The sequence below is a fragment of the Euprymna scolopes genome, chromosome 20 (assembly GCF_053919585.1).
Source record: "Euprymna scolopes isolate OS-2025 chromosome 20, ASM5391958v1, whole genome shotgun sequence".
NCBI classification, from domain to species: Eukaryota; Metazoa; Mollusca; class Cephalopoda; order Sepiida; family Sepiolidae; genus Euprymna; species Euprymna scolopes.
In genome coordinates this window covers 35,641,463-35,713,551 of record NC_136501.1, presented here as the reverse complement: position 1 = coordinate 35,713,551, position 72,089 = coordinate 35,641,463, and the positions used below count along the sequence as shown (strand labels likewise).

The 72,089-nt window shown below is 33.3% G+C and overlaps 1 pseudogene; it reads right to left on the bottom strand.

Moving 5' to 3' along the window:
* Nucleotides 1–46,754: 46,754 nt before the first annotated feature.
* Nucleotides 46,755–46,868, bottom strand: LOC145241798 (U2 spliceosomal RNA; annotated as a pseudogene).
* Nucleotides 46,869–72,089: the final 25,221 nt, after the last annotated feature.

The following is a 72,089-nucleotide window of genomic DNA, read 5'->3' as shown; positions in this document are numbered from 1 at the left end:
ACAATTATTCCATACATATGTTGTGTAATACCCGTCTTAGGGTAGGTAAAATATTCTTTTGCTCAAGATGGCAAATGATGCATAAATATAAAAACTTCCTCTATTCTAAGAATAACATGTATAATTTTTTCTCATTGTCTTATACGGTCCCGAGCAAGCCGGGTGGCCTTGCTAGTCTATTGTATAAAAATGTGTTATTATAAACTTCGTTTTCCTCAAATTGTTATTTACAAAACTCTGCAACCTGGAGACACTTTTATTCTGTTAATGTTGCGTTCATTCCATATTTCCACATTTACTATGGTTGCACGTCTGTAGATTTCATTTATTTTCTTCATTCAATTAAACTATAATATTTTCATCATAATTTAGATTAAATGTGTGAGGATTCCAGTCGGCCTCCAAAATGGCTTCTATCAAGGTTAGGGAACACGCCATGAAGTGAAATACTTCTCAAATTATTATTATCTTATCACGGGTTCTTCATTTGGAGAGTTGGATGCCACATTTAGATACAAATATCTTGTGCCTAACTTGATCTTCAAGTGAAGGCAAGCATATGCGGACATAACTGGGCTGAACGATAAAATGGGATGCAGGCTGATAACTTCAGAACAACAAAAAAAAACTATTAAACAGCATCCATTTTGTTTGTAATAAAACATGGACCAAGGTCGAGATTAATGTCTTAATTAAAGCCACAACGACCTGTTTTAATGCAGACTACGGGGGATGGTATAAATTTTAATAGCGTATAAACGAACACAATTTAAAGTTTTAATTTATTTTCATTTAATCCGTTTGATCTGCAAATAAGATACCGCGGCTAAAAATTGTATTACTTTAATATGTCAAAAGTAATTTTATAACAATGTGTAGAAAAACGACCGTTAAGCAACGAATGCCAAATATTATGCCACCCAACGCCTTTTAACATCATTCTTATGAAACACACTTATTTAATCTTTCGTCATATTTTTCATTAAGGATCTATTTACAGGCAAATATCACAAATAATCATGCCCCCTTACATTTTTTCCGTCCGAATGGATCCGGCTTCATTGCAAATTGTATATTTATCATATTGAACCTATGCATTCATCACCTGAAAGTTTTATCTCTTTGTTGCAGATATTGACGGTGTGAGAATCTAAGTAAAAAAAAAAACGCTGTCACGGAACTGCATCAAAAGCAAAGATGCGTGATTGAATCACTTGAAAAAGTGCATTGTGAATGGTGGCCAATATGTAGAAAAATAAATTCTGGATCACAAATGGTCGCTCGTGTTAATAGTATTATTACCTTCTTCGTAACTCTTCAAACTTTTTAGTTACAAAATACGTAGATTTACTTTTCGAAGGAACATCGTATGACAAAACCCTCGGCGCCCACGCACAACCATCGTTAATTTCTGGCAACAATGCATTGAGAGTGGTTATGACCATGTACATAAATAAATTCCGAAGCAAAAATCAGCTGTTCGTTTTAATGATACCATTCCCGTCTTCGTAGCTCTAAAATTTTTAATATAAAATATGAAAATGTTTTTAACAATACTCGTATAAAAAATACATAACTGCCGTAGAAAACGTCAATTTATTTTTTACGGAAAATTTAATCGTTACAAGAATAAATGCGATATTTATTAATGTGTAGTATTAAGAGTAAATATTTATGATTGCTTGGTCAGAATTATTATTTTATTTGCTTTTCGCGCTAAAGTTGCAATAGGTTATTACCTTGCACTTCATGTGGGGAAGATAAATAATACTTTGTCACTTGTAAGGGGATACTTTTAAAGCATCAGTTCGTCGTATTGCATGTAAGCATTCTTTCTGCACTCTTGATTGAATCATTCGACTCTCAGATAATGACTAACGAATTTATGGACGTTGTTTCGTACTGTAAGTAATTTCGAATTCTCATGTCTTTCACACGTTTTATTTTTACTCGCTAACTTCAGATATTTTCGGTATTGCATATAACATTGTAATTCTTGTTTTATACACCCTTTATATATATATATATATATATATATATATATATATATATATATATATATTTCAGGTTAATATTTTTCAGTGGTAAAGAAACCAATGAAAATATTTTTTTCATTACGGACTAAGCTTTTGTTTACGCAATATCGCCTGGAGCGGCCTTTAGTTACTTGTAACTGGTTTACTGAAACATGCTCACGAATATGTAGCAACATATCAATGCTTATGTAAAAGTAACAAAAGCTATATATATATATATATATATCCTTACTGATGTCATTTTATAGTAAAACATATGTACCAGTTGCAATGGCACTAACAGCAGATACGTTAAAAAATGTCTGTGAAATATTCAGTTTTTATTTGGTTGTAATACTTAGTAATGATGGATAAATTATCTGAAAATACTCAATTCCGATTATTTGCCTATATCAAAATTAAACCAATTAGACATACTTTTGGTGGGAGCTAGCCACATATCTGTATTGATTATATACACGAGAACACAAACGCTGTCGTTAGCTAAAGTCAGTGAAAAACTCAACTTGCTACACGAACGGTTGTCAGTTTCAACAGTAGCACACCCTTTTCCGGCGAACAAAATCTGGTTGTAACCAAATAAAAAAACAACATAACCACAGTTTACTTAATACAGCGACAGCTTTTTATAATTATACACACCCATTCACAACTTCTAGTTGCAAAGAGGAGGAAAGAACAATATTGTGAGCGCCTACTGATCCCTCCAAAGACAATCTCCATCAGGAAACTGGACAATCTGTGGTCAAGACTATTTTTAAGGTGAGCCATAATAATTAAAATAAAAAAAACCGTTTACGAAAGAACCACAAACAGACGCCAAATATACACAAAAAAGTTTCTAATGCAAAAAATAGAAGAATGAATCAACAAACAGCGATCCAAGTATTCTCTGGGTGCATTCATTGACGACTATAAAGATAAGGAAGGCTCTATAAACCAATTAAAATAGAATCGACCTACTACTATTAAGAGAGGCTTATAATGACTGCTCGAAGATCAAAGCTTGAAGAACAATGTATGCAAGAAGATAGGTGGCCTCATCAAGGTCAACAAGTGCAGGTTCTGCCACACAAAAGCAAAGATGTGGGCGACCTGACATCCAACAGTAAGGTATGGCTGGAGGGCGACTCTTATACAATGCAGCGCAACGGAATGTATTAAAATTTCCACTGGGCGATCTATAAAAGTTGAATATCAAATGCAACAGCAATGCCTGGAAACATATACCAGAAATATTAGTTAGAAAAAAGCCAGACACTATCCACTTTAACTATGCAATTGCTCCAACTACATACCCAAAACACGGAGTTTTTAAGCCTGACATATAGGACAATAAAGAGAAAGAAGCAACCTTAGTAGAAGTTAATGCCATCAATAATTCTGGGTAAACAAAGGTTAGAAGGAAAAGATAACGAGATATCTAGATATTATATACATCATGAAAATAGACTGGACTCTCAGGTAGATCTAAATCAATCCAGTAATTATAGAAGCAATCGGACTTCTAAAAAAATGTTTCAAAAACCATATGAAAAATATACCCCGTAAACCAAGTGCAAGAGAGATTAAAACAATTGCACTTAAATGGACGGTTACTCTCTGAACAAAAAAAAAACGTTTGAATGTATGAGATATCAAATGAATGTCTAGCAGTCGTAAGGATGACCCCTGGATAGAACTAAATGAGAATAAAACAAGAAGAAGAAGAAGAAGAAGAAGAAGAAGAAGAGGAACAACAACAACAAAACTGTTTTAAACTTTACTAAACTATATTGTTTCTTAACTATTTACGTTTAATCGTTTTATAAGACCTAGAAAATGTTTATATTTTATGTATACATAAACCTTGTTATCACCCTTATCCGCTGTCGCATGTTCATGCATTACATGTCGTTTACAATCGGTTCTTGTCTATTCTCCCATAACTCTTACTGAAAACAGATGTTTTTGTTAACGATTGGTACGTTTATCTTATTGTTTTTTCTGACACAGGCAAAGTTACCACCTGTACAGGAAATGCGATATTCACAACAGGAGGTAGCTTTAAATGGTAAATAGATTATAAATAATAATAATAATAATAATAATAATAATAATAATAATAATAATAATAATAATAATTTATTAATACTTCACATCCGAATGTAATCTATGTTTATAATTTTTTATTAGAAAACAGAGTCTTGCTTTTTGTGACAACGTGATGCACACGTTTCAATATTGGAATTATAAGGCTGAAACCATTTTAGTTTACAATGAGTAGAATTGGTTGGCTGATCATAAAGAATATATTTTCTTAATTATAAGATATCTAATATAGAGGCTAGAAGCGCTCGAAGCGTTACATAACGAGTTACACGATCGATGGAAAAACATGTTTATCACTCATAAGAGTAAGGTATTACCCCAGGCGGAATTCGTGAATCCAAATGATTTCTGATGAATATTTCAATCACTTTGGCAATAAATAAAAAAGAACACAAATGCACAGGGCGCTACGCGTCGAAAACACTGGTTCCCAGCTTTTTTACATGGCGGCACATTAATGATTGTTTTAAAGTTTCGCAGAACATCTATCACAAAAGTAAATATTTTCTACTCAGAAAGCAGTTAAAATTGAATAGTAGAATCACGATTTAAAAATTGAGTGTCTTTATTATAGAAAAATTAAATTAAAAGGCTTCTAGCTATTATCTCTTTATGACGCATCGGTAATCATTTCACGGCATATTAATGTGCCGAAGCACAATTGTTGGGAAGCAATGATCTAAATGTTTGGGTTTTTTTTTCTCTCGTACGAAAGAGACCTGTATTTTTGCGGTTTTCTGTGATTTTCTTTTTAAATAAACTTTATTCTTGATCAACATTGACGCCTTGGCCTTCGGGACAAGATCACAATGTAGCATATGTTCTTCAGATGCTCCACTTCAATTTCTTGCTCTCTGTCAGTGGAGGAGAAATCCTTCACGACTGAGACAATTTTTATTTTAGTACCTTTTCTCCACGTTAAAAAACGACCCTGGTGTCTAACTCTGTCCCGTGGGGAGGCATAGTAAATAGGAACAGTAACGGTAATTCAGGTATAATTTTACAACCAAAATCCGGCATAGTTTATCCCGCGAAAAAATATCAAAATCTAGTTTTCATTTTGGCTAATACGTTTTAGCGGCATTTTAAGACAAGATGCAAGAAAAACTTTTTTAAAATTTATTTTTGTTCTTTTTCTCCACGTTAAAAAAACGACCCTGGTGTCTAACTTTGTCCCGTGGGGAGGCATTGTAAATAGGAACATTGACGCCAGAGTGATTGGAACCTCACAGAAAGAAATGTAGTTTGTACACACAACGGCAAATAAATTTATGAGTAAATATAACCGTTAATAAGATGAGAATAATCTTTTGTTGAAAAATGAAGAATATTTTGAGATGATTAAAATAGTTTATGGAATAAACTATGTGTAATCCTTCTGAGGTCGGTTAAAGAAAAGTATTTGTTGGCATGCAATTTGGAAACGACTAAGCTATAGTCTAAAGAGACGTACTCCAATGGTACTGTATTCCATGACAGGAAATCCCATGCAGAGAAACAATGTTTACAAATCCAAGCAATCAAAAATATACTCCTTTAGCATTTATTAGCCACTTATGTAGAATATAAACCATCTTATCGCTGGCATATTATGAGTATGTTACGTAAATCATCGGAAGATGCCGAACAGCATAGCCAATGGAATTATTGTAGCCGACGATGTCTGTTGTTTATATATTTTTACAGTAGCTTTCGTTTATTAAACCGATAGGTTTAAATAATCTTATTATAAAATTTCCTAATGTCTGTCTGCTTGTGTGTGTGTGTGTGTGTGTGCGCGTGCGTGTGACGCGGTTTATCTCAACCTACCGGCAACCCATCCAGACAAGTAAGGTACCGAAATGAAGCTTATGACACAGCGGATATTTTAGTGATATTTATAATCATGTTTGGTGTATGCAAATGCAAAAAAAAAAGATAAATAAATAATGCAAACAAATAACGATTTAATAAACAACGTTTTATTTACTTGATATTTTTCCGGTATTCACTGGAAATTATTATCTCCCTCAGTGAGTTCGATTTATCGTGTGTGTGTGTGCGTGCGTGTGTGTGTGTGTGACGCGGTTTATCTCAGCCTACTGGCAACCCACCCAAACAAGTAAGGTACCGAAATGAAGCTTGTGACGCAGTGGATGTTTTAGTGATTGTTTTGGTATATGGAAATAAAAAAAAAGTGCAAAATTAACGATTTACTAAACAACGTTTTATCTACTGGATATTTTTCCGGTACAAGGACCCAAGTTTGCCCAGCTGGGCAAACTTGGGTTCTTGTAGGAAAAAAAGTTGTAAAGAATAGGTTTTTGATCATGATTTTAAGCACGGTCTGTAAACTGCACATGTATTTTATTCATTGAAGCTACCATACGATGACTGATTTAAATTATACGTTTTTTTTTAAAATTCATTTATAACTGTTTACTAGCGTTTTTGGTAAAAAAAATTATTATTTTGAAACATAAAGAAAAAAATGCACGAAATTTTCGTTAGACACTTAATTCTAGATACTATCGACAATTATGCGGTCTGTATTCTGTATGAATACCGTAAATTTTCCTGTGAAATTAGAGCTTTTGGAAATTATCTTAAAAGTGAACAAAAAGGAAAAAATGCAAGAAAGAAAAAAACAAATAAGTGAAAAAAGGAGCTAAAAAGCAACAAAGTAAATAAAGACCATGTTAAACAAAAAAGTAAATAGAACAAAATTAGATCGGTGGGAAGATTAAATGAATAAAAGTGTGATAAATAATGATTTGTATATTAATAATTTGGTATGATCACGTGATGCGTTATTGTGTACCTGTGTGGCCCATTCTACATCGCAGCTAACGCATTCATTTATGATTTCTTTTATGTATTCATTTAGTATTAAACATATATTTATCCAAAGCAACATAATATTAGTAAAATAAAATTAATTTTAAAGCTATTATTACATATATATAATGTGTGTTTGCGTGTGTGTATTTAAAAAAAAATTTCTTCCCTTAAAGATTGTAATGCTAGTTATAGGGCAGCCAAACCAGCTGCCAACATTGCCCTGCTTTTTATGGAAAACAACCGATGGCTATTTTTAGTATCATCGCAGTTCCCTTAAGTGGAATTGTCTGCATCTCTTTTGCACTTGGTTCACCAGGGATATTAGTTAGGTAGGACTTCAGGTTCTTCTTCATAAGCCCTTTGGCACCTATAATAACTGGTATGATTGGTATTTCCTTACGATTCCAGTTTCTTTTAATATCATACATGAGACCTTGGCATTTGGTTATTTCCACTCTTTCAGCTGTGTTCAGACCACCATCATTAAGGACATTCACTTCAACCAAAGTTTCCACTCGTGTGTGTACCTTACTGATCAGAAAATCATAAGTTCTGTCTGCTATACAGGTATTAATAAGTGTTACGCTCTTATTATTTAATTTCCTTCATGATCGAGAATTCGGCTGGATTTTCACCCACTGGCCTTATATATATATATATATATATATATATATATATATATAAAGCTGAACGTTTGTGTGTGTGTGCGTGCGTGTGTGTGTATGGCCACGAATAGGCTCCTATATGGTTGACTATTTAAAAAAAAATGATTACATATAAGCTTTTTTTGTCAGTGTACTAGAAGAAATTCAGTTGATTACAACCCGTTCTTCGTGTTGTTTACATTACAATAGTACAACCCTGAATCCGACGGCGCAATACTACAATGTTCAATACTGCAAAATTGAAACGAAGCTGTTCTGCTTGAAAAAGGCACCATTTTCTTCTTATTCATATTTATATAGATTCTTTGCTGTAAAAAACTAAAGTAATTACGTGTTTACTTTTTTAATATCCCATTTTGCTGTTTCGGATTATTTTACTAAAGTAAGTAAAGCTTCATGATTTTTCAAAACGGTTTTTGTTTTATTGGTTTTCGATATTTCGTCGATATTATTTAGTAAGAGGGTTTAGCAGAAAAGCCAACAAAAGACTATTCGAAAAAATAAATATACAAGAAATAAATGTTACCATAGTCAATAAAAGTTCAGTTCATGTATTTTGTTTGTTTTAAAATAGTTTTTAATGCTCTTTACTTGAAATAATTTCAGCGAACCGAAATTAAAACGAAATTTGAGGCGATACCTACTTAAATGAATTTGTATATAAACTACACATGCCATAATCAAATATTCCTCAAGCACAAAATAACGGAAAACATTAAAATATGTTTATAAATATTCCTTACGCTGACGGAACTCTCTTAAATTATTAACACAGAATGCTCAGCTACCCCTCCTTCAAATTGAAAAGGGGACTCTCCATTTCAAAGTTGTTACCATTTGGATTTGTTTTTAACCGGTCCGTGAATTAAAAAGAATTACAAACTACTTAAAAATACAAATCAATGAACTTTTCTACCATAAAAGTAACTTTTATGGACTATGGTAACATTTATTATTTGTGTGTATATATATATATATATATATATATATATATATATATATATATATATATATATATAAATATATATATATATATATATATATATATATATATATATATTTAACATTTTCTCTTTGTAAGGAAAATCATTTTGTTGGTCACTCTTGGCTACAAATGGAAACAAAGTTGATATAAAAATATATATTTCCGCGAAAATTATCTTTACTTTCATCATATTTTGCTTAGGGTAAAGTTTTAGAGTATCAAAACCTATCTCTTTACAACGCCCTCCTTTTCATAACCTATCATACTTTCATCAATCACAGTCCATTTTCTGTAGGCTGTTTTTGAATCCAGTCAACGACGGTTACTTCTGCTAGTATATATATATATATATATATATATATATATATATATATATATATATATATATATATATAACTACTTAATTTACTCACATAAAATTAATATACGAAAGTATAGATTTATGCGTAAACTTTAAGTATTTACTTCAAAAGTGCTCAATACGTAGGTAGAGCTAGTTAGTAATTTATAAAATGTATATGACTATGACAATTAAGCTACACTGGATATTCAGCGTTTCATCCGCTGTAGGACACTTCAGGCTTATGCGCATAAGCCTGAAGAGTCCTAGAGTGGATGAAACGCGGAATATTCAGTGTAGCTTAGTCGTCATATACATTTTATAAATTACTCTTATATATATATATATATATATATATATATATATATATATATATATATAATGTGTGTGTACGTATGTGTGTTTGTAATTATATGTATATATGTGCATGTGTGTTATATATATATATATATATATATATATATATATATATATATATACGGTTAAAAACAACATGATAGCCTCCAAATCCAATGTAAACAAGTTCTTGTTGAGCCATCCCCATAAATATTCACCATTAACGGTTACTACACGACCACCTTACATTCATTAATCCTTATTCTCGAGTAGCTTTCCTGCCTTGATAAGAGGTGACTAACAAGTAAAAAAAATATGCCCAATGACATCATCATAATCATCATCGTCATCAATAATTCACTAGGAGTCACGCAGGTCATCATCAATAATTTTGGTGTTCCCTGGATACTAAGTGACAACAGTTTTCCTAGATTATATTCAGTGTAGCTTAGTCGTCATATACATTTTATAAATTACTCTTATATATATATATATATATATATATATATATATATATATATATATATAATGTGTGTGTACGTATGTGTGTTTGTAATTATATGTATATATGTGCATGTGTGTTATATATATATATATATATATATATATATATACGGTTAAAAACAACATGATAGCCTCCAAATCCAATGTAAACAAGTTCTTGTTGAGCCATCCCCATAAATATTCACCATTAACGGTTACTACACGACCACCTTACATTCATTAATCCTTATTCTCGAGTAGCTTTCCTGCCTTGATAAGAGGTGACTAACAAGTAAAAAAAATATGCCCAATGACATCATCATAATCATCATCGTCATCAATAATTCACTAGGAGTCACGCAGGTCATCATCAATAATTTTGGTGTTCCCTGGATACTAAGTGACAACAGTTTTCCTAGATTTCCAGTACTCTTAACCTCTTCCGATAAACATGATAACGAACATTAGTCTATTCTTGGATGTGGGTGGAATTAAGTGGGCTTAGTGTTCTCTCTCCACTGTCTTTGACTCTTGCCGACTATTTTGTGTAGTAAGATTACCGGCTAATGCCATCATTTATTATTATTATTATTATTATTATTATTATTATTGTTATTGTTGTTGTCGTTGTCGTTGTTGTTGTTGTTGTTGTTGTTGTTTAAAAAAAAAAAAGAGCAAAACTAAAATAAAGAGAAACAATACACCCGGGCAACACCAGGTAAGATACAGCTTGGCAAAAACGAAAGAGGTAGAAAATGTAAAAAGATTTCGAAATATATAAAGACTGTTTCTAAATAAATACATATGTGGTGGGTGGAGGAGCATAAGTTCAAAAAAAAAAAAAATGTAGATACACTTCAAACATGGGAGGGGGCGCTTTAAATTTATAACTTTTTTTAAAAAGCTTCACTTTTTAAAAAAAATAAGATTTGGACTGAAAAACTCTTGTCTTTAAATGTTAATTAATTTTATTGGCTGATATCTTTGAGGATTAACACAAAAATACTCAATACGTAATCTCGTTTATATTTTTTTCTCTCTTTTAGTATTTTTCAGCGGATTATAATCGATTGGACCTAACATATTATCGAATAATAAAAAGCAAACATTTCAATATTTTCAATAAATATTCCTTTCTATTCAAAAATAAATACAATATATTTAAAACGAACGTTTAAAACAAAACGGTGTAAAAGGTATCGATTATTTGGACAGATTGATAAAATGTTATTTTTATCCATCAGTTTTTCCAATCAATAAGATAATTGAAACTGATATCCGTAAACGCAACACCCACACTAATTAATTCACATATATGCGCATACATAAAAACAACACACTCAAAGGCGAGAATACACAATTAATTCACGCGCGTAATCACAATAAGAACGCACGTACACAGAAACAATGTTTTTTTTTTTAACGCTGCTCTGTAAAAGCGTTTACTGGTCCAAGGGGGATAACTCAAATGTAACTCGCGGAATTTATTCGGGCAATAAATTCATTGATTTTTTTTCAAACTTTGCGATATTTGCCTTATGTGAGTTGCTTGGTATATTACAGTTTTTTTTGTATATAGATTTTTTCGGTGGTTTTACATTAGGGAATGATTTTAATTATGTCGAAGGTTGTATTCGATTTTTGTATCGATAAAAAAAACTTAAGAATTTAAACAGTTCAAACAGTTTGTAATATGGAGATTTCAGTAACAGTAACGGTAATTCAGGTATAATTTTGCAACCAAAATCCGGCATAGTTTATCCCGTGAAAAAATATCAAAATCGAGTTTTCATTTTGGCTAATACGTTTTAGCGGCATTTTAAGACAAGATGCAGGAAAAACTTTTAAAAACTAAAGGAACATTTTAGAGAGGGGATCACTTTGATCTATAAACTTGACGTAAAATGAGCACCCACTTCCTGGACACATAGCGATCACTGAGAAATGTTATCGTCAGCATTTTTTAAAAAGTTTAGTAACGAGGGAGGCGGGGATAAGATGCTGGGTGGGATTATAAGTTTCATACATTTTAAAACCATGGGGAAAAACTTCAAACATTGAGGTGGTAGGCTAAAAATGTATAATTCCACAATTTCCACGTTTTTTCAAATAAGATTTGCACTGAAAAAGTCTGACTGTTAAATATTAAAAATTTAATATTTCTTGATATTTTAAGGTTGTTAACACAAAAAAAGCCAGACTTATACCATGTACCCCAAACCCGCTAATATTTTGTTCTTTTTCGTATTCTTTCACAGGATTGTTATCGATTGGACTTACGATATTATGAAATAATTTTTAAAAAAGCTAAAATTTCAATGTTTCAATATTCGTAAGAGGTGCTCAGTTTCTAATATAATGTCCTAGTAGATCGACCCCCCATATTAGAATATCAAAACTGAATACGCGCGTATAAACAAATATGGCGATCAGTGAAACCAATACTGAATACAATAGAAAATAAAGTTTTATATCATTGCATGAGGGGTGTGCGCGTTCTCGTTGAGTAGTTCCAATATGGAGGATCTATTTACTAGCAACTTGCATTAGAAACTAAGCAATTCTTACAGATATTAAATCTTTTTCTTGATATGGAAGATTAGTATCCAGTCTATAATAGTCCGTTAAAAAAAAAAAAACGAAAAGAAAAAATACAAGGGAATGCTTTACAAGTCCATCCTAGTGTTTTTGTGTGTTAACAGCCTAAAAAAAAATTAGCAGATAAAGGTGAGACATTTTCAAGGTAAATCTTAACTGAAAAAAGTAGAATTTGTGGAGTTATAAATTTTAATCCCCCCTATTGATGTTTGACGTGTTTCTACGTGTTTTTAAAATGTATTGAACTTATGACACCCCGTTCCACTTTCTCCCATCTTTTAACCAGATTGAAAAAAATGCTAATGACCACATGTCTTGTAAACCGACCGCCTCGTAGCCAAAAAGTGGGTGCTCATTTTACGTTAAATTTTTATAGAAAAGTGATCCACTACTCTAAAATGTTAATCCTTTTAATTTGTCTTTAAATTGTTTATTTCAAATTAGCTCTAAAGGCTGTTGAAAAGTATTAAGGCAAAAAGTAGATTTTGATATTTTTTACGAGGTAAATTACGTTGTATTAGGGTTAGGGTTAGGGTTAGGTTAGGGTTAGGTTAGGGTTAAAGTTAGGTAAGGGTTAGAGTTAGGTTAGGGTTTAGGTTAGGGTAGTGTTAGATTAGGGTTCGGGTTATGGTGAGGTTAGTGTTAGGGTTAGGTTAGGGTTAGGGTTAGTATTAGGTTAGGGTTAGGGTTAGGTTAGGGTTAGGTCGTAAAAAAATGGTGTTATACATTTTAGGGTAACACTGGGTGCAACGATATAAATAACTAAAATATATTTTATATGTGTGGATCTGGTGTGGTTCAGTGGTTGCAATCACATCAAGCGGGTGTAGCGCTGTAGGTTCGATTTCAATTGTATCACTATCACAAATAATACTCATATGAGAGATATGAATAGGTATATCCCTCAACCAGTAATGGATTAAATAGTAGGATGGACTGGAGCCTCACGTCTTTGTTCTAGAGAATGAAATTACCTAAATAATACGTGTCTTATGTAGTAATATATCTATATAGATAAGAGCAAATACGAACACAGGTAATGCATAAATTTTGTCCGTGAGGTTTGATATAGGAAGAGAGAGATAGCATATATATATATATATACATATATATATATATATATATATATATATATATATATATATATATATATGTGTGTGTGTGTGTGTGTGTGTGTGTGTGTGTGTGTGTGTGTACGTACAGCATAATCCCCTTGACACTACGGTTCTCGTCAGGTCACTGAAGTAAAGAAAGGATTAGTACCAGATGGGTGACCATTTGAAAATTCTAGGTGCTGCATATGCTCTCCGCTTATCTCAGCATTGTTTTCAATCGTCCTGAACATACACTTCACGTGCCACTGGTATTTAATAATGTCGACTAAGGAGAGAAGTGGTTGAAGATTGCGCACCTACTGCCAAAGATTTTTCACGCCAAAGCACCCCTTCGTGGGTATCCATAGTCTGTCAAAGACTGTAGGTGCCTGTGTTTATATATATATATATATATATATATATATATATATATATATATATATATATATATATATATATATATATATATATATATATATATATATATATATATATATCTGAAAGTCGACGGTCATGATATCAATTATGTCAAGTCCTTTCCTTACCTTGGTAGCAAGGTGAACCAGGGCGGTTCTCTTGATGATGAAATTGTCAACAGGATTGCTAAGGCCACTTCTGCCTTTGGAAATCTTCGGACTAGACACAAAAATCCTTGGACTCCATACAGACATCACATTAATCAGCTGGACGTTTTCCACAAAAGCTGTCTACGCTCCATATGTGGTCTTAGCCTCCGCGACAAGGTATCAAATGTCGAATTATTCACAAAATGCAAAATATCTGGCAATGTAATTATTCCTTATTCAATCGCAATTGCGGTGGGCTGGTCATGTATTGAGGATGCCCGATGACAGATTTCCAAAAAATTGCGATGTACAGTCAATTTGAGGGTGGTAAAAAATTGTCGGCTTAGGTACAAGGACAAGTTGAAGAGTAACTTGTCTGCAGTGAACATACCATACAGGAGTCTTGAAGATGAGGTGAATGACCGAAAAGGATGTTTTGAAGGTCTCCAGAGGTTTCAATCTGAAAGCTTAAGGCAACTGAAAGGAAACAGAGTAAGAGCAAAACGACTAGCAGCCGCACCAATATCTGCAGCGTTAAATCCACATTCATGTTCTATTTGTGGCCTTGTCTGCAAGTCCTTTGCTGGACTAAAAAGTCATCAGAGGCAAAAGCATAAATGAGTTTTAGAAATATGGGTTGTCCGAACCTCATACATCGAAATCGACGGGAGAGTCCATCATATATATATATATATATATATATATATATATATATATATGTGTGTGTGTGTGTGTGTGTGTATATGTGTTGGTGTGTACGTATATGTGTGTGTACATATATGTGTGTGTGTACATATGTGTGTATATATACGAGAGGCGTGCAATAAGTAATGCCCCTGCCCCACTTCTAGTTGTCTGATCTAGCTGAAATTGTGCATGTGCAATGATTTATAAATTTATGAATTATTTCAGAGCTGTAATTTGCCACATAACCCGTAGAGACTACGGGTTATGTGGCAAATTACAGCTCTGAAATAATTGTGGTTTCTGTTTTACATGTGTTTGAACTGAGTCAGGTGTGAAATGGAGAGTGTTGAATGTCGAACAGTGATCCGGTTTTTGTATTTGAAAGGACGCACACCACAGGAGACTTTTGATGAAATGAAAGAAACTTATGGTGATCATGCCCCATCATATGACCTTGTAAAACGCTGGCATCGAGAATTTAAACGTGGCCGAAAGCCTTCTGCTATTGATGAGGAATCTGCCCGTCAAGTTCAGGCTGCCGTTTTGGAAGATCGACACTTTACTATTCGCCAAATAGCCCAAGATATCAAGATTAGTACAGGGTCTGTGGAAACTATAATTCATAACCATTTGCATATGCATAAGGTGTCTGCCAGATGGATTCCCAGGTTGCTCACACCATTCCAGAAACGAGAACAAGTCGAGTGCTCGAGGATGAATTTGGAGAGGTGCCAAGAAGATGAGTAAATGTTTTTCAAAAGACTGATTACACAGGATTAAACCTGGGTTCATCACCATGATCCAGAGACAAAAGACCAGTCAATGCAGTGGGAGCACTTGGACTCACAACCTCCAAAGTAGGCAAGGGTGCAGCCCTCCGCTGGCAAGGTCATGCTCACAGTCTTCTGGGACCAGGACGGAGTAGTGATGACAAATTTCCTGGCAAAGCGTACCACAATTACAGGAGCCTACTATGCTTCACTTTTGAGGAAATTAAGGGAAGCTGTCAAAATCAAGAATCGTGGCAAGATCAGCAAAGGTACTCTCCTCCTGCAGGACAACGCTCCGGTCCACAACTCGTATGTCGCCAGGTCAGAAGCACGGGCGCGTGGTTATGAAATCTGGCTCCATCCTCCCTACTCTTCTGACTTTGCACCTTCTGACTTTCACCTCTTCCCAGCCATGAAGTTGTTTTTGAAAGGAAAGCGTTTCCGAGATGATGCAGCCTTGATTTATAAAGTCACGTCGTGGTTGGAGGACCAACCTGGGATGTTCTACAAATACGGTATCCAGAGCTGCATCAAACGATGGGAGAAATGCATAGCTCTGGGTGGTTCCTATGTAGAGAAAGACTAATACCTGTGCCAAGTTTCGTTGCTCTACTGCAATGGGAAGTGTGTCAGGGGCATTGCTCGCCCCTCGTATGTACTACAGGGCAGAACAATAACATTGTCTTACTAAAATATCGACATGAATCCATTTCCGTTTGATTAGAACCAGTTTACTTTTTCGTTGCAGACCATCTACTACTTGGCCAGCTCTATACAAATCTGAAGAGCGATAAGAGTATCCTATCATGTCTTAAATGTGCACAATGTTCAACGAGCGAGATCGAGGATGCGCCGCTGTACAGCTCACGCCCTCTACTGACCCAATTCATAACAACAGGACCATTGTCAGCACTTTTAAAATGCAAATCCGGACGGTTCAACGTCTGATTGCACCGCTAAACGAAGTTCCCGGCCACGGTTATGGTCTTTGATGAGGTTTCAAGTAAAGGCCATATCATGCCACCTCACATCTTCGAGGCCGGCTTGAAGGTCAACACCAAATATGTGTGATAAGTGTGCTGATCCGCTGGTGCTATGAGATGACGGCTGGCAGACCCTAAGTGTGGTGGCAGGACTCGACGCCGACTCACAAGTCAAAAGAGACCCACGCTTGACTTCAGAAGGAGTGCTACGTCTTTGGACCCTTTTCTCACTTGCTCTGATTTTTCCCCGAGCTAAGCACGCTGGACTACTTAGATCATACGTCATGACCTTTCACAACTCAACGAGTATTTGTCGAGCACCTATCGCAATGCGTACAGTTCCGGACCCGTATCGAGGCGGTGATTGAGGCTCAAGGCGGCTACATTAAATAGATATCAGCTCTACTACATAATCAAGTCACCTAAATTTATTTTTTAAATAAAAAAAATGAAAATAAAGCTGTAGTATTGTTTTCTTTAGGGTGTCACGTTATCGTTTTCCAATAGTAAGTAACCAATAAATTTTAACGAGTTTAATACAAGAGTGCTCAATAAAGAAGTAGAGTAGAACATACTCTCTATTTGTTTTTACATGAGCAGTAATCCGTTGCTACACAACCATGAACATGTTTCTGTTAGCTAGTTACTAGTAACTAGAGACCGCTTCAGGCGATACGGCTACTAAAGCAAAGTTTGCAACGAAATTATTAGTTCTTCCTCGTCACAGGCAGTTAATATCAAGAGGTTCCGTCAGATGTGGTGAAAAATAAGATTTGGCTGTATGTAAATAAGACCAAATAGGGGTGCGGATTTCATCTGTGTTTAGATATATGAATAAATGGAAAAGGGTGCGGCTTAAGGATCAAGACATAGGTAACGAAATACTAGAAAGAAAGGTATTCGTATGCGTGTGTGGTAGTCGCTCTAAATCTTAAACGTACTAGAGTGTATAGGTTGAAACAGTGGGGGAATGTGATTTTACATATTTATGCTAAAATGCTTTCACATTTAATCGGAGTTATTCAGTTTTAAAAAATGCTTGTAATTTGACTAGAATTTTTATGTGCTCAGAAAATGTACGACTAACGTTGTATACGTTCATCCCCCTACTATCACCTCTACTATCATCCCTACACACATCAGTGAAGAGATTTAGAGATAAAGAAGAAAGGGAAAAGACGCTAGTAAGAAAAAAAAAAGAAAAGAAAAATCAAAGAAAGAAAGAAGGGAAAGAGGGAAAATTCAAAAGAGGAGGAATCTTTCTATCTTTCCTCCCCCCCCCTCGCCTGCACCATTTGAATGTTATGAATGTCGTTGTAGTCTAACTTATGTATATGTTTTCACCTATACAGTCGGGACATTTGAATTCATAAACTAAGTCCTATCAAACACCTCAGTCTACGGGGAGTAGTTATTAATGATAATCAAGTTAGAAGATTTTACTATATTGTAATAAATGTTTAATTAATGTATTTGGTAGGGAGTATGGGTTGCACATTTTATTAATAATATGCTTTAATACTTTTCATCTACTCTATAATTATAATGTATTTGGTTTCGATAAAATATTTTTATACATGTAGTAAGTGTCGGTTAAAATTCTGTTTTATTTCGATTTAAATTTTTCATTTCCTAATTTGTCCCCCAAATAACATAGTTGGGATATTCGTTATTTATAAGATTTTGTTTGATGGCGTTGAATAGTAAGGGAGGAGAAGTTTAAGTTATGTTGAATTAGGTTGGGAAGTTGTTTAACTGTTTTGTACCGAAATGTACAATTACCTAAAATCTATTGGTAGAATCTATTGGTAGAATCTATTAAAACATGTAGAAAAGGAATTATATTATTCTGCTATACTTCATTATGGAAATTATGTTGGAAGTCTGAAGGATTAAAAACAGAATTAATAAACAAAACTTGTCTATTTTATTTAATGAAGTATACTTAAACTATTGTCTAAATATACACATTAAACTTACTAACCCAGCCTTACTTAAACTTTAATTACCTAGCTATTCAACAATATTACACAAACACAAACCCTAATAAATAATGAATATGCCAACTATGTTATTGACGAACAAATAAAACAAATAAAATAAATAAAATTAAAAGATGTAGTTCGAATGGTGTGAGCAAGGTAGTAAATTTCATGGAATCTTTCTGAGGGAGTTGTACGCTCTCTCTCTCTCTCCTTTTTCATATAAATAAATTGAACAAAATACAGCCCAGATCCTCACCCATCTAGTCGTTCTTTCCTAAAATTAATATCACTTCATTAATTATGAGAGAATCCTATAGATACAAATATCTAAATCTATATATAAAAGTGAAATTGTCTGTGTGTTTGCATTTCCCTACCAAATTACTCTGTCAATTTTCAGTCTACACACTCGAAATTGGACATAAGGGGTCTTGAGATTTTGGAAGAGTGTTCTAATCCGGTAGACATGCTTCATTTTATTTACATAAATATTAATAATAAATTGCATGCTGGTTAGTTTAGTGAAAGTAATATAATAAACAAATATAAATTATATTTTTCGACATTATTTATTTTATTTATATCGTTTAATGGAAGTTGGATACAAGATCAAGTTTGGATTTGTTAAATTATTTATATGAAATAAACTCGATAGATCTTGGCACACACATTAACCACTTAGGCACTATTTTCAGCCTTTCACTAACATCTTTCCGCCATCTGGACATTATTGATACACTATATCTGTAGAATTTATATGATACTTATATTATTTCCTTTTAATTATGCTGCTTATCAATGATGTTTTTATTATTGCAATATACATTTAATTCGATTCAATAAATGTAATATATAATAATTTTGTTCGTTTTGGCATTCTAAGCCGTAATTTCATATACGAGAAGAAGTCGTTAAAATTGCTCGAATGAAATCAGAGAAAATGTATAGCTGGTGCAATTGATGAAATTGACTTTTGTTATGAAATATTCTAAGAAAATAATTGTAAATATACATTCACTTCACAATTACTTTCTATTTATCGAAGATAATTACAATTTACAATTTTAAGCATTTGTCTCACGGTTCATAATCAAGTTAAATTTCCATTTATTGTAGCTTAATTAAAATAAAAGTATCTGAAATGCAAAGCATATTGTTTATAATCTCTCTGACTTTCTCTCACTTCTCTCTCTATATGTCTGTCTGTCTGTCTCTTTATCTATATTTCTATCTGTCTCTCCGTCTGTCTGTCTGTCTGTCTGTCTCTCTCTCTCTCTCTCTCTCTATATATATATATATATATATATATACACATATATATAGATATATGGTAAAACTGGTAATTAGTAAAAACTTGAAGAAAGTGCTCAATACTATTGCAGAGCAAATATGTGTTTTATATTTTATTTCCGTTTTATCGGTTTGGCTACTGTTGGACCATGTTTACGATCCAACAGCCTCGTCAGGCCTCGTAGAAATGGTTATTTGTTATTGTAAATAACTAACACCCACATCTACGAGGCCTGACGAGGCTGTTGGATCGTAAACATGGTCCAACATCTGAAACATGTAGCCAAACAGATAAAACGGTAATAAAAAAATAAAACACACACACACATACACACACACACACATATATATATTTATATATATATATATTAATATTTTTCTTTACAGAAAGTTTAAATGAGATAAGTCATCGGTAGCGTCTGTTTAAAAACTGATAAGAGGAAAACGTTTTAGGTCCCCATATCAAGCTCTCTTCAACCAATCTATCTCATCTGTTTATTACCGGACCTGAAAACATACACATACATTATAAGATCTCGTGCAAATCTCGTTTTTCTAACCTTAAATTTAAAATGATTTAATTTAAAAAAATTGTCCGTTTCATTTTTTGGACGCCAAGAGAAACAAAGAAAGGAAAAGAAAGAAAAGGGCTGTAATATTTTTTGATGGTTCTGTTATTAATAATTTTATATATGTGTACACTTTTATTGAGTCACCGCTAAAATAATAAAACAGTTTATTAATTGTATCAATTAAATTTTTTTCGGTCTTAAACGGAATTGTTATTCTTAACTAATTTTGTAAACTAGTATAATGGAAACAATTTTGTAAAGGGTCTCATCGACCTCACAAACACCTTTAAATCCGATACGTTCAAGCCTAATTCAAACGAATAATAATTATTTTATATTATATTTAACTTTTTATTTTTCTATATGTACTATATTAGATACTTATATTAATTTTCAATTGCCTAATCTTATATGGGTCAAGTTAAATTTTCTTTTAAATAGTCGTAAGAAACCTTTCTTATATAAATTTTAAATATACTCGAATGTTTCTAAAAATGTTATTCATTAGATTGGACAAATGTAACATAAAATTAAAATAAAAATATAAATTAGATTCAAATGAAACTAAAAATTTAAATTAAAAAAATAAATTTAAATCAAAATTAAAATTAAAAATATTAATTAAAATTTATATTTAAAAATTTAAATGTAGTCTATGGTTTTGAAAGAAATGCTTATTTGGAAGTCTAATATAAAAATGATACACTATACCAATAGAAACCTAAAAATTATATCAATCTGTTTTTTATAAGTTATTCAATATTAATAAATTTGAAATCAGATTTTGTCATCTTTCCCGTCCCAGTTAATAAGGAGTGCCCTTCTATTGTGCATACAAGTTTTCAAGCATTCGTTCCTCACATTTAAACAGCTTTTTTCCTGGATCATGAATTAACTGAAGAATATGAAACTTCCCAGCATTACATTGCGAGCACCTTTTCAATTAAGACGAGTATGAGTTTTTGTGCTAAATATTTCTCTATTTAATGGTATAAGTTGCTCGCTGCTTTATGATTAATATCCGAATTGCTTGAAACTGCTTGAAGAATATAACTTTCTTCACTATTTGCTAGATACTCATATGCAACTATTTCACCTGTTATAGAATCTTATGTAAGCACTTTGGTTTTATACGTTTTAATATGATCTTCATTAAATTTATGTCTATATTTTGTTTTATTTATATCTAATTATCAACTATGCAATGTTATAATATCTGTCCTAATTATTGTATTTTTCTGACACTTTTCTCCATCTTTCTCAGTCATTTGCCTAAAACCACTCTAATCTATTTTACTATTAGAATTTCACTTTATTTAAACCCAATTCATCCCTCCTATATAGTCTTCACAATCACCCAACTATATCACTGCTATGCTAATTCCCTGCTTATATATATATATATATATATATATATATATATATATATATATATATATATATATATAAGTACAGTCTGGTTTACTATTTATAAATCACGAAAAACAGTCGTAACTCTAAATTAATTTTTTGGTTAATCTTAAACGAATTATTTACTTGATCACTCTTTTATTATACTGCCTTCGTCTTTGTTTCGTCGAATGTATTTATTTCTTACTGTGTCTCTACTAGTGTGGATACAGATGTGTCTCTATCTTTTTTAGCGTGTCTCTACGTCAAATGTCAGCTATTCCTATTTCCGAACAGGTGTTATCTCTTAGCTGCAAATATACGCAGTCAACCCATTGGTTTCCTTCTACTCTACATATTTACCTGATGAGCTGTTTTTATTTACATTGCTTCTATGTTTCAGGGTGTTTTCTGTTATTATATTCAACGAATGTACTGTCTCTGTACACTTTTCTTTTGATAGTTTGTGTCGTAGTCGGTGACTTGGAAACAGATCTCTTCATTTAATTTACTGAAGTAGACTTCTCTCATTCAACTTGTCCTGCTTTGTTTGAGATAATCGAATCAGTTAATTTCTCTTGGGTCTTTACGTAAGAGATTGAACTAATAACTCGTAGATAAAATTCACTCGATTATATTCCAGACGAACGCACAGACAAGCGCTTCCTAAACCATACAAAATGATTCTAGTTGGATTTTACTTCACATATAGTGGATTAATGCATTTGAGTAAATATAGGTTTGGTATAATTAGTATCTTTAGTATTTTGTTTAGTGCGTAACGTCTTCATTAACCAGTCAAAGGTCATTTTAAAGGCAAACAAGTCTTTTTTTATCAGCATACATGAAATGCAATTTAGTTTTAAGTTTTAGGCTAAGGATCACTGGTACTATTGTTGATGCGTTTCTGGTTTGTGAAACCCTTTTGTCTAATAGAATTGGGTTGGTTATTCAATATTTTGAGTTTCTAGTACATTCCAATTGTCTTTAGGTAATTTATTATACCTTTTATTTTAACATTGCTAAACAGTTCTTCTATGTTGTTTACTTGAAAGAACTTGGATCTTATTGTTTCAACGTCTTTCATATTCAAACAGTATATGTTTGATGAATATAAGTTTGTGACATGGTATACATAAAGGGGGACATTCTTTTAGGAGGTAGCAGTATGTAGTAAAGTTATGACCTATACATAATCTGGATAGCATTATTTCTTCCTTTCTCTGCTTCTTATATCCCAGTTGCCATTCTTTGATGGTAGGATTTATGTAGTGTAATCTGTCATTAGGACAGTAGCCCCATCATTCCTGTCATTTAGTGGAAATGTATTTATTAATGGAAATCTGTGTATGGACTGCTCCTATCAGATTGCTTCCTTAGCTACTGAGTCGGCTTTTTCATTTCCTCTCCTGTCAGTGGGACTAGGTCTCCAACTAAAAATTATATTTATACTCCTTGCTAATATTGTTATTTTGTCCAATACTCTGTTTATAAGTGGATTATGTATATCTTGATATTCAACGATAAATGCGTGGGTTTGGAATCTAGGAAAATGCTAGAGGTTCTAGTGAAGACCTAAATAAAGTATACAGATGTAACGAAAATAGTCGTATAGCGTTTGGATTAAATGACATAGTTTAAACTGTCCACTATATAAACGAACTTAAAGATGGTCGAACGGCTTGGGCATGAGAAAAACATGAGAACAATAGTCACAACCACGTGACTCGTTTTAAAATCCTTTTTGTTCTTTCTAGTCAACTTGTTTATACACCTCCATTAAAATGGTATATAAACTCTATAGAATTGAATATTGCATCTTGTCAATGCACATCAACGTCTGTGTATTCGTTCATCGTACACAATTCACATCAACAGAAATTTTGCCTGGAAACAATCCACCCGAAATTCTCTAAACGAAAACGATGCTATACACCTCTTAACAACTTGGTCTATTGCTTGTCTTGTATTAAATTACTTTCATAGTTTGTTTGTAAAATCGATTTCCACCGATATCATGTTGCATTGCGATACATTATCTGCCTTATTTTCTTTGTAACAGCTTCACAGCACACACAACTATAAATAATACATATGCATGGATATTACGATGATTTTTAAGAAACATCTTTTTGTGATCATTACAAGACCAGCCATTTTCATTTAAATCTTAGCAAATTTTAATATTGCGGACTAATGAAGCATTCACTAATACTCTTGGAATTGTTTAAATTCGAATTATCTACAAGCTATCCAGACGTAGTGTCATATTTTCGACGAATCCTGGTCGTGAAACGGCGCGTACCCTGGATTGATCAAACTGGAATATCAAATTCACGAGCGAATGTTTGTCATATCTGTAACACACCCAGGGGAGATGATTTTAAAAAATATTCATTTTTTTTGCAGGAAAGTGTTGCTGTCCACCCACATACAGAACCATGTATTAGCTAGTAGGAAAGCACCTGTTACTGATTAGACTCAACGTCATGATTTAATAGAAACCGGTGTGTCCATATAATTATGACATATATCAACTAATGGAACACACTGGATTGTCGGATGTATATATGGTTTACATAGTAAATAAAGAAGAAAAACGAACTGGAACAGACAGCAAAAGAAAACACCAATAATTATTAAAATTTAGAAAAAATCACAAAATGGACCAAAAAACATAAAGAAACATTCTAATTTTAAATTTTGTATTGCATTTCTTTGATACAAAGAATATTATTATTGTTTATTTGATACGAATGATATACTTTTTTGTACTAAGCTTAACAGTCACTTAATGGTTAAGGGTTATTGAAATTGTCAATTGTATAATGAGACTGCAATGTTAGAGAATTTTGATACAATGAATGAAAAGGATTAAGTTTCAACAGGTATTTTTGCCATATAGTTTGCAGGTAAAATGTTTTTGAGGCGCTCTTGCAGCATTATATATATTAAGTATTATAACATATATGTTTTATATTAGATATAAAAGTCTCCATAAGAAAGGGTTACATTCCTCTCTTTTATCTGATAACAAATGAAAAGATAATAATGTAACCCCTTTTTATAGAGACTCCCAGTTTCAATGGAAGTAAAGTCGAGGTTTTGCTGTGAATGTTTTACATACATTTGACAGATATGCAAAATTAGTCGAGTACTTTACCTTGAAATATCGATATCGTCGAGAAAGACCAGCACACCGAATCTTCCATGAGAAGTTGTAGTACAGAAAGCGACCAGCCGCAATTAGATATATGCTCTGATGAACTCGAAGCACTTGTGCATCCTTTTATACTCTTGAGGTCCTCTGATGCCGGAAACTGATCTACTCTAAAACATTTTTCCTCCAGGCTGCTGGCATTTGGAATTTCCTTCCTGTTTTCCGTTGTTAGGATTGTACTAACTTTCAGAAGTTTAAATGTAATGTAAACAGACATATGGCTGCGGGACTTCCTTCACTTCTCAGCTGAACACGATCAAATTAATTTGCACCTTATGTACAAGTGCGAGCATGCTTTGTTGGTGATGAAAATGTGTACAACATAAAATAAAAATTAAATTTTAAAGTCAAGCTTCATACAGAGTTATTACAAGTAAGATTGTTCAAAGAGTCACGAAATCTAGACGTGACAACAATGCTTCATTTTCTGATGCATCTGACCCGTCTACAGGTAGAGTATAATATCAGGGAATGAAGTATGTTCTTGAGTGATAGAAATGACTAAACGTGTTTACACTTAAGATTTTTTTTAAGATTAGATTTGATGCTTTGTAATATTTGAATTACGTAAACTACTGTTCTCATCTTCGATATTATTTGTGAAACGTTTCGCACGAATTAACCTGAGCACCGTGATAAAATATAGAGTTGAGCTACGTAATAATAATTGCTAAGTGACATTTCTTGGAGGTTTGACATTTAAATCCTCTGTACCGGGCATATTAAATATACAATTATAAACACTTCTACCTTATCATCGTTCAATGAACTAAAGAAAATTATCCCCGTGGATGAAATGTCCCGTTCAAAATTCCGTACAGATTAAAGAGTTCGACAAGACACGTCTAAAAGGGATTGGACTTACATTGACCATAATCTTGTGAGAGTAACATAAATCCTAATTATACATTTCTTATGTACTAGCCAAAATATAAACATCTAGACTATTTTTGAGGGCGCCAAATGTTAAATTGACAAGTTTATTTTCTTTAATTGAAGATTTGACAACTATCGATTATTTTGAGTTCTGCTTGCTTCGATAATTCATAATACGATTCAACAGGACAGCGCCACATTCCGAACATCGCGGGATAAGATAAAATTATTGAGAGAAATATTTGATGAACGAATAGGTTCATGATATGGACCTGTTAAACCAACACCTCGTCTGTGTGAGTAAATACTATTAGATTATTTTCTTTGGAAATATGTAAAGTCCCACGTCTACACTGTGAACCAGACACAATAGACCACTAAAAAGACAATATTCGATGCGTTATTGCTGAAATACAGTCTGTTATAATTCGGAGTGTCTTGAAAATTAAACCTCAAGGTCAATCCACCTAAGTGCTTGTTGCAGATGTCATGCTCCTTAAATTGTATTTGAATTATAAATGCTAAAATATAACCTTTGGAGTAATCCGCATATTTGCGTAATAAAAATATTTTTCTGTTGTTTATTTTTAAGTAACATTGTCGTTTCTACAAAACTGAAACCAAGTGAATATATCATCATTTTTTTTTCAGTGAATATATATATATGGATACATTTTCACATGTCGGTTAAGATTCTTACAAATTTCTAGAGTGTAAGAATAAGAGCATTATACAAAAATAAAGTTCACGCAAAGATAATATTCATATAAACATCCTGTAATCAGAACTTTGGAGAATTCACCCAATAAAGCCTCCATTATACTTAAACGTTTAAGCCTCCAATATACTTAAAAGTGTAGAATTGACAGAGTAAGAAACCGCATTCGAAATAGAGTACGTAAGTACATGTTCGATTTTTTATTTACTTTTTCTCATAGAAGAAATTTTGCGAGTCTATCTGTGCTCTATCGTTATTTTGATAGCAGATTCTTTGATTGAGCTTTTATCTATGCCCCCCCCCCATCCGCAAAACATTCACAATTAATACTTGTCTATCTACAGCAACTTTCAATGTTGTAGTTTTCTCTCTATCGGTGCATAAAACTAAACAAAAATTGCACGAGGAAATTTTATTTCCTAAAATCTTTCGTATGTGAAACCAAATACCGTGGGGATGTTTGCCAGCTATAACATGGCCGGTTACAAGTTTTATATAAAAATTTTCTTGTTAAATAGGTTTCTTATATAGTTAAGACTTATCATTATTTAACTAATACACAAAGAAATTACACGTATTTCAAGTTAGATAAACTAGGAATTGTTGACGTGTCCTAAAAGCGAGACTGTAAGAGATATGAAAGCTTAAATTAGATAGTGCTACAGAATTTTAGTCAAATAACTTTTTTTGTTAACTTTTTTTGTTATCACAAAGTTCCGCCGAGAATCCAACACACGTATTGTCATTTACCGGAAATGAATTTGGTCTTTTCTATAGATATATTTCTTTCGGTTATCGATGCGGATTTATGCTTTTTGATCAATTGTTTGGTATTGATTGTATATATATATATATATATATATATATATATATATATATATATATATATATATATATATATGCGTGTGTGTGTATTTACAGCAAATTTTTAATAAGAATTTGTCTAGTACAAAAAATTTAATTATAAACCTATAACTTGATTATATATATATATATAATATATATATATATATATATATATATATATATATATATATATATATATATATATATATATATATAGTATATTATGAAAATATATATGGCAATTAAACTACAGAGCATATTCCGGGTTTCATCCTCGTGAGAATTTGTCAGATTTATGCCTGATTAATTTATGTGATTAAATGAAGTAGTCGTATATATATATATATATATATATATATATATATATATATATATATATATATATATATATATATAAAAAATCAAAGTCAAAATAAATTGACTCAACTTCAGTTTTCATAATCGAGCAAGCATATAATGTTTTCGAGAAAATCAAGACAGCAAAATATAAAATGAGAGCATCATATTTTGTATTATTATGTATTATGCGTTACAATTGTTTCATAGCTATTTGGACAAGTTTTAATGCTTCATCATTTAAAGATTTTCCAAAATACCTACTCCTCAGACGAAAGAATACACTATTTATACATATAGGGATACACTGCTAATCTTTATTTTAAGAGATCACGGAGATCGACTTAATTCTCCAACACCTTTATATTCACCTTGAGTGTTTACATTTTCAATAGCTTTGGTATTCATTAATTCGAAACTTCGACATTTCACAGTATTAGTAAACAGAAAAGGCCCAATTCTCCTTCGCAACAATACTGAACCGCACGTTGTTAAACCGACCCTGAGAAGATAGACGAATAGGATGATGGAACTCTGCCGCATCTGCCATACTCTCCATACCGCTCATTTATCGACTACCATTTTTTCAAGCATCTCAACAACTTTCTCCGTGAAAAAAGATTCGTAAGCGTAAGCAATACCAAAAATACCTTCAGCGACTTCATCGCCATCAAAGCGCAAGATTTATACGTTACTGGCATACATATACATACACTTGTTTTGCGTTGGTAAAAGTGGGTTGATTGCTATTGTGCTTATTCAGATATATAAATTTTTGTTTGAGCCGAGATATGAATTTAAAAGTTAAAAACCACAAGCACTTCTTGCTAACTTGATAATTGTCAATACCCGCTTCCGTGTCTGCCCTATATTAGTTATCATGGCGAACATCGAAGAAGTGTTGTGCACGCGCCTGTATGTATGCAAGTGAGTTTCAATGGAAATGTAGACAAAAAATTACTTTATTTGCAAATACAATTATTCCTATAAATTCTTTCCAGCATCTGCATATCAGAACATTTACCATTCTCACGTTGTTGCGATGATACACTTTCAGAAGTTTGAAAAAGTATAAATGTTTTAATGTCCGGTATTGATTAGTAATTAAGTATCAAACGAATACTATGATTAATATTCATCTCTAATTATAAATCAAGTAAAAATCGATAGATTCTAGTGATTTGGAGTATACTTTCTAGGTTTCGTCATCCAGCCGAGCGACTCTAGTGCATGGGTTCTGCTAGTCTGTTAATATATATACAATAACACCCCGGCATACGGTGGCACTAGGATACGTTTTTCAGGTTACGATGTTAAATACGATGTTTTTTCGGCCCCTGATTACGGTATTTACCCCGTCTTATTTATAACTAGTAGGACTACCCGGCGTTGCTCAGGATCGTACATAACAATGAAGTTGACTTTGAACATAACTGTTATGCTTAGGAGAGAGGAATTTGTATGTCTATATATCATTTGCTATCTTGAGCAAAAGAATATTTTACCTAACCTAGGACGGGAGTTAAGCTAATTATGTATGAAATAATTTTAATTTCCCAAGGATATGTAATTAACAACACGAATGTGAAATAATTTTACCTTTTCTCGAAGGGGTAATGTACAACGCATATTTTCAATAATTTTACTTATCCTCTGACATGTAATGTAAATATAAATGGAACGATTTAGCGTACTCTTGAAATATATTGTACAACTTATATGAACACATGACTCTTCTCACCAAGGCCATCATAATTTTAAGAAAAATTAATTCACTATTAGAAAATAGATCATTAGAATTTCCAAATAAATACATAAATACATTGTCTTAGTTAGTGATTAGGCAACGCTGGCTTCACCATAAAATTCGTCATTACTGTGTTTCTTTTCCCACCACAACCACTACCGACACTCTAATTTTAAGCAAAACTATATAGTTTCTATATAACGATTCAGTAGATTTTAAAAATAAATATGTAAATATTGTTACAGCATGGTTCGTATTTACTATGTCAGTTTTTTTATTCAACAAATTGTTAGGTGAAATTCCGGAATAGTTAAAATGACACCTTCCTCCTCCCCATATTAAGAATGGCTTTCTAAGTAACAACGTTATTTCAACGCGGTCTGTATTCTGTATATCTGTTTCTTATTTAATAAATTGTAATGTGAAGGTACTGAAGAATTTTAACAAAAACATCATCCTCATTCACATTAAGCATATCTTTCTAAATATTAATGTCGTTATTGCAGCACGGTTTGTATTTCGTATGTACTTTTTTATTTATTAACTTATTAGGTGAACGTACAGAATAGTTAAAAACATCTTCTCCCTTTCCCCATATTAAGACTGGCTTTTTAAATGATAACATTATTATTTCAGCACTGTCCATATCCCGTATGTCAGTTTCTTATTTAATAAAGTATAAGATGAAAGTACAGAATAGATTTAAAAATACTTCCCCCTCCCCATATTAAAAAGGACCTTCGAAACATTAACGTTATTATTTCAGTTTTCACTTTTTTATCTATTAAATTGTTAGGTGATAGTATTGAATAGTTAAAAACATACCCTCCCAATATTAAGAAAGGCTTTCTAAATAATAACCTTATAATTTCAGCACGCTACGCATTCCGTATGTCAGTTTCTTATTTAATAAATTGTTAGGTGAATATATAGATATGTTAAAAGCATACCCTCCTCTCCCAAGAGTAAGAATGGCTTTCTGAATAATAACGTTATTATTTTAGCGCGGTCTGTATTCCGTATATCAGTTTCATATTTAATACATTCTTAGATGGAAAGACATAATAGCTTAGAAAATACCGCCCTCTCTCCACATTCAGAATGACTTTCGAAATAATAACTTTATCATTTCAGGACGGTCCGTATTCCGTATATCAGTTTCTTATTAAATAAATTATTAGGAGAAAGTACAAAAAAGTAAAACGCATACACTGACCTTCCCGTATTAAGAACGGCTTACTAAATAATAATAATAATAATAATAATAATAATAATACTAATAATAATAATAATAATCATGATGATCATGATGATGATGATGATGATGATGATGATTATGATGATGACGATGATGATGATGACAATAATAATAATAATAATAATAATAATAATAATAATAGAACAACTTAAATTCCGACCAATTATTTCAGCACTGTCAACATTCCATACGTCAGTTTCTTATTTAGTAAACTGTCATGTGAAATACAGAATAGAAGTACAGAATACCTTCATCTCACCATATTAAGAATGGATTTCTAAATAATAACATTATTATTTCAGCACGATCCGTATTTTGTATGTCCCTTTTCATCCAATCCCTCCGTCTTGAAAATATATATCAAATAAAGTAAATATGAGGTCATAAAAAAAGATATATACTTGTGTCTTCATGTTTACAAATTCAAAACCGGAAGTCAAATTTACGTAATATTTCTTTGTTTTTTTATTAATAGAAATACATAAAAAATGAGTTGGTGTCATCAGCAAGAATTAGAATCATAACATCTCGCGTTCCAGCCTGATGTTGTTTTTTTTATTAAAAAAACAACTTGAAGGAAATGACACGAATTTGCGTATGCACATAAAACAGAAATGTCGGCTTGTAGTTTATGAACATCTTGCACGTAAATGTGCCGGTGTTTGCACATGATATACATGCATGTATACAAAGATATTACTCGCTATAAACCATCCTTGCAGCACGAATATTATTTCCTGAGAATTACAGTGTTATGTGATCAGTAGTTTCAGAATTTACCTGTCAGATATTTACACACACATATACATCTACTGTTTTATTTATATAGATTATATTTGATTATTTACATGTGTATTATACACCGTACTGTATTTTGTTACATTTTTTTTCTGCCGTATCCCGGACTCTACTGAATTAGTGATAGGACGATTCCAATATATTTCTCGATTCTGATACAATTACCGATGTCGTACAAAATTTCCGATAGCGATACAATTACCGATTCCGATTCTGATTTTTTTAAATCTCTAAATATTTATCGATAAAGTTTTTTTTTGTTCGCGATTACCACAAGAAATGCTTATTTTTCACAGACGTAAACACACACTTGTTGAAAGTACAAATTTTAGTTTTAGTTTGGAGCGAAAACAAAGATTAAAACAGTCGTAGCAGCATGCGTGTGGGGGGCTAAATATGGGGGGCACCTTTTATCATTAAATAGAGAAAAATTGAACACAAATCCTATTTTTTCTGATTTCGCCGCGCCCGTAGACGAGAAAAACAACTTTTGCTTCTTTGAGGTCAGGGAGTTTATAGTATTCCTATTACAACCAGATTGTTTTTTTTTTTTTTTTCAAAGTGAATATTATATCATACCGATCACTGAATAGATAAAATAAAAACAAATATACGTAACTTCAAATGGCGTTTATTTATTTATTTTTGAGTATTTCGCTGTTAAGACTTCCTCAGAAGCCACTACGACGACAGGATGAACATCCCTTAGGAAACAGGATCTGCGAAAACATTCTTTAGATGAAGAAGGTGTTTATCTTTAAGACGTGTTCTTAAATTCAACTAATATAACAGTAGCATTATTTAACAGCGCTATAAAACAACGTGGTAACCCAAAGAAATAAGCAGACATTCATGCACGTTCTCTTATGTCGGCACATACACTGCCTACAGCTGGATTCGTGATTCAATACTTTCAAGACATTTCATCATCAAATTGATTCCTTTTATTAAATAAATATTTCAACTGTGTTAGCTCTTCCAACATTACTGAATATAATTTGAACCGGAGGAAAACAGGACAATATCACCAAGATGGCGGCTAATAGTTAATTACACGACCGAAAAACTTTAAAAGATTACAATTTGTTGCGCATGTTGCTCATGCCAATCATTAATGAATATCGTGATGTTATGAGATTATTTTTAAAATGCAATGTACAAATACTCTTAAAATGCAGTGTGAATAGATGGATAGCTACATTGTAACATATGTTGTATAGGTGACAGACAACGCAGGGAAATATAGGAGTTGGACAAAACAAGTTGTAAATCGGGTTGCTGCCGATGACGTCAAGCCTACATTCCGATCGAAGAATGAGGATCATGAATAATGACAGTAATAAAAAAATCTCTGGATTAGAATTGCTAAAAGTATTTCAGATGATCGGAGATCAAAGTAGGAGAACAACTTAAATTTCGACCAATGAATGTAGGGCAATGTAAATATTAGAACAAAGTCAAAACAAATAAAGAGAGAAGACCAAGGGAAGATAGTGAGAAGCGGCGACACATTTCTTCTTAATTGTCGCCTGTATATTTCTCTTTTTAGACTGAAACAGAAATTTATTGTCGCGACTAATAGTAATTTAGCTTACATAAATTGAATAAAATAATATTTTTCATCGGTTTTTACTTTTGAATATATTTAACGTATACATATATATATATATATATATATATATATATATATTTAGTATAATTATTATTAGATACCTACAGACACTAGTGGTTCATCCTTTTTGGAATCACCAATGCAGAATGTCACGGTTAACGCCGGTCGAAAGACTCGAACCCGGCAACGAAGCTATCTCTGACCCCATTAGCAAGGAACAAATCCATTCGGCCACCGGTAACTGCGAGAAATATTCAAGCATTTATTTTTAACATCTGTCAGAGTAATCTAATCATTATATGATTATCTGCACATGCGAGCTAAAGTGACTGACTTTATTTCAACTTAGATGGGATGACATAATTATTTACTATAATAAGTATTAAATACCTGCAGGCATATATATGTACATGTCTGAAAATGTATTAAAAAAAGAATACGAACAGGATAAATATTTATAACTTTTCTTTGTATTGGTGACGTTTCTTTCTATTGGTGACGTGCTGGTATACAAAATATTATTATGAAGTAATTTAAGAAAAAAACTTATTTTACAAGAATATATTTTCGATAGATCATTCGGTCTCCCTAAGTATGGTGAAAGTGATGCGCATACACGGGGTAAGAGGAGAAAAGGAGAGGAACGGGGAGAGGGTATAGTCAATAAGAAGGTGTGATGACACATTTCTTTCATCGTTCGATCGATAGCCGCACAATATCATCCTTACTGACTCGTATTTTCTCGACTGTCAGATTGTCATTTTGCAAAATAAATAAACTTAGTTGACATAACGAGTTCTTGTTGACTACAAAAGCCACGGTCGTAAGACTGTACATATTTTGTAAAAATGCGTCGATAATATATATAGAATATATAGATATCATATAGCATATACACACATATGTGTGTTTCTTTTGTTTTCTTAATCTTCGCTGTTTCACTTCGGTTAGTCTCTTAAGTAACAGTCAATCGTCTCTTATGTGTAAATAAAGCGAACAGAACTCTATTCAAAGGGAAAACACAAGAAGACGTTCGCTGAGATTTCGTCAATCTTTTATTTCAAGAGACTAATGTTATCTTATATAGTTACTTCCTGTTACGACGATACAAAAGTATAATCCAAGGGGAGTAATTCTTTACTTATTTGGGCAAAGTTGCCTCCTCTTGTCCGTAGTCCTAAACTTAAAATTCTCTCGACTTCTCGCGAGACCAACGACCGGAAATACATACTAACTTTCAAAAATGGAGAAATGTGCATCGTTCCCGTTTATTCCAGTTCTCATACTTGGACTTCTAACCTTTCATGTAGTATGTTTGAATTGTTGTTACGTGTATGTGTGAGTCTTCATAATAAACGTATATCTTTATGTAACAGCGAGTTATTTCGCTTTTGATTATTCTACATCATTCACCGTGTCTCGGCCGCATTGCCTACTAAAGAGATTGATCGTTTTCCTTTAAAAGCTTGACGTCATTTATTATCGTCCCACACTGTGTCGCGTGTTGATACTGTGCATAATCACACGCATACACACGCATGCCCGTCTGTAACTAAAACGTAGTGATGGATGGCGTGAAACTGTCAACACTGACAACTCCGCAAAGTACCCTGTTAGACATGATTCCAAAGTAGATTTTGAGTTTACTTTTGGCAATATCGTAACTCACTTCCCTTAATTTGTTTTTAGTTCTCATATTCCATGAGCAATGTTTCTTACAAAGGATGGAAAATTGCTGTTTTTTAAAGGTAGAATCTATCTATTATAGTTAACTAATTTTTGATCTTGAAATAGTATTTATCTGTTACTTTTTGCCTTTAGCTCTTTACATCAAGTGGCATAATGTATTGTCTGGAGCAATTTCCATAAAAAATATGAGCCGTTTACGTTTCAAGTAGTAATATAGCTTCTTTAGGTTGAATGAAAAAGAATAATAAATAAATAAATAAATAAATAAAAATAAAGGAGAGGTGAATTATTTATATTCTTAGTATTTTGAAGAGAAAGGAATAGGCTTGGCAGGTGTGAGGGAGAGGGATGTAGAGAAACAGGGAAGGAAAAGAGAAAAAGATAGAAAGAGGGATTGAGTGAAGACGGTCATCATCATATTGTATGAATCCAATTGACTTCCACAGCTGCCGGCGTTAAAACACCTGCTAGAGAACATGTCAATATATAAAAGCAGGCGAAACGCTAGAGTTAGTCAGTCAGTCAAAAAGCAACTACAGTACGAGTCGCCGCTGATTCCACCACCTCCTGCTTTTCCTGTCTGTCTACCGCTTGAAAGAGCGCAAACGGAAAAAAAGTAGTAATTGTATATTTTTTTAACAAAAGAATTTGTGTTGCAAGTTTGTTTTCTTGGCTAACAAGAACCTACTATTGTTCAATCCGGCTACATCATATTTGTTTAGTTTACCGTTTTACTAGGGGTGTGCAATAAGTAATGCCCATGACCCACTTCCAGTTGTCTGATCTAGCTGAATTTTTGCATGTCCAATGATTTTATCTTTACGGGTTATATGGCAAATTACAGCTCTGAAGTAATTATGGTTTCTGCTTTATAGGTGTTTGAACTGAGTCAGGTGTGAAATGGAGCCTATTGAATGTCGAGCAGTGATCCGGTTTTTGTATTTGAAAAGACGCACACCACAGGAGACTTTTGATGGAATGAAAGAAACTTATAGTGATAATGTCCCATTATATGACCTTGTAAAACGCTGGTATCGTGAATAAAAACATGGCCGGAAGTCTGTGGAAACAGCTCGCAGATCTGGTCGCCACCCTTCTGCCATTGATGAGGCATCGGTCCGTCAAGCTTAGGCTGCCATTTTGGAAGATCGGCGCCTTACTATTCGCCAAATAGCCCAAGATGTCAAGATGAGTACAGGATCTGTGGAAACTATTATTCATGACCATTTACATGTGCATAAGATGTCTGCCAGATGGATTCCCAGGTTGCCCACACAATTCCAGAAGCGAGAACGCGTTGAGTGCTCGAGGATGAATTTGTAGATGTGCCAAGAAGATGAGTCAAAGATTTTCAAAAGACTAATTACACAGGATTTAACCTGGGTGCATCACTATAATCCAGAGACCAAAGCCCAGTCAATGCAGAGGAAGCACTTGGACTCACTACCTCTAAAGACGGCAAGAGGACAGCCCTTCGCTGGCAAGGTCATGCTCACAGTCTTCTGGGACCAGGACGGAGTAGTGATGACAGATTTCTTGGTAAAGGGTACCACAATTACAGGAGCCTATTATGATTCACTTTTGAGGAAATGAAGGGATGTTATCAAAATCAAGAGGCGGGTCAAGATCAGCAAAGGTACTCTCCTCCTGCAGGACAACGCTCCGGTCCACAACTCGCATGTCGCCAGATCAGAAGCACCGGCGTGTGGTTATGAAATCCTGCTCCATCCTCCCTACTCTCCTGACCTTGCACCCTCTGACTGTCACCTCTTCCCATCCATGCAGTTGTTTTTGAAAGGCATGCGTTTCCCAGAGTATGCAGCCTTGATTTCTGAAATCACATTGTTGTTGGAGGAACAACCTGAGTGTTCTACAAAAAAGGTATCCAAAGCTGCATCAAACGGTGAGAGAAATGCATAACTCTGAGTGGTTCCTATGTAGAGAAAGACTAATAACTGTGCCAAGTTTCGCTGCACTACTGCTATGGGAAGTGGGTCACGGGAATTAGTTATTGAATGCCCCTCGTACATGCTGTCTTTGTCTTGTCATTCTCCGAGGCAACGATTCAGTTTTAGAGATCTGGCTTATCGTGCACTCAGTGCGACCATCTAGTCTAGCTAACTTCTTTTTTACTACTGATGTAAGGTCCCTTATGTGTTAGAAATGTACAATGCATAATATTTAAGTATTTCAATAGAAATAATAATAGTGATACATTTATAAACAATATTAGTAAAAATCTGGGTAATCTATAGAGCTTGGTAATAAATTTGAGCAAGGAAAATGTGAGTTTTCAAAACCAATTATTTTTTCTTAAGATAAGATCAAAAATTATTATATTTCTGTTTGTTATCTCCCCTTTTCTCTTTCCTTATATCTGCGGTTATGAGTTATATAGAAGTAATAATATTCATGGCATTTTCTATTGTTCATAGTTAATTTATTTCATTACGATACTCGACGGATTTTAGTTTAATTGTGTTAAATAAATATTAAAGTGAGTTTAATAAATTTTGACTGTTAATACCCAGGGATCGAGAACGTGAGGGTCCAGACTAAGGCGAAAGCGATATGACTGTATAATAAAGGCCAAAAGTATCAGACAAAATACATTGAGAAAAGACAAACATACTAAATACTCAAATCAAGAAATACTTTGAGAATGTGAACCTTAGGGATTTTGAGGGTTTGGTTGTAAAGAAAGAGAGTACAGTAGGGTGAGGGAAGAGGGGGGAAGTACAATCCTGTGTGGTTTAGCTGTCGCAGCGGGAGGTATTGATATTATTTAAACTAGGTCGGTGTTTATTGGCCTAAATTTTCGCTTTGACTTTAAGTAATATTATACCCTCATCGACGCTACTTCCTTATTTTAGGTTTTTATGGTTGTTTTTTTTTTCTGGTGGCCCATTTCATTACCCGTCTATTTCATTGATAACTGTATTTATTTATTTTTCTATTTTATTCTTACCTTTTTTATGCGTTGATTTGGTTCTCGTCTTCAATTTATTTATTTAATTATAAGATATATGTCCGTATGATCAATTTAACATTTACTTGAGCAGATATATAGGCTTATTCTTATAATTTAAATAAAAATGGTATAGTGGGAGTTATATTTTCCACGCTACCACGGTGTTTGAAGTAATTACAGCAGCAAGGTTTTGCATTTCTCTGCTGGACAACTGTACATCTTTAAGGAGGAGTTTGCTCCTGCATGCCAGACGTGGATACTTGAAGCGTGCTACTGTTAATAGTATTCTGTTCGCACTCCGAACCTGACTGCAACACCCTATACATAACGATACAATCAAGGGGGGGGGCTCCATCACTCTAGACATAGGCATCCTAGCCAAAGAATATAATTTATTTCTCGAACGCTTTGAGATCTTATCTTCTCCAGTGACGGTAACCATAAAAATATAATGCAACTATGTTGCAAAACAAACTTACCTACTCTAATTAAATCTAAATGCGAGCTGCTGTACACGTGATATGCCGAATACTTTAAAGACGACTTGCTAATCTGTTTACTTAAGATTACCTGAATATAGTGTATTTCTCTTCTTACTGGTCAACTGTTGAAATTGGCCTCATTTGTTAGGAGGTTCGAATTTGAATTAGTAATTTGTCTCTGTTCGGGTGTGGGAGTTGTGCGACTGACTTAAACGTTATCTCGACATCGAAGAGTCTGTAAGAATGAAATGTGATACGCATTTGAATAATTTGCAAATATAACTTTAAATATTTCTTATTGCATATTTATACTAATACCTGCATATATATATATATATATATATATATATATATATATATATATATATATACTTAACTACAAAATAATAGCATGCCATTTTCTTACCCTCTTTATTTGGAAGACAGGTATCAAGGAGATGGCAAGGTTCGACTTACCTGCAAATAAATAAAGAAGAAATATGTGATTAAATGTTCCATATGTAGAAATAATATCAAATGATAGGACATTAATAATTGCATGACGATTGTACGAAATACAATTTTGTAATGCTTTTCAAAGGCGTTAGCTAACATGCACATTTCAATGTTCTAAAGGATTCGACACAGTTTAAAACGTAAACCACACAAGGAAAACCAATGCATATTGGCATGATAAAAAGTATATGAAATAGAAATAGCATTAATTAAGTCATGCGCTTCAAAAGTTATACTTTTATTGTTAGGTTGTCAATACGGATGTAAAAGCAAGAAGATATTTAAACAACCGAAAAGATTAAAAATTCAGTAGGTTTTTCATTTAAGGTTAGAACATAACTACGTGTTCGCGCTGTGACGGCATTGGCACAGAAAGCTGGTGTGCTAAATTATTAGAGGATATTATGTCTCTTTTCTACTGTTCTACCAAAACTGCATATGGATAGCTGCCTCGTCCATAAACTCGTGTATAAGATGAAAGTTGTTATATGCGTGCACGTGTATACTCGAAAACCAAAATCAAACGGCCAAAAGATTAGGAAATGTACGTTAGTAGCGATAAAATTATCTAGTATGAGTTTTGACAAGAGTCACATAAAGTGCATGTCAGGATGGCTTTAACCTGCAAACAGAATCCCAACCCGAAACAGATGACGTAAAGTTAAGACAGATCGGGCAGGATTAAACGATGTAGATACAGCAGGAGTTGAACGATAACCAATAGCGACTCACATCATGTTTTTCCTGCGAGAGAAATCTAAGGAGTTCAGATCAGTTTCTCAATGTAATCCATGCGAACAAATCACCGTCAATAATGCAGATATAATCTAAGCGTGTTACTTTTCTATCTATCAGTCTCTCTAAGTAATTCTCTATATAACTAAATTAAATAAGATTAGTCACTCACTCTTACTCTCTCTCTATCTCTCTCTCTATCTCTCTATCTATCTCTCAAATATATTCTCTTCAAGTAAAACCATGAGAAAAACTCAGCGAACTTCTCCGTGAAAAAACAGTTTTATTCGCCTTAGTTAAACAGATGTAACGATTGACAGTCACTCATTAAATGCGACGGAGAGAAAATACGACGAGGAAGATAATAAGAAAAAAACTATAAACCTTTCAAATATTTATAAAGAATTTTATTTGTCATTGAAAATATTATAGATGGAAGAATTATATTTGTTGATGATTATTTTTAATTATGTTCGTAAAAGCGTTTAAAGCTCAAAAGAAGACAGAAAGAAAAGGACCAGTGGATACAAATGTTTACTGCCATATCAGCACAGGAAGCTGAATAGCGAATTTCGCTAATAAAATGAACGAACATTGCGGATCGAAAAGTACGCGTTGGATTTCAGTCCAATATTACTGACATACCTATATGAAATAGTTCTAGTTAAAGGATGTTTTCTACTTGTTGAGTTAACATTCAATAAATGAAACGCCTACAAAAATATGTAGTGTGTAATTTTGGAAAACTCTCTATTCAAACAGAACTGTCGCGCTTAATGGATGTTTCTAAACCATAATAACATTGACTGTTGGCTTGAATTCATCTTAACATAGCGCATTGTATTTTTGCACCTTATACACAAAACTAACTGAAGTGTGTGATTATGTACAAGTGTTTTCATGATAACCTTAGATATTTTCAAAAGAATCGATGAATATTACTTACTTAAAAATAAGTTGCATGGATATGAAATCATTCCTACCAAATTAGATATTCGTAGGCTTAGCAAATACAAACTACAAAAATAGAGATAGAAACATACCCCATTTGTGGTGTTATCAAAGTAAAATTAATTTGCTTTTCGTATTATTTACATCTAACCACATAGGAGACTATCAGGGGATTTGCGCATATTTCGTTCTCAATTCCTTCTTCTCGGCATCTTAAAACGTGTGATGTAATGCTGATACATTACTGTGAAGGATGGTCAAATACCGAGATTCAGAAGATAAGAGTCCGGATCTGATTACTGCCATTCTTCTTTGGAAATTTACATTAGAATATTCTTGGATAAACATACTTCCCTCCGTGCAAAAAAAAAACTTAGTTCTTTCATGTTAGATGGAGTTTTCAAATGTCTTCTTGGCCAATGTATATGATTTCTCAAGATCTTCTATATCCTTCAGGTTAAATTAACATCTTTATCCACAAAAATCGAAGACTCTTTCAATATCAGTCATGCAGACCCAGATCATTACTGACGCTGCATCCTGTCTTCCAGTCAGAAATGGCGGCTCAACATTAACTGTACGAGACCAAATCCGATCATATTTTCCGTCAAATTTCTGAAAACTAAATTAAACAGGATGCCATTACTGACACGTGATGGAATGATTTCAATTGTTTCTTTTGGGGGGTTTGTAAGATGGTTGAAAATGTATATAAATGTGGATATCGTCATACTGAATCCTTTAGCTCTTTCTGATGGATCTCTTTAAGTTATTCCTCACCTTCGCACTGGTGGATTTGATCTCCGAGCAGTACGAGGGCAATTCTGCCTTTATTTATTAGTAAACTCTCCAATCTCTTTTTGAATCGTTTGCTGTATTCACCAAATCAAAATTCTGTTGACAATGACTTAGCAATATCTTTTGATGATTTTCGCGAAATGAACAATTATACAATCGCAACCCTCCTATTCAAATCTTGTGCCTAAAGTGATGTTAAGCATCTACTGGATTCTATATACAGAGGCGAATAATATTTATTAGATTTTAATGGAAATGGATAATAATAAAATAATTGTAACAGAAAATAATGAACATTCAATACATGTAACGCTAGAGCTCAGCTCAATTGTTACATGTATTTTTACATCGTTAGACCTCAAGACTAATCATAAAAGCGGATGTCCCCGAACATCCACGATTACCCCGATCCCCCGCGTCTGGTCTGTTCTCAAATAAATTGCCTGCTTGAAACTCTTTAGCGTGGGGCGTCGTTGAGGAAGACACTAACAGTATCAATGGCAACATTTTACACGAACTTATTACGAAGCTCACATTGGTGTTCATGTGTTAATCAGAGAGTGTGAAATCCGCGCCCTAACGCATCATCTCCACCTATTTATAACTGTAGTAAATACATGTGGTGGTTACTTCTCCTGATTTCGGTAAAAAAAAAACCTTCAAGTAATGCACTCATGAAAATACGTAAATTATTTCCCAAAGTACGGCACATTTTGTATTTTTTTCAAACACTTTTTGCGATATCTCACGTACATCCGGTATTTTATATTGTACTACTTGATACCAATTACATAACAAACTATTTTTATACTATTAGTTTAAGTTCTATTATCATGCACAACATTTCACCACTAATTTTCTTTTTGTTACATTATGCCAAGGTTTACACTTAACAAAAAAGATAAATTAAATACCAGGAGGTACTACCAAGCGTGCTGAAGCCCGTGGTGAACAATATTGGCAACGGACACGCTACGCCTGTTTCTGTACGTAATTGTAAGAGGCGATATTAATGCTCAGATATGTAACAGAGTGCGGACAATTGCATGATAATGCATACGAAATACGAAATGACGTCACTCAAAGAAAAATACTATAAAAAGGAGAGAGAGAGAAAGAGCACTTGCACGTAAGAGAAGACGATTTCGTTCAGTACGTTCGGGATCACGTTTGGAGACGTGTGTGACGTCACAACCGTAACGGAAAGCAATACTTTGTAGAGGAGTGACGCAATAAATGTCGTTGTTACAAAAAAAGGAGTCGAGTAGTTACTTGTCCTATGTTTTTGCGACATAGAGGTAATAGTAGAGTAGTAGTAGTAGTAGTAGTAGTATTAGTAGTAGTAGTATTTTTAAATTCCAAACCTTAGTTATTAGCACCATTGATGTAGATATCGTATAACGTAATATTTTTGAAAAATATTACTCCTTCATGTTAAGTTTTCAATAAAATTTCATATTAAATCGTTTAACGTTTCACATGTCGATTGATTGAAAAATTAAAACAATGGCATATTTTAATATTGAACCATACGTTATCGTTCTAACAATGCAATATATTATCAGAATGATCCGTCTCGATAGAAAATAGATTTTCCGGCTTTTAGGCATTTAATAAAAGAACACAAAAGTTATTAACTTTATTAATAAAGTTAATATTCTGCGAAATATAATATTAGGTACATCGTTCATCGAACTGAAGAATAATTCGGATCACGAATGAAAGCGATACACCCTCTGTATATATATATATATATATATATATATATATATATATATATATATATATATATATATATTCGTCTCTTTATCATTTTTTTCAGCGGATTATTATCAATAGGACACTAGTCTATCAGATCATAAAAAAATGCAAAAAATCAATAATTACATATCTGTAGGTGTGCTCATTTTCGTTCTAAAAACTCTATCATCTATTTAAGATCTATTCGACGTTTTTAGACCAAATTTCACAAATTTAGTCTTTTTACGCATTTTAGCCTTTTTGGGGATTAAGTTTTCTCCGGTTATTTTATATGCATATTGATGGTTATTTTTAAGTTGTTTCACCCGGAAGTTGTTTTACCCGGAGGTTTTTTTTTCATTATTTTTTTTTTAAATAAGTATTCTTGAAGTTATGTAACGCGAAATTTACATCTAAGGGAAATTTATGTGCACTACAGCACAAACTAAAGACTTACCTTTAAAAAGTTGATTTTGAGGGGTGTTCGGGTCTGTATTCTACGTAAAAACTGAATGAACGCTTGCGAAAACAAACATGGCCAACAGTGGAAACAATATGGAGTACAGACTCGAATATTCCATTGAAATCAACTTTTTAAAGGTATTGTTTTACATTTACAGCTTCTGTTGCAAAGTTTATAAATTTCTGCTTTTAAATATTTCGGAGTGGACATCGCATGCCAACATAAACAACTTTTTCTATGCCATTAATCTTTTGGATCGCGCATATTGTAAAACTGTATCCTTATACAAATTTTGAATAAATTATACTCGGGGTTTCTACAGAAATAGCAATTATAGAACTTGAATTCTAACCATTCCAACATACACGTGAGGTAAATTTGAAGCCAAATTCTACAAAAAGCCAATAAATAAGTCAATAAATAATTTTTGAAAGTTAACTGCGTTAAAAAAATAGGCTAACATCGATAAATCTAGCTGAAAAAAATAACTGCTTCAAAAATGGTGGATCGATTCATTAGAATGTTGTATTAAGAAACTGAGTACCCCTTAAAAATGTTAAATATTGCATTTTTTTCTCTTTCTTATAGATAGTCTGGATGATTAGTGACTATTCGATAATAAATCGAGAAAAAAATAAAGCGAAAATATTAATTTAAAAAAACAGATGGTAAGCACTGCTTTCATACGTGCACCAATGATTCTAAGGGAAATCCTCGGATTTTAATATCTTGCTTTTTCAATAAAACTGACGCGCGCTCCTCGTCCCAATAACTCGTGACTTCTATACACTATTTATTATTAGATTCTAACTGTGGTAATAATCTAGACTTATTCATAATCGGGCAATATATATATGAGCTAATATTGCTGAAATAAAATTGAGTAGCATCCGTGGTAAATGCGAAAATTATTGTGGAGATTAAAAACCCCGGACAATGTGTGCGACAGATCAATGTTACTTTCAGTGCCTTACTGCATAAGTGATGATAACAATACAATTTGCAATCAATCTCATCTAGAATAAAAAATAGAAAGCATTATTTTTGAACGCCATTCGTCTATGTAAGATGATAATTTGTATTCGCACTTAATCATCCAAGGTTGAGTATAGCATTCTCTGAGTTTTTTTTTTAATTCTTGGGCCATGCTGAGGGATTCGTCAGTCAGTTTTCCAATTAAATTAAATTAATCTTAGATATAGTCCAAAAAATTGTCAATCTAATCCGTCATACTTTATCAACTAAGCTCCAGCCCCTGTCCCATCGGCTTAATGTTGCATCACTGTACCTGTTTTACAAATATTTTAATGTAATGTGTCCTGATGAACTCATTTTACTTGTACTCCTCGACGTACATATCCCCGACAAACCCGCTTTACTCTTGATGTCCCTAAATGCCAGAAAGCGTTCTATTATAATATTTTCTCCCCTCGAACAGCTAGGCATTTGAATTCACTTCCTGCTGCCTACTTCTTTGGCTGTGCTGATATGCAGAAGTTTAAATGTAACGTAAATAAATCTCTACTTAATCTTTTCTAGGCATGACTCCAAATAGTAGACCTTTACGTTTAAATGGCGATATGCTTTATAAGGGGTGAACATAAGTAAAAAATAAACACTGTAAACTCAATGGGAATTTTGTATAATAATAATAATAATAATAATAATAATAATAATAATAATAATGATAATAATAATAATAATAATAATAATAATAACAATAACAATAATAATAATAACAACAATAATAATAATAATCATAATAACAACAATAATAATAATAATAATAACAACAACAATAATAATAATAATAATAACAACAACAACAATAATAATAATGATAACAACAACAACAACAACAACAATAATAATAATAATAATAATAATAATAATAATAATAATAATAATAATAATAAAGAAGGGTTCTTCCTTGAAATTAGAAAGAGGGAAAATTGTTGAAAGTAAAGGAAAAAACTTTGAAATGGGGAAATAATAATAATGAGGTTGGAGAAGAATGACACACCTACTTAGGAATTGTCCAATAAGATCAAATAAAAGAAACTGAAATAAAGGAAACAATAGGAAAAAAATGCAAGAGAAGACTACGGTTGGTTCTTAGGTCAGGACTGGATAGGAGAAACAAAATATCCGCATTAAACACATGGGAAGTAACAATAATTCGCTATGGGCGAGTATTATTCAATGGAAAGAAAATTAGCTGAGAGATATGGGCAGGAAGACAAGGAAAACGATTACAATGAATGAAACTCGACACTCAACGAGTGATGTCGATAGGTTATATGCAAAAAAAGAGGGAGGGTAAGGAGTTATAGGGGTAGAACAGTATGTAGAAAAAAACAGTTTGAAAATTTACATCTTCAACTGTAAGAAGCTTATAAAGGGTATGACAAAATTTGAAAAATTGCAAGAGAGTGAACTAGTAAAAAGCAATGAATTCAAGCCAATAAATGAACAACAAAAATAAAATACAAATAAAGAAGTAAATGCATGACTAATTCAGTAGAAATGGCGATGTTTGTGAAAATGTGACTTAAACGTTGGGACAGAAGTCTTAAGCAAATTATGTCAAGTATCACATTGATAAAAAGGCTGTGTTAACAGAAAAGTGAGAATGTAATCACCTCGTCAGTAATTATGAGAAATTAACTAAGAAATACAAGAGAAGACATGACAATATTGCGAGAAATTGCCATTGGGATATATGCAAGAAAAGAGTGCTGGAATGTAGCGAAAAATTGTACGAGAATATTCCAGAAGTGGGGAGGAGTGTGATAATATGTACTTATAGTGGCTATGAATATCCAATGTGATAATGTGATTCAAGAAAAATATTCAGAATTTGTTTTGTTGTAAAAAAGGAACAGACTCCAATTATAATTAATCTGACAATGCCAGCTGATGTGCATGTGGAGCAAAAAGAAAAGGAGAAAGTCGAAAATATATAAAGTCTTGAAAAGGGAGATAATATGATTGTGAAAGGTGAAGACGGTAGAAGTTGTGGTTGGAGATCTGGGGAGTGTAACTAAAGCATTTGACAAGTTAATTGCCAAAATCGGTATCCATTGCAATGTTGGAGTACTTTAAACGACTGACTTGTTGCAAACCGCCATAATCTTGCGAGAAGTTCTAGCAGATTGATAAAAGATGTTGATAGCCTATGTTCATTTGTTATTATCAGCATATCAGTATAAAATCGGCAATATCAATACCCAGACACAAAACGTGAGTAGTAGTAATAGTATTATTATTATTATTAATAATAATAATAATAATAATAATAATAACTAGGACCGTTTTTTTATGTGGAGAAAAATTGTCTTAGTCGTAAAGGATTTCTCTTCCACTGAGAGAGAAGAAATTGAAATTAGGCGCCTGAGGACATATACTACACTTTGATCTTAGCCAAAAGGCCAAGAAAGAAAAATCATTTTTATTAGCTTTGCCTCAAAAGTGTCACCAATTTTTTTTTAAATATTTCTATTTCCTTTTCAAGGGTGACAAGGTTTATTTGGAATATTCCACTTTTTGGAATATTCCACTTTCCTTTTTAAGGGATGCACAGCATGATAACGGACGGAGCGATTAACGTAATAATATAAGGGTAATACACTGCAAACTAATTTAATTCAAAATGAATGAACTTTCTTAGAGGGGTTCGTATCTTCATTTTCCCCTTTCAAATAGCTAAGAACTTATTCTACCTTCATGGACTTAGCGTTACATGTGTGCATTTTAATGTAAGTTCATGTTTCTTGCGTATATATTATAGTGCACTTGGCGTCACAGTTTAGATGGGAGGTAAGACCTATCCCTGTGACAGATTAACAGGTAAAACCATTCTGTGCTCGGTGTTGCCACAAACGCCATACGCTTGAAAATGTATGTATCACATATTATAAATCGTGGCACCCAGACGAAGAATCAGGGTGTCATGATCGACAGATGCCTCCTCAGTGGTCAATGGCTATCCTTTGAATGTTTGCGTCTCTTCTAAACAAGAAACAAAAATATTACAAACACAGAACAGGTAAGTATCCCCTCTAATTTCAGATACCAAGATAATACAGATCAAACACGAGAGATCCACATTAACCAACATAGACAAATAAATGATTAAACGGAGTAAAAATTGAACACCAAAAGAAAATAGAGTACTGGAAGAATTTTACAGAAGCCATTTCAAAGACCGAGATTATTGGAAACGGATGGCAGATTTTGAAGAGCCATGTCTACTGGATATCATGCAACAAAACCAAGAATTATGCCACACGAAACTTATAAAAGAGGTTGCGTTAAAATTTAGAACTAATGGAAATACAAACAAAGATTAAGGATGGAACAGACCATGTAACACCTCTCACGGGAATATAGAAATTCCACATTAACCGACCCTACAAAACTCAAACAGTACAACCATAGAAACCATGATCTATGATATTACAGAATTAAACGGGCATGGAGTAGCTGAGATAGAAATATCATACGACTCATTAACAGAGAAAAGAGGTAACATTCATCCCTAGGGAACCAGGAGTAGAATAAATTAAAAAGCAGAAACAGACAACGTAAATAAGCTCCACTTATGCTTTCAAACATATACCATTACAGACTTGAACAATTTATTTTACGCAGAGATCAAGTAATTAGGTATAAAGTTTAAACGCAGAAAATAAGCCGTGAAAACAAAAATGGGCTGACAAAACCTGGATGTGGATTTAGGCTAGAAACCCAGATGTAAAAATTAAGGAAGTCAAAGCGATAAACAAGATCAAATGAATAGAAGTTGATGGAAAAGTGGCAATGTGACGTGCAGAGAGAAACTAAACAAGAAACATGAAGAACTGAAGCAAAAATAGTAGTACAAGAAGGCATAATTAGATGATACATATACAAATCAAGCAAAACAGGACTTTTGAGAACAATAAAAGAAAAAATCTATCAAAATATAAACGAAGTAAAAATATAAACGGATCAACTGTACCCGACAGAAAAAAAACAAAACGCTAATGGAGTAAGATATGGGGAAACAGACAAAATAAAATCACAAAAAATTTTTCGAATAGTTGAAAGAAATGAAAACAGTGTCACAGCATATAGAAAAATGAACTTAAAATGAAATATGCAAGGAATCCCGCAATAGAACTCTACGCAAATGGCAAACTGAAAAGCACTAGGTCTGTTGCAATATTTCATAATGGGGTATGTCCCACACAGCCGGGAGATTCTATTTATAAACGATGCTGCTAGGAACTCACAAATCAAATTAATTCACCAACCAATCAGAAACCAGAATTGTTCCATTAATATCAAACCTTTCTGTAGCAATTCCGCGTATGTTTTCTTCGTGACAACTCGGGGAGAATCTTTTGATCTGTGAATTACAACTCGAGAACTGCCTACTACGAACCAGTTACCTCGAGGACTTGTGTAGAACAACTAATCATCGGAAACTGTTCTTTGGCTTACACTTCTACAATACACTTTGTTGTGGAATAGTGCACTTTTTGAGCATGAGGAGGGGTAAATTGGAGGCAACGGGAGCCACGGAACTACTCCATCAAAAAGAGAAAAGGACACTAAGTGACCATTACAGCTAGAAGTAGTTGTTTGTTCTGGAAGCAGACACCAAAGTAGCAATAATGAATGAGGAAATTCGAATGAATTACCCCAGGACAAATAGAAACTCCCAGAAATCAGACTATATAGAAGAAACCTAATAAAATGTATGAACACATGGGCAGTGTAACTAGTAAGATACTCCGGACCATTTATAGGCTGGCCTGAAGAAGAACTGAGGATTCTCGATGAGAAGACCAGGAAATTCATAATGCTGACCGAATCTATGTGAAAAGCAAGTACACAGGAATGGGGATTGGTTTTTAAAGAATACTGTGTAAATGACACGAAAAAGAATTTGAAAAATAAATAATGCGGAACACTGAAAGAAATAATTACCGAAGTAAAAAACACTGCAAAAACGAACAAGGCAGAAATCGGAGAGACAAGTAGAAAAATGCGAAAAGGAAAAAAAATGGATGAGTAACTGCTACATGGGCGATTTATAAGGATAGCGAAAAACGAGACTTAAGTAAACTCTTGGACATTGGTTAAAAAATGAAAACTTAAGAGAATATAACAAGCTAAGAATTTACTATATAAAAGTAAGGATTGACAAGCCACAAGAAACTAGTAAATGCAGACTCGGTGCACAAAGAGACGACACAATAAACTATATAATAAGCGAGTGCATCAATCTAGGCGAAAAGAATATGAAAAATACACAGGATCAACTGAGGAAAGCAATATACTGGGAACTATGTAGTCGACTTAATCTTGAATACCCAGACGAATGGTAGAATCATAAACCTGTCACAGTACTTGAAAATGGAAGTACAGAATCCCATTGCGTATAGATATACAAACATATACACCCACCAAAGCAAAAAGACCAAATGTAATAATATTAAGTATAAAATAAAAGTCCTGCGAAATTTTGTCGTTCCAGCAGCCTACAAAGTGACTATCAATGGAGAAAGAAAAGCGGAATAAATAGAGGCAACCAATAAAGGCATATAGAAAGATGAAGAAAGTCAAGGTAACGCCACTAATAGTAGGAGCACTAGGAATAATCTCGAAAAAACATGAAACGGAATGAGAGGAATTGGAACTAGAGGGCTGGTTGAGAATATACAATGGAGATTAATACTGAAAACGGCTGAAATATTAAACAAAAACAGTTGACTTCGGACACTAATATATATGAGCAACATGAGCATGCCTAACATGTATAAACTGACATAAATGTAAAACAAAACGAAGCACCACATGAAGTCATGAAACTGAAAAGTATATAATTGTAAATTAACACTCCCGCCCCCTTCCCTTTCCAAATATTGTAGTGTCACCATGAATTGACATTACACTAAATAATCGAGATGAGTCAATGAAAATCGAAAAGACCGGGAAGAGAAATCAGATCTTCACAAAATGAGTGCGAGGACAACTGGAACCAGAGGGAGGATTAGTGCGACACGATTCCAGTGAATACCAATTGTCACTACCAACGTAAATCAATGGTAAATATGGCGACGACGCAAATTAATTTTCAAAAATTACCGAAAACGTGGTGAATACTGGAAATCTAGGGATACTTAATTTCATTCAGTCTCCAGAGACCACCACTGAATGTTATCAAATATAATTATTCGCAGTTGCCCTGTGTGAAACTCTTCGTCACTAGCAGTGATAATAATAATAATAATAATAATAATAATAATAATACTACAATTACTAATTCGTACTGTGTTACTTCTAACTACTTTAAATTTATAGGGTTGCCGATTCGCTGAAGATACGATACAATGCAAAAAAGTTGATTTTAAATTTCATCTAATATCACTGTGGTATCTAATGTGAAAATTAAACTGAAGTACACGTTCTTTGAGCAGGTTAGGATCAAAATAAGGCACATTATCTGTTTAAAAACGTGAAATTAAGATCGTGTTGTCTGCTAGTCCATAAGATAGAAATGTGTCACAAACCCTGAAACTGATCGTGAAGATTAATCCCCATAACCAGATATATTCTGCGACTGAATAATAAAAAAAATGCTTAGATCGTATGTTTCATAATAATAGTAGAATAACAAGACAACACTCTACAATCCATGGAGAACACACGGTTTTAATATTGTTAGAAAGAGACGTATCTAATAATTTCATTATCAAACCATCGTTTCACGAAATGTTTAATAATGCGGATGAGATCACTGGTATTGACGTAAAATCTCTCACGTGTTAGCCCCAAGCGATATAGTCTCAGTGTTGACCTCAGCAGATCTACCGCACCGTTGAGTAGAGAATTTACTGAATTGGCCTAACAGCCAGAACCGATCTATGTTTCCGAGCAACTTCTTTGCACCCTTGATAAGGAAAATGACCCCCAAGTGGAGTCCCGTAGGCGAATGGCTAGCGTATATGTCACCGCTCGACAGTTCCTGCATCTCATCGAACCTCCTACTTTCTTGATCCTGTCCTGTACAATATACAAAAATAATCTTATAAAAGACAGCACTAGAAACAAAATCTTAAATAAGCAATATTTTCTTTCAAGCGACACTTTGCTTACAGGTAGTGTTATTGATTAACCTGATATACTCTGTATTCAATCCAAATTATATGTCGGAGGATTCTCGTAAATTAGATATTCTTAAATTAACTGACTTTTAAGTCAAATCATGACCGATATTTTGACCAAGTTTAGTGACAATTTCTCAAGCGATGTTTACGCTAGGCTGTGCACAAAGACAAAGAAAAAACAAATTCGACCAAATACATAACCTGGCTCGTTGAAATAACTATTTGTGCGATTCCAAGTTCTGATAAGTAATTGATATATAGATCTTATATTATATCAGTTAATTAATACGATAGCGGGTGTGTTATTTTCTGTATCATACTTACAGCCGACTCGTTTGGTTGTTATGAACTTCCATCTTTTGTAATAAATACTTTTACTAAGAATTCTTAATAAGTTTTAGTTTCAGTTTCGATTATAGCTAATGGCATTCCAGTAATCTATATTTTAAAAGATAATTTTATCAAGAATTTTGGTTTCGATTATAGCTGATGGCACTCAAGTTATATATATATATATATATATATATATATATATATATATATATATATATATATATATATAACTCCTCATCCAATTGTAGACCTAATTTAGGGTCTAAAAACTAGAAATTTTAGATGTAGGTTACGTGAACATTAGTACAACATCTTGATATATACATAAGCACATAGTTATGAACTGTACATAAAGCCCGCGCAAAGTTGAGCTGAACTGCTAGTATATATATATATATATATATATATATATATATATATATATATATATATACATATATATAAATATATATATATATTTGTTATTGTTGTTATTTTTCAAGCGATACATACGGTTAATATTGGCTCCGCCTCGGAGCTAATTTTTTATTTACTTAGAAAGTCGCCCTTTTTAATTTGGACGTATATAACATTTTTATTTATTTATTATGTATTACTGTTTTAAAAAATAATGTCTGAATACCCTTTATGTAAATTTTCAATTGTTTAGACCTAAAATTAGCTGAATAGTTTGCTAAAAACTGCCAAGGTTAAATCTTTTAATTTGTGACTCCTTGGTAGCCAAATTTTCGGCCAAAAACGATTAAAAGCTTTCGCTATGTCTGAATACACTATATGTAAAAGATCAAATGTTCAAACAAAGAATTTGCTGAGAGCTCAATTTTTTTTTACTTTACCCACAATTTCGATCCTTAACATTTATTGTTTTGGGCCCAAATTTAATTAAAAAGTTTGATCCATGTTCAAGAAACCTACATCTAATATATATATATATATATATATATATATATATATATATATATATATATATATATATATATTATTTTTCATAATTTTTTGTTTCACTTCAATTAAAGCTAATGCACCCAAGTCATATGGATATATATATATTTTTGGAAATCGCAACTTTATAATATATAAAATCGATAGAACATTTACTCTATAATAATATATGCTAAATTTGGAATTATATTTAACGTACTTTACGACCCGAGCGTCCCTGCAAGCTTAGATAAATTCTTTTGCAATTTTAACAAATGAGCTACAATAATATCAGAACGTCTCTATTTACGCTGCACATCTATAAAATGCCAACATCAATACATTACATATGAATGAGTCTGCTTTGGAATTTACGCAGGTCCCGCTAATATAGTTTATATTATATCAGTTAATCCCTATATATATATATATATATATATATATATATATATATATATATATATATATATATAAAATGAACTCATTTTCCCCCTATGATTTTGACCTTAATAGGATTAAAAATAAAGACATTTCATGCAAATGTAATATGTACAAACTGCAGCATAATATATGAGTTGTGTTATAGACCTATTATCTCTCGACTTCCCCGATAATCGTAAATCCTATATTTTTTCTGCTGAGAGTTCACTGCCAAAATCGATTAAAATCAATGGAAGTGGTAAAATCTTTTCTCTCTAATAAATTCCTTCCACGCTACAACTTAACACCGTTGTTGGATCGTTCACAAGAGACTGTTACGAAGGAACACCGGTTTGGGGGTTCTTTACTTCGTAGTTGCTTAAAAACTGGAATGGAATTATAACGTTCATTTTCCTTCTATGCTTTCTACTGGGTGAAACGCACCATGGACTTAACCGAATCGAAGGGATATTTACGCCATTTTGTTTCACTTTTCGCAGTGTTTTTTTTTTGTTTCTGTTTTTCCGAATACGGCCATCATTTTTCCCTGAATATACTTTTTTATTTTTCCGATTTCTTTTTTAAAGCGGTTTTACGTTTGTTCGCTAATTTTTTTGTTTTAGTTTTTCCGGGTTTTTTTAAGAAGTTTAACATCGTTTTTTTTTTAATATTTAAACAGGGTTATTACTTCGCTTATTTCTTACTTAACCCCCGCCCCCTTACACACATGTCCAAACAACCGGGCAACGTCGGGTACTCCCGCTAGTCTATAATAGTTCTCATGCATTAGAGTCATTTGTAGGAAACAGAAGCTCGACAGGTGGATTACCGGATGCAAATTTGTTACAAAATCATGAATAGCTGTAATAATTTGTTAACGATGCAGGTGGTTCGCGTAAACCTTTCATATTTCACCTGCTTCTCACAAAAAAATAATTAAAGAAAGAAATATTACAAGAGCAAAACTGAGTGTCAGGAGCATTGTGCATTCTATGTTTTTACTGTTATTAACACGACAGGAAACAACTTTATATTACATTAACAAGAATGCATTTAAATCTAAGCTTTATTGAATTCGTAATCGGGGACTTTTTGATGAAGAAAAATTGGAGCCACAAAACCTAAACTAGCTATCCAATGAAAACAAATCAAGAAATTGGAAAAGTTTATTTAATTCTTGCTAGTATATTCAGTGAAAAAACTTTCCATTATTTCCTAACATACTAAATGAAATCAATGTCCGTTTATTTAATCAAATAGGTGCATATATTTTATTCAAATAGAAAACTACAAATAAAGCTACATCTATAATTTGAGGTTTACTAAAAGTTTAAAACCAACAGACAATGATCATTTTATCATTAATCCGAAAAATTGAAAAATAAGTTTAAATGTTGATGTAAAACACAATTAAAAGTATACAGTTACACATTTACGCATGTGTTTACATGTAGACCCAACACGTTGTAGACACCATCGTAAAGGAGGCAAAGGTAAAGAATGACTCGACTCACTTTTCTCGTTGAAACAAGGGCATCTATTTCCGGGTACGTTCCCGAATAACACGTGATCCCTATTCCCTTTAACATGATCACGATCTCTTACCCTTCGACGTAATCGTGATCACTGAGAGATACTCGGCTCTCAAACGTGATCCTGGGTCTGCGCACGCGTTCTTTATTTTGTATCGTTTCTGTTTCTTCCTCGCTGTGTCGTCACATGGCTCAGAATTTGCATATAGCCGCAATATACAAGCGTCCGAGCTCTGTTATAAAATAATCATTTTAAACATCGGAGAATAGATAACCTTTTTAGAATTTGATACAGATTCCTCCAAGGTTCCTGATTTTTCTACTTGCGATTTCAATTTCGATGAATCGTCCCAACATTACAACATAGTCACTACATACAGGGTGTCCACAAAGTCTGGCTACATTATGTAGCCAGACTTTGTGGCAGCGTCCTGTAGATTATGTAGCCAGACTTTGTGGGCACCCTGTATACACACACACACACACACACACGCACGCGTGTATATATATATATATATATATACATATATATATATATATATATATATATATATATATATATATATATAAGAATAAAACTTACAATAAGTTTACCAAGGTAATCAAAATGGTAAACTTAAAATATATTATAAATATTAAAGAGTTAATATTTACAATTTTTTTACTAATTTTTTGTAAATATTTACAATTTATATATATATATATATATATATATATATATATATATATATATATATATATATATATAACAGACGCCCCATTTTATAAACTTAGCCATTTATTTGTTCTGATCAGTTTTCTTAATTTAATTCTGAGACTTTCACGTGCATATCATAACTGACCTAATTATTAACGCTAATTTTCGCGCTTCTTGTCTGGGTCAGTTTGACCTTGCTTTTCAAATTTAAATCTTCACCGCTTTTCGGTTTTTTTTTTTAACCTTAATTTTTTTTATTCATCCAGCCTTGACGGACGTGTTTTTAAATATTCTCTCCAGTATTTTCTTTTAATGATTTGGAATTCATTCTATTTGCGCTTTTTTCCAAGGAACTCTACCTTTTGGATGATTTTGAACCATTAGGAATTTACCCATTGGATTGAAATTTTAAATTCGACCGTTTTGGATTTTACCATTTTTGGATTTTTACCCTTCACCGGACTGTCCATTCATGTGAAATCTTTTTATTATTTTTCTTTTCCCTCCTGTTCCCCTTACCTCACCCTTTTTTTTAACCGAGTAAGGTCTGTGACTTACTTGTAGTTTCATTAAATACTTTTATATGCAAAATCCGATCCTGCATTTTGCTAATTCCTGCCCTCTGATGAGAAGGAGAGTATTTCTTCGAAACTCCGCGGATTAAGGACTATCCACTTATCTTGTATTTCCTTTTTTAAAATTAAAAATGTTTTTAATTCTTTTTCAAGATGTCTTTTAACATGTTTTATTAATCATTTATTCATATATATATATACATATATATATATACATACATATATATATATATATATATATATATATATATATATATATATATATACAGGATTTTTCCACAAAGTATGGCTACATAATGTAGGCAGACTTTGTGGACACCCTGTATAATCGACTCCTGGTAAGGAACTACCGTAATCGTTTTCAGTATCCTGTGTAAAACATGTACACAGAAGTAGAATTGGTGCCCATCGTCTTGTTCGATATTCATATTTAAGAATATTGATAATAAATGGAATTGTCGATCGAACACATAAAAAAAACTAAAAACTCTACCGGTAAAATAAGGAAACGTCAATTCAGAATATGTTTACCAGAAACTGTGATCATTTTATTATGTTGACGGTGTGGATTTTCAGGAAAACGTGGAACATTTTCAATAACAAAATAAAAGTTTTCTATAAGTACGTAGTCATTTATACGCATACGCTGTATATAAATAGTCTATATTAACAGTCTATTTCTTTCATCTCATTGCGACCATATAGATACTCTTTTTCATGAAGAAAAATGACACGCGAATTCGTTTACTTAGTTTTCTTCAAATTTTATTTTTGGAGAATAAACCAAGGAAAGAGAGATATACGTTATCTTAGCTTATTGTATATTTCTTAACTTTAACCTCAGAATATACTAAAATGAGTGACACAGATAGACAGGGACATGAACGTATCATTCTGCTAAAATTATTCCATATTATTAGTGGTATCTCATTCTCATGGCTTCCACTGAAAGACGAAGTCGAAACATTTTGCTTCTTCCACATCGTCAACATGTCATTCGTCATAATTCTTTTTTTTTACTAGAGTTTTCCATACTGCTTCTTTATATATTATTTTTATTGTTTTTCTTATTTAATATTTAAAAATGTAATCCTTTGACACAAGACAATGTAATTCTGCAAGGTATCGAATACCTGATAATTCTCATCAAGCTGGAATAAATGTATTAATGTTATAAGTAAACCTTTGTCTTCGTTTGTAATCCATCGAAAGGTAATGTGTTTTTGTCTATCGTTCTTTATAAATGAACATTATATGAAACATCCTTCCAAAGTGTTAACTCTCTGTCCCCATCATCAATTATGAATTCCCTTCTTCCTGATAAAAATGACTGACTACTACACCTCTCACCTTAATACCTCTTCTATTAATCTCAAAGAATTGCGTCATCGTCGTTGCCGTGTACACTGTTATGTCTCATCCTCCGTTATATGTCGTCCCAGATATGTACGCTTCACCATTCTAAACTACCTCAATGTCAATTAGTGATGCCAACACGCAGATACTTTCTCAGCCCAACCAGAGCTGGGATCGAAATCCTATTTCATCAAACTGGACAACTGGATGGGCGAATCCCTTGAGTATTCCTCCATATCAAGTTGAAAAAAAAACAGAACGAAATAAAACATTCAGCAGGTAAGTCCTTAGTTTTATCTCGTGGTATTTCTCGCAAAGAGGATGACAACTGTCCTAGTTAATTACACACATAGCTACTTTGTTACGTGAGAAATTAACGTGGGGCGCGTGAAAACGACTGCAAATTTGCAGTTTCATAGCACTATATTAATCATGAATACTAGCAGCCTTCTCGTGTTCTCTTTTGAGACATGCATTCGAGAGAATCGGATGAAACAATAGTATAAACAATCTTGTTTTCTTTAAATTCTTTATTCGTTTTATTTTTTTGCTTATTCCATGTATTAGCACAGAATGTTGTTTGGCCATAATTTCCTTTATTCGTTAAAACTACACATTAACTTAACAATAGTTGTATTATTTCTATTATCTGGACTACTTTTATCATATTGAATGCTATTTGCACAACATTTCGGTCGATGTAACCTCCGAATTTATTCAGGTTCGTCTTGGAATTCGGAATGTGACCCTTTATTTATTCCATCGGTGTAGCATGCTTTTATTCCATTAGTCAGCCCTTTGTAGACGGGATAAGCAATTCGTAATAGTATTTTTAGTTAATACCCACTTAGGATTAAACCTTCAATCTGCAGTTTAACTTTTATAATAGGATTTTACCAAAAACTATACCAACTGCGTCGCAAGGTCTCATAGTGCAGTGTCTAGAGTACTTGGTAAAATTTCGTTGTTAAAGTTACACTCCCGAGAGGTTAACGTTCAATCCTCAGCGCGGATGACCCAAGTTCTAAAAGATAAGAATGGAGTGTAAAGTTATATCAACCGAACGCTATGTAAATAACACTCAATATGAGAACAGTAGTCCGAAGAATCTAAATAATACGAATAATCAATCCACATCTCATTCAGAACCGTAATTAACAATAGGTTAATTTAAAAGAAGACATGTCAGTGAATAAACAATGTTTTCTACTTTTTTCCCAACAAAAGAAAGATGTGACACAAGGTAGGTGGATGGTGAGAGTCAAGCCAAAGGCTCTAAATGAGGATCACTCTGGTCTTTGTAGAAATTTCCTGCGTAGCCCCGTCGACATCCCCTGATCAGAGCGCCTCTGACAGTAAGCAATAAACTTACTTCCCCTGAAAGACGTAAGGTCAGATATAGGAGAGTTAACATCCTAGGACAACCTCGGACGAATATCTCAGTACGCTAGATAATAAGAAGCCGAAATGATCGTGTTTCTGCCAAACTGATTATCGAAATAAAAATCTCGACTCATATATACGTAAGGAACCATTGTAATATTAACAATAATCTTACACATTTATGGAGACTCAATCACATGTGTAAAGTGAAAACATTTGAGAAAGAAAATAAAACATCCAGCTTTTTTCATGCCTTTGCATAAATTGGTTATATGAGAGTTTCGGTAGACATATCTCTGTTGCATCGTATGGTCATCCATTCTCCATTGGCAGCTGATTGGCTCTGTTCTATCCAACTTTAAATCGTTCTTATTCACGTTCTAAGGCTGTTTCACCCGTACTTACGATGCTTCTGAGGAATCAAACATATAGGTTTGTGAATGTGCTTTCATTTCCAGATAAAATGTAAAAGATGCTGAAAAAAATAACTGATTATAATATTTGTGAAATGTATGCGCGTGCACCCCCCTCTCTCTCTCTCTCTTTATATATATATATATATATATATATATATATATATATATATATATATATATATATATATATATATATATAGTCAACAACTAACAGACTATTTTCGCTGAATCAGAACTCTAGATCTCTATTACGGTTAAACTAGCACTCATTAACAACTAGAGATCGAACCTATAGACATCTAGTTGATAGTCTGTAGGTTTACCCTCTGACTAATGGGATCGGTATCATCAAATGTATCTATGTAAACATTTGACCACCGCTGTTACAATACTTTTTTATTTACAAAAATATTCTCGTTACGCTAAACAAGTAGCAGGTAAAATCATTAACGACAGTGCTCTACCTGAAAAGGAGAGTTTTAAATAGCCCTCCACAGAACTGTATCACCGCTTTCCAATGCAACTAGACTATCATCCAGCTCGAACCCGTGATCGAACCGACGACCATCTAAATCAGGGGTCCACAGGCAAAACATAACAAAACTTATCATAATTATTATAGTTGCTGTAAAATACTTTATTTGCATTAAATTAGTTTTCATTTCAAAATAAAGCTTAATTATATAATATTTCTTTGATTATTAAAACTTCAAAATTTATATGAGTGAAAAATAGAAGATTGTCCTATGGCCACTAGTTATGAAGGAGCCCATCAAGATAAAAAAAAGAAGAAGGGAAAAGGGGTCCATGAGTAAAAAAAAGGTTGAGAACAACGGATCTAGATGATAGTCGGCAGTTTTACCATCTGACCTTTTAAGATGGATGCCCGAAATCGATATCATCAAATTTAATATAAACATTTGATCACGTTTTTATAGAGGTCGAGTTATCTGCTTATTGACCAACACAAACAATGCTCATTTTGCGGGTAATAAATAAATTTTAGGGTAATCTATACATAATGACATGTACAAATATAGTCGGCATCTTAAAAAATTAGAAAAAAATTGAACATATTTTTCCGACAAATGATAATATAAACTTGCTAGAGAATCGAAGCAAAATCAGTGTCTGTAAAGGGGGGAGATCTTGCTATTCTGACGCACTGGATTCATTGCTGGTTTTATTTGTTTTATCAATGCAGTCGGGTAAGCACGGGATTGACCACGTTGAAGTTGTAAAAAGGTCTTAAGAAAAACGATATATTGCAAGCGAGACAGAACAAAAGCAAATCGAAGAATTTTCGGACAACAAAAATATCAATTTCTCCGCCGCCAAATCCCACTGCTATATCCTAATGTCGTTATTGTGTCAGCATCTTTTCAGAGAATGTCCATTGTCACCTGATAGTTGTCTGATATTTGCTTTCCAAACAAGACCATATTTGTCTTTATCCGTAAAAATAAATCTTCGTCAGCGCGAAAAAAAAAATAGCAAAAATCATTTTTGTTTCTCGTTGTATCGAGACTTTATTAATTTTTCTTGCAGAGATTGCTTGCTTTTTGTTGCGTATTGCTTTACTCTTTTGCTGCATTGTTGTTTTCTGAGTGTTTCTCCGTGCTTTTTCATCATTAATATATATGATTTCTTTTTGTCAATAGCTTCTTTTATATTCCTGTTTTTTTCATTTTATCCAGTTGTTTGAATTATTCTCTGCAATCTGCTTTATTTTTCATACTTTGTTGTATTTTTTATAAATGGTATTTCTTTCTGTCTGGAGTTTTATTTTTTTCAGTCCTATATCGTTACACATTATTTTCATGTATTAATCTTAGTTAATTGAACTGGAGACAGATTGGGTGACTCGTCAGTCGGGGCACATCTATTACAAACAAGGGAATCCAAACGATCTTACTTCATGCAATAAACAAAATAATGTAAATTTATGAATCAAAATTAAATGAGATTTAGACTTTCTTCTGGCATCCATTACGTTCCCATCGATTTTTACGCCCACTTTTACATCTACACAAGAGTCTTCGATAATTTATTTGTTTATTTTTTTTACAAGGTGGTCACCACTTATCAAGGCTCGGAAGTCACTCCGGGATAAGGGTTATTGCATGTACAGTACGTAGGTGTTGAGATTTGATAAAGTGTCTTACTTAATGGGACGGTTCATCCAAATTTAAAGACATCCAGTACGTATTCAGGTGGGAAAAAGGCAAACGGAACAGAATTCCACAGGTGTACACTTCTAAGAAAGAAGCTCTGCTCATGGAATCTACGTTTTGCTTTTAGAATAGATAAAGATTTGGGAAAATTTTTGATCGTGGTTTCAGCTAGACGGGTGTTTTTCGTGAAAGATTGGCGAGGGGGGGACCAGGGATTGGATCTCAGACGAGCAATTTCCGTGGAAGAAACGATAAAAAAGACAGGCTCGCAACGTCCCTCCTGTAGGAGAGAGGTTGCAGCAAAGAGAAAAGGGCATCCTTCACTAAGCCACGAAGCCTATTTTGTACTATGTCAAGACAAGATAAGCTGTTGTTAGCAGCTCCTGTCCGGATGTGCCAGCAGTACTCCGTCCTTGGACGTACTTGGCGTTATATTGATGGATAATCGCATCACAGTGAGATATCTTCTGGATCGGTAGACGGATCCTACCATTTTTCCAGTGACCTTGGTAACAGACTTGATGTACGTATTCCATTTCAGGTCAGGAGTAAAGGTCGAGCCCGAAAGGTTAGCAAAACAAGGGGCTTTCCCTAAACGAGAGCCACCTATTTCAATTGATGCCAGATGGGGATCAGAGCGTTGATGATGTAAAGATATGAACTTGGTTTTAGATGCATTAAAAGTAACCAGCTACCTCTCCCCCCCACTGACCACGCGTTCGAGATAAGAGGAGAGAGAATCAGAGAGAACTTTGTCATTTATAGCATATGATGTGTTGCTATAGATGGTCATGCCATCAGCATAGATGTCGACGAATGATTTAAGTATGTGTCTTGGGAGATCACTGATGTAGATCAGGAAGAGAGCTGGGCCCAGGATGAACCCCTGAGGGACCTCAGCATTAATACTGAGCGCCTCTGATTTCTGCCCATCAACCACTACTCTTATGAACCTATAAGAGAGAAGGGATTTTATGATGGAGAAAACATTTCGAGTTATATCGTAGCTGGAAATCTTGTGAAGTAGGCCCTTCTGCCATAAATTAACGAAAGCCTTTGATATGTCATTAAGAATATATTCGCCCGTTGTAGCTTCAGATTGCAAATGTGAACCAGATGTAAATATGATGTTTCTTGATATCAGAGATTAATGTACTTTGTTGAAAGTATTGTCTAGCGTGTACATAACTGGAATTTACAGAATTCAATGCCATGCAGACGAGAAACGAATAGACAACAACCGAAGTAAATCAGAACATATAACGGCGGAAAAAAACTATGCAGATTCATGTTTATATCACTGTATTTCTCGTGTAGCAAATCGTGTACGTCATCAATGCAGTCGGAGGCTTGTGTACGCAAGACATACTGACAGCCAATATGTCTAACTTAAGATTAACAAATATAGAGTTATTTTCCCCCTTTAACAATTTCTATACAATCCCCACGTAGAGAATCTAGATGAAACTGCTGAGACGATTACACATAAAAAGTTCTGGGGTTTTGTTTTTAGATGAGAGCTGATTGTTTATATTACTTGTATTGATCAGACTATTGTTGTCATCTTGAGTGTTATTTGTGGAGCGTTTCGGTTGAGCTGGCCTTCGACTATCTTCAGGCATGTTGGCTGTTGTTATACATGTGCGTTATTAAAATGCGTTTTTGTAAACTCTATAAAGAATAACCGACTCTACTATATGATATTTTATTACAATAGTTATTTAAAATTAATTATTTTTAATCATTTGTTTAAATCTCATTTTACAAGTGAAACACATTTCTATATCGATATTAAAATTTACATCTTCCTAGTAATATTCACACGACTCACATATTCAACACTGTGTTAATTCATCATTGAAAATCAGAATTATTCGTATGTGACATACGTGACTCCTTCTGGCTCGCTTATAAGTGCACTTGATATATTTCAACATTATCTGAATTATTCGTATCGCATTTCTTATTGCATTAAATGCACTTGACTAAGACACCTGTGTATAAATGAAATTCAGATAGGAATCTGCATTAACATCTGCATACACTCTAGAAATAGTTGATATGTAAAAAGACTATGAAATTAATCGTAAGTTTTACAGCCTTTGTGTGTCTATATATATATATATATATATATATATATATATATAGAGAGAGAGAGAGAGAGAGATAGATAGATAGATAGATTTATAGACTGTGTATGCAGTGTATATATATATATATATAAATATATATATATATATATATGTGGCAGTATTTTAAGTATTCCAGTTTTCGTTTATTATTGTTCCGCTCTAGTATATGTATGTTGTCAACAAACATTTTCCTAATATATATTTCTACATTCCGACATTGGAAAAGACCACTGCAGAAACAACAAACGGACTTATACTGATTTTATGATCCAAAACCAACATGGCAAAATAAAAAAAGAAAGACACACTGAAGATACAGTTTTACTTCGAAATATATTCATAAATTTCAATATAAATTCCAAACAAAATAAATATCTGTTTTTTTGTAATAATGCGTTGTTTTGACTTCAAACGTGCATAATACGTATTTAATTTCTTTATATATATATATATATATATATATATATATATATGTATATATATATATATATGCCTATACATATATTTACGAAGGGCGTGCAATAAGTAATGCCCCTGACCCAGTTCCAGTTGTCTGATCTAGCTGAAATCTTGCATGTACAATGATTGATATCTCTACGGGTTATGTGTTTTACATGTTTTTGAACTGAATTAGGTGTGAAATGGAGCCTGTTGAATGTCGAGCAGTGATCCGGTTTTTATATTTGAAAGGACGCACACCATAGGAGACTTTTGATGAAATGAAAGAAACTTATGGTGATAACGCCCCCTCATATGACCTTGTAAAACGCTGGCATCGTGAATTAAAACATGGCTGGAAGTCTGTGGAAATAGCTCCCAGACCTGGTCGCCCCCTCCCCTTCTGCCATTAATGAGGCATCTGTCCGTCAAGTTGAGACTGCCATCTTGGAAGATCGACGCATTACTATTCGCCAAATAGCCCAAGATACCAAGATCCGTACAGGGTCTATGGAAACTATCATTCATGACCATTTGCATATGCATAAGGTCTCTCTCTCTCTCTCTCTCTCTCTCTCTCTCTATATATATATATATATATATATATATAAAAGAGAGAAGTATATATACTCATAAATATACGAAGTAATCTTTACTTGTCAAATAGCACAGAGCCCTTAATGATAAAGTATTTGGTGTTGTGAGTTTGTCAAGCGGAGAGTGAAACGATACTGTTACGATTTTTAACGCTGGTTAACATAGGAAGAATTGGATTATTAAAGAAGACGGTTCAATATAAATATTCCGATATTTGTCTTTAAAACGACTATTTTGAAGCCAAGCGAGTTTTGTCCGACAAACAAATAGCCCAGGTTGAATAACTCTTACGATCTAGTGAACATTAACAATTGTTAAATACTTTTAAATGTCTGATGTAAAGAATGCTTTTGATTTATTATGTTGTTAAATTTGTAAAACTTTCAAACATGCATTTCATTCCATATACATGGTTTCACTACTGATGTTTCTTGTCTTTTCACACTCTTATTTGTTGTTGAAATTACTGTTTTTTTTGTTTGTTTTTAATCCAACTAAAATACACCCAAAGTAAACCTGGATCGATATTGCCAAAAAACCCTACACGCGACAAACCGTGGTTTGGCGTTTTATTTACATTGTATAAAGAAACGGTCCTTGTATGCGGATCTTTTGATGTGTTATTGGGTGTTTCATCGATTATTCGATGGCATTGATTTCTAATAATTTTTAATTGATTATTATTCTATGTTGGTATAGAATGAAATAAGGTAATAGATACAAATGGGTTTCGTCACGATCGTGTAACTAAAGATCTGCAGTTATGTTTCGGAATTTTTTAGATGTGACAAAATCGAATGTGGATTAAATAAAGGGTTAATTTTGAGATACCGAATCCATTGCCAAGGTAATCATTAAGATTTCTGAGTTCGATAAAACCTATATAAACATCGGATGCTGCACCGGTCGGAATATTGTGATGATATTCTTCAAGATGGAATGATAGAGTAATCTAAAAAAATACATATTTGAAATTGTCAGCAATTCCGTAGTTAATGATAGTTATATAATACCAGTCTTGAAAATAAGGTGCATTGGAAAATGAAATTGCAATAGAACATAATATTATATATTATAATAATATGTGATATTAATAACCATTTGTCTAGAAAGGTTGGTTTACAGAATTAACTAAATTGGTGGTGTGCGTATTTAGCGTGTGTATGTATATCAAATCATTCCACTTCAGATTCTAATTTAATTCGTAAATCCGGTGCATAACGTATAAATTATAACTACAAGATGAATCGACCGTAACCAGTACTACTACCACTAATACTACTACTGCTAATAGTGGTAGTAGTAGTACTCATCGATTCTTCTATTCAATCTCAATAAAAGATAGGAACTCTTGTAAGGGAAGCTGCGCGTTTAACTGTCGACAAGCGTTGATCAATCTCCAATCACACCTCTTTGTAATCGACCCTGCATAGGTGCAGTGGAAAGGATTGATTGAAAACAATGTCATGACAAACGAAAAGCACATGCACCACCTGGAATTCCCAAATTGTTGCCCATTTGAGTACTGACCAGGCTTAACTTTGCTTAACTTCGGTGATATAACGGAAACCGGTGTGTCAACATGAGTATGCGGTCCTGAATATGACCTAAAACTATATCCGATGGTGAGGCCCCAGCTTGCGGGACTTAGGGAGTGTGGAGCCACCCTTTAATTGCCATTGCTCCCAGGTCCACTCTGACCCAGAGTGGTAGTACCTGTTAGGGTCCCAACTATGAGTTAAATAGAATCCGACTTAAAAAACAAAACAAATATACTCCATTAAAAAAAGAGTTCCTAAAAATCACTAGATTCAACATTAAATAATCTGAAAAAGTTTGATATGACGTAAAACAAAAACAACCAATCAACAAACATGAGTATTCCGTACTACTACTACTACTACTACTACTACTTTTTGTATTATTATCAATAGTATAATAATGGTAATAGTAGTGGAATTAAGCAAATGTATGGAAGTTCCCAGAAAGCCGAGCGAAATAGCGAAGATAAAGTTATCGCTGTACCAATAGTTACAAGAGAACAACAACAAACAAACAACTTATTGACTGAGTAAAATATTGGTGGAACCTGAATTAAAGAGAGGATTGGTACCAGACAACGTACGGTAATGAAGTTAACCGTCTAAATATAAAGGATATATTTTGGATGCGCTAAGCAACTCACGAGTGAACGGCGACCAACCCCACCTAGGGAATAACAGAAATAAAATAAAATTCCATAGCAAAAAAACATTACAAGAATCAAATAGAGTCAAAACTATTAGAAACCATATAATATGAGTTCAATTCCTCTCCAAATACACATCTTTAATAGGTGCAGAGATTACTGAAAAGCTGACAGTGCTTTTTTTAGTATATCTTAGAGAAAGCAACTAGTCGTTAAAATAGTAAAATTTCAAGTAAACAATTGTGATAGTGTTAAGTGATTTGCAACAGTTATTGAGAGAAGCAAGGATTGCTGGAAATATGGGAAGACCATAAGACAATAAGACATATCATTATTGCTAGTGATCAATCATTAATAATGATTAATGTAATAATTATTAGTTAATTAAAACTCATAACAATAACAATAAAAAAAACGTTGCGGCAAACACACCGGCCACATAATGATTAGGGAAACAAGAGAAAAGGAAATACTAAATAATATATTGTATTGTCGCGCGGTATATAAACAGAGTCTATATACCTGAGAGGTCTTTAACATTATATATATATATATATATATATATATATATATATGTATGTATATATATTGTGTGTAATGTCTAGCAGTGAAATGGTATTCTATTGTTTTATGTATGCGTGGATATTTCACATATAATAAAACAATTCATTAACAGCCAATCTGTTTAGTGCACAAACGAAGTACATACCTCTCTCTGCTGTGTCTCCGTCACTTTTATTCAGTTAGAAAAATAAACAACAATAGGTGACCCACTTAAACGTAGCCCGATATCTCTAACCTCTCACTTTACGGCCAACTGACACCTCAGGAAAATATGCAATTCCTTTTCCAACAATGTGCAACAGATCAAACAGATTACTAACACGAGTTCATGACATGTTTCCGAAAGAGAGACCAATAAGCAAAGTATTATGGCAACCTCGTTCCCCGGACGTCATATTGTGATGTTTATATTTGGGGGACAGTATCTACAAATGTTGTTAAACGTGCCCAGAAATGCAATGCAAACGCGGAACACTTCCAGCATCTTTTATAACACTACAGGTAATTTAAACAATGCTACAGGTAATTATTAGAGGCGTGGCGATGAAAGAGGCTGTGACGAGGGTCATTGATAGGCTCACAGAAGAGAACTTTCATGGGGCTTTTCAGAAGTTGCTGGAACGGTAAAACAAGTGTATTGCAACTGGAGGAGATTACTTCGAAGGGGCCTAGACTTCATAAGTATACTAGTAATAAAAGTGCCCACATGAAAAAGTCTGGAAACTTAATGAACGCACTTCGTATAAACTGTCTTTGATAAGTTGTTGGCGATCTTCCGCCATTCAACAAAGCACGTGTAAATAAAAAATAAAGTATTATGAAAGAAAAATATATGCGGATTTTGAAATTCACTGCTAATATATTCCATATACATGCATGTGTGTTGGTGTGCATGCTTGTGTAGGAGGGTGTGTGTGTTAAGATGTTTTACATTCTGTTAACGTCCGACTTTCTATCCAATTTCTTAAAGAAACACATTTATTCATTCTGCCTCGAATGTCTGTAATTCTCGTGATGAAAGGCATTTCTTAATCCTTTTGACATGAGTGGCACTTAATGACTACGAAGAGAAAAGACAATAGATTGCTTTCTGATGAGTACGATTTCACAGGTTGCAAGGATTCACCGTCTATTTTAAATGAAAGATGGCATTATACGGCTAAAAATAAAAGGACTTGATTCCAAATTAAATACAAAACTTGCAAAAACATGTCAAAGTTAACTCCCGTGCGCAAAGTCTGCCATAACAAAAGTAGTAATTTCTGTAAGAGATAACAAAGAAAAAGGAAACAAAGAAATAGACATAGTTAATAATATGTTCATAAAATTTTATTTAAAATTCAGTATTAAGACATGTTTATGAAATATTACTTAAAAATCGGTATTAACTGAATAAAAATGCGTTATATGGAAGAGGAATACATTCACGGATACAGACAAGGTTACTGTTTTTAGATGCAAAATAAAACAACATAGACATTTACAATATCACATAATGTTGAAAATAAAATTGTGACTGATATGAGGAATCGACCTAAACACAAAAAATTAGAGAATTTAGAAATAAGAAACATAACGTAAAAAAGAATTCCGAGGACGAATATAAATCAGAACGTAATCTAAATTCCAATACAGAGTTGCAATAGTTAAAAGTGAGATAAGATCTTTATTCATAAATTCATTGAAATCAAACAGTAATACATTCTAAACAACTAAAACTGGCACAACATTATTGATTAAGAACGAGCAGTTGGCGTCCGGTTTTGCCTAGTCGTAAAATACGTTAAATATATTTTAATTCATGCAGCTATGGCATTTATAATTAAAGAACCAATTTTTTATTTAATATGATATTGTACCTTATATATACTGACAATATTTAAAAATAAATAAATTGGGTGCGCAACAATAGAAACCAAAACTTTCGTTGCCGTTTGAGACATTCACGGATAGACGGGAGAAATTCAAATTTAAATCGTTTCAATATGTCGGCATTTTTCTGTACGAGATTTTACTTTTACATGATTACTATTTCCTTATAATTTCACTGTTATGTGATTAATAGTTAAGATTTCATCGGTTAAATATTTACATAAATATGATAAGCTACTGCTTTATTTATATGGATTACTTTATCGTAAAAAGAAATGCATTTATCATAAATAAGAACAAAGAACTGATAAGAAAATAAATAAATGAACAGACAGACTACCAACGGTTAGAGACATAATGTAATTTATTTATAAACATGCTGTTGTCCTTGTGGTTTAATATTAATCAAATTCATTATCAGCCGATATATTAGGTTGTTGTTTAGGTTCCCACCGTTTTTCCCCTTTTTTCAGAAAATCAAATAATTTTAACAGCGAAGTAAATTCGTGTGGGACGCCGAGCTCCAAGTTTTTGTGTTATCCCCTCGACTGAAAGCAGCGTAAAATTGTCGCGAAATCACACTTCATCTTTTCACCCAATCCTCTACATGTCTAGTGGCCATCTTCCTTCAAAAATACCCCGAGTTGGTCTTCGTCTATCTTGATTGGTCTTCCAGAACGAAGGGTGTCATTAAGGTTCAAATTACCGTGTTTGAATCTGGTAAAAATTCTCGAACAAATCACTACGCTATAGCGTTTTCTTCATATACGGCACAAATATTCTTGGTCAGTTCACTCGATTAAAGACTAAGAGAAGGAGGTGTCAAAAATATGATTTTTTATCTACTTGACAATCCACTTGACCCTTCTAAAAAAACGAGAAAAAATTATATGAGTAAAAGACGATGACCGTTATCTTGTAGAACAGAACACTTGCTTTCTAATGATATATATTACTTTGCCAAAGCATGCTTTTGAACAATTTTTTTATGAGATGAAAAGAACTTATGCAACAATATGATATGTATGCGTATTGTAACTTATATCGAACGCTCATCAGAATGTTCCATCCAGCCCATTTAATGGGATCGCTGTATTAATTTCACATGAGACAAAATGAAGCAACTTTATCAGAGCTGGCATCATTTCGTTTTTACTGATTATAATTGTTGTTTGAAATTTATTAAATAACAATTTTAAATAGAATACTTAAAATAATTCTCTCGCTAAAAACATTAACTAAGATATCGCTATTTAGTAAACTCGATTTTTCTTAATGTCATATGCAAATAAGGTGAATTCTTAATTGTATATTTTTGCAAGTATCATACTATATATAGAAATAAATGAAAGATTAAAGTAAGACAGGTTGTGTATATATTAATCAAATTGTGAACAAACAAACAAGGAGACAGGATAGTTCCTGGCTGCTGTTCCCAACTCTTTGGTAGCGCTTAGAGCGGCTGCTCCATCAACAGTTGTATAATATCGGGATGTTTGTGGTGCCATGTCGCGCATGGTAAGGGACCCTGCACTCACCCCCGGTGAGCTTTCCTGAGACCACAATCATAGTTGAACAAATGTCAGCTGATGGTCTACTTGTATTGCATGTCTGATACTCTACATAATATCTTGTTCAGCCCCCCCTTAACTAAACTGAAACTCTTTAAAAATATGATGACAGTACAATAAAAAATAAGATTAAACCAGGCTTAGGGTCAAACAAATCCAACTAGCCTCCTCCCTTAAAGGTTGCATTCACGAACATCCGTGAGCTTATAACTAATTTAGCTGATGTTGAAGCATTTCTCCTAACAAATACCCCGGATATCTTAGCACTAAGTTAAACTAACCTACACTCCTCCATCCCCTCTAACTACTTTAACACGCCTGGATATCTCCCACTCTACCGTAAGGATTCTGACAGACATATGCACGGACCTGGAGACTACATTCGTAATACTCTTTCCTTGACTAGCGAAACAAACCTAGAATCGGACGATCAAGCCTTTATGTGCTTTAGACTAAACATGCAACATAACATTAGCTACTTTTATTTTCTCTACCGCTTCCCCTGGACCCAGGACTGCACCATAATAAACAAAGTCTCTGAGAGCATAGACACAGCACTCTCCCTCGACTCTGTGTTCTTAAAAAATTACTCAGCCGAAGTAGCTCCAGTTCTCTCCAAACTCTACAACAAATGCCTAAATGAATCTTGCTTTCCGGGCTGTTGGAAAACTGCTTCTGTGGTACCAGCATTCAAGAATTCTGGCGAAAGAAGTGACCCATTTACTTATCGCCCCATTAGCCTCCTCCCACTTTTGCCAAAATATTTGAGACCTTAATTAACCATGCTCTAGTCCATCACCTTACAGATGCTAAACTTCTGACTGACCAACAATATGACTTTAGACAAGCCCGTTCCACAGCAGACATCCTAACTGTAATCTCTTAACGTATATACCATTCACTGAACAAAGCGGGGGAGGGCAGAGCTGTAGCTCTAGATATATCTAAGGCTTTTGACAAGGTACGGCATGAGGGTCTCCTCAGGAAAATTAGATCATACAGTATCACTGGTAAAATACTTAACATAATTAAATCCTTCTTAGATAAGAGAATAATTCAGGATCTCCTCGACTGTCGTACATCTAAACAATATGATATAAATGCGGGAGTGCCCCAAGGGTCTATCATTAGACCTCTATTGTTCCTAATATTCATAAATGACCTCCCGACAAAATTGCCTCTGAGATGGGTATATATGCTGACGACACCACATTTTATAACAGGCACGACAGGAAAACAAATGAACAAATATCCAAAGAAATAGCAGAAACACTAGAGGATGACCTCCAATCTGTAGTGGAATGGGGGCAAAATGGATGGTCAGATTCAATGTCGC